Here is a 72,089-nt window from a genome sequence, read left to right on the forward strand (position 1 = left end):
TATGCAATACAAGAGGACGAATGTGAATGTTTCACAAGTAACAGTGTTTAGATATGCGCACTCAGTGAAAGCCTAGAACGTTGAATCACTTTCGAAGAAGCGAAGTGTGCCTAGTAAATTATCAAGGCTACCAGTTCTGATTTCCGGTTTTGCTTTTCCCTGTAGTACGTCGTACATCAGCCATATGCCATTCCCTTTTTCTTGCTTAGGCTTTTCCCTTGTCAGCATTTCGGCGAGTATAAAGATCTTTCATTTTCACGGTAACTGAATATTTATTAGTTTTTTCTGTTTCTTATTTTTTAAATTTTTCTGCGGCAGTTTTTCTGCCCGAGTGCAGGATAGCCTCCATGCCATTTCCTGTAAACCTTTTTTTTTCTTCTCTCACGCGTAAGACTGACCGTACCTTTTCGATACGTCAAGAAATAGGACATTCGCAATCTTTCGCGTTGGTAATAACTCACCATAGCAACGTTAAACTGAACCCAACCTTGTCAAAGTCACAAAAATAACATCAAAAGGAAGTCGGGACGCCTCTGAACTAACGTGCACACCCTGGATCGATGCATCGAGGTATTCATAGAAGCAGCTCAGGGGCTGAAAATCCCATCTGCTCTTTCTTTCCCCCAGCTTCTCGCGTACGAAGTTTGCAGCCCGAAGGCCTCAATTAGTTGGGAACTGTGGGAACATCGAAGGCGTTCTTTTCTTTATGCCCTGCTTAGGGCGCAGCTCTCTCATTGTGTGGCACGGGACGAAGCATGGGACAAGGCGTGCGTCTGCAGCGTTGAGCACCGCGTAACGCGATTATTGAAATGGGACCCCATGCCAGCGATGGTGAGTGCGAATGCGCCCACCCAGAACAGGAGCAGCCCCGAGCTAGACGTCTCGGCCTGTAGGTCTCTTCCCGGGACTTTTATATATACGAGAGTGTGTGTAAGGAAAGCCTCATTCCGTGACAGTTAAACAAAGACTCTCTGTATTCAATAATTGAAGCACTGTTGATCGTCTTATTGCATGTATGAGCGTACGCAGACCTTCTCAGTTGTTTTTTGTGTCGTGGATGGACCAACGTCACCGCTTATTTGAGCGTGATCCCTCTGCAAACATGGCCCTCTTTCTTGTGCCTATTATGAAAGTGCGAGTGATTAGTCCTTTGTTCTTTTTCTTAATTTAAGTTCTAGTGTTATGCATGCATGCCTTATACTAGTGCTTTGACATGACCAGGACCTGGGGACATTTGCACGTAGTAGCCATCTCCCGTCAGTACCAGCTGTGGCCAGCCGTAACTGAATGGAAGTCGGGAGAAAGAAAAATCATATTCGCCTAAAAAAGCTATTTATCAAAAGCGACTCAAGGTTATACACAACAGATACTTAATTATACAATCAGCTAAAATTACAGTCTCGCAATAAAAATGGCATGGCTTCCCTTCAGAGTGCCTAATTTTGTACAATGGGGCCCCATATATTTCTAAAGGACGCGTTCAAGTGTATTCGGAAGCGACGCGCTCTCTGTAATGCGATACTGAAAGTTTCCCAAATTGTTCCCGTAGGTTCCTGCTGTATATATCTCAAAGCCGTTTTAATAGTTATAGCTTATTTCAAAAGATATGATTTTTTTTCGCTTATTTCCTATTCAGTTATGGCAAGACGCCATTGCTGTCGCCGAGATATGGCGCCATGTAAAGATGTCCTCAAATCCTGGGAATGAGCTATCTTTTTTTTTTAATAAATGTATGTAAAGAAGAGGTTGGTGCCAATGCGTGGCGCCGGCTACTCCTCTTCTCTTGCACAGAAGTCAACATCGCACATTTTGTAGCAAACACAAGGCTATACGTATGTACATAGCACAACACTTACACAATGAGTTCACGTTTTTCAACACTGAGTGTCCACATCACACAGAAATGTGTCCATACTTAATGACCTATCTTCATGCGACAATACCGTTCTAACAGAACCCGCTACACGGAGAAATTCTGTGGTGCATATAGGAATGGGCAGATATTCAAGGGTAGAGTTATGAAAGCAATTTTACTTTTATTAATTTTTATTACCAGGCATGCACTAGAATGCGGCAAAACTTCGCTAACACCATTTATGTTTCCTTCTTTCTGACTAAGTGCGAAATATACATATAATTGAAGGAAATTATGTTTTTATATTTTCGTAGAGCAGGGCGTAAAAACGTTTAATGCAGTCGAACTTGCTTCGAACTTGCTTGGGGAAGACGAAGAAGTGTGTTTTGAATAGGAGCTACTTCTGCTAACTCTGGCGTATTTCAGTTGTAATTTAAGTCTGTTGATCAGTTTTCGCTGCTCCCTTGGAGGGGATAGATGTAGACCACCCCGGGCGCCTGCCGGCACCAGCGGCGTCAGTGGCGGCCACCTCCAGGAAGCGGATGGGACAAGCGAGTGACAGCGACAGTGAAGATACTCATGCTTACTATCTGAGCAGTGAGGACTTTTCAGATGACGGTTTCCAATCTGTAATGAGCCGCAAAGCGAAGAGTAGGAACATGAGGGCATCCTCACCCTCAACTATTCAAACTGTAAGTGAAGCGCCAAAATCGAACACTTATACCATCCTGTTTCAGGCTGCACTTCCTACCGTCAGCATGAAACGCCTGAACAGACAGTCTGTGTCGAGGTCTCTGGAAACGCTCGTGCCAAATGAAATCACGGACATAAGAGTGAACGCCAGAAAGAATATACTGGCTGTGGACGTTTTGCACGCAAGTGCGTTGGGCGTTCTGCGCAGTGTAACTGACTTGGACGGCAACCAGGTGCGCTCTCATGTTCCCTTGGGATGTGATGTAGTACATAGATGTGGCCGGCGGGATCTACGACATAGATGTGGCTATTTTCAATAATGACTTACAATTTCTTGTCAAGTCAACAACTGATACTCCAATTGTTAATGTCACCCGGCTAGGCAAGTCTCGCTGTGTGAAGATTGCGTTTAAGAGCACATCACTCCCTTCTCATGTGAAGGTGGGGTACTTCAGACATGCTGTGAGGCCTTTCATTCCAAAGCCTCTCCAATGCCGTAAATGCATGAAACTTGGACATGTGAGCAGCGTCTGCGAGAATTCGGTGGTATGCCACCGCTGCGCCGAACCCCATGAAGCGGATAAGTGTGTCGCAACTGTCAAGAAATGCTCTAATTGCAATGGATCCCATGAAGCCACATCGAAGGACTGCCCGCGGATTCAGAAGGAAATTGCCATCTTGAAGGAGATGGTACGCCATCACTCATCTCATCGAGAAGCCGCAGCTAAAGTCAGAAGGCGTCGTTCACGTCGACGTCGGTCTTCAAGGACGCCCGCTACCTCCTCGACACGTTTGCCAGATCCCTCATCAGTACCACCTCATTTGCCTCCCAGACCACATGCCGTGGGAAAGGCTGTAAAGGACAAAGCCAGGGAGCATACCCTAACTGCGACAGAGTGGCCTGCACTTCAAAGGGAAGCAGCATCAAGCAAACCGAAGGAGTCTCATGACGGCCAGTCCGCGATCCCGGTTCGAGATCTTTCCAACCAAGACAGGCAAGTGACTGCAATCGTGCAATCATTAATTGCCACGATTCGCACGCTACTGAGCAGCATACAATCTCCGTCTGCTAAGAGTGCACTGCAAATACTGTATGCACTGAATCCAGTTCTTGCTAACGTCGTATAAGCACAATGGCTCAACAAAGTCTCATCTTCTGCACTGAAGTTAAAAGTGCGTCGATTTTTCAGTGGAATGCCAGAAGCATGAAGTCCCGTATCTTGGACTTTCGCCAATTTGTTCGGGCCAATCAATTCCCTATACTTGTAATATGTGAACCAAACGTATCAACGCCTTATAGATTGTCCGGTTATGAAGCTTTTTGTTCAGCCGCTTGCGAAAAACGAAACAAAGTAAATGTTTACATTCGTACAGACTTGACTCATCTTTCACACCAAATAAGTTCAAATGACGACAATCAGTACGTGTGTCTTCGTGTAAAGAAGAATGCAGTTTCGTTCACGCTTATTAGTGGATATATATCTCCGTCATCGCGATTTGACTGCGACAGAATAAAAGACATCCTAATGAGGACCGATGGGCCTTAGATCATCATCGGTGACTTCAACGCCCATCACATGCTTTGGGGGAGCACTAGGATGAATGCCAGGGGCCGGAACATTGTTACATTCGCTTCCGATTGCGACCTTTCCATCATGAACGATGGTACCCCCACATATCTGCGGGGTCTCACGTATGGCAGTTGCCTAGACCTGACATTGGTGTCACGGTGCTTCTCTCACAAAGTTAAATGGTTTTGCGATATTGAGACTCATGGGAGCGATCACATACCCACCTACGTGACGATGATGGTATCATAAAAAATTTCTCTTCCGGTGTTGTAATTGGCACTGACTGGTCGATGTTTACATCGCGTGTTGAGGACGCTTGCCAAGAAGGCCTCGCCTGCAGCCTGGAAAATACCATAGCGGAAGCTATGCAAGCGTCCAAATGTAAAGTACCATTTTTGTCTAAAATAACACAGTTTGACATCGAACTGTAAAGATTACGAGCTATACGAAGGCGTGCTGAACGACGATACAGACACACAAGATCAATTTACGATCTGAGGGAAGCAAGGCGGCTCCAGAAAAAGATTCAACGACGCATTTACAAGCTGGAGAGCGCACATCGGAAACCATTCTGCGAATCTATAGACCCTCATAAACCGCTGTCATATATCTAAAGAACAGTTCGTGGTCTTCGCTCCTCTCCGCAACAACGGCACCCTTTTAAAGCTTTGGCACTCCATCATGGAAAAACAGAACTCGAGGTGGCGGAAGAATTTTGCACGAGAGTTGCCGGGAATATTATGAACGAGAGCATCGACGCCGTGGTCGTTCCTGAGACGCGATTACCAGAAATGGACATTACATTCACCATGGAAGAACTGGAAGGTGCGGTAGTCGCTTCTAAGCGCATGTCATCGCCAGGTCCTGATGGTATTACTTATAGTGCGTTGGGACACCTTGGACAAAAAGCCAGAAAAGAACTTTTAACATACTTCAACAACTCCTGGCTCAGCGGCAGTGTTCCCCGAGAATAGAAAATAAGTCGAATAATACCCCTTTTGAAATCGGGAGAATCACCATTGGACTTGACAGCGTATCGCCCTATTGCCCTCGCAAGCTGCCTCGGAAAAGTGATGGAAAGAATGGTTCTATTTCGTCTCGAGTGGTACTTGGAACGATACACCAAATACCCTTCTTGCATGGCAGGCTTTCGTCGGGGCCGCTCCTCCATCGACTGTGTCCTTGACTTATCGACATTTGTTCAACAAGAAAAAAGTCGCAAGCGCATATCAGTGGCACTCTTTCTTGACGTGAAGGGTGCATATGATAATGTAGCTCACGATGCCATCCTCACTTCTCTCGCAGCAATGGGCATTGGTGGACGAATGTTTCAATGGATAAAAGATTATATAACTGGCAGGGGTTTCTTTGTGCAAACATATGAGAGTACAAATGCTGAACATTACACCAACTGCGGAGTACCTCAGGGAGGTGTTCTAAGCCCCACATTGTTCAATGTTGCCCTCATTGGTCTGGTGAAGGTTCTGCCAAAGTCGGTGAGCCCATACATATACGCTGATGATATTGACCTCTGGAGTGCTGCAGTTACTCGCCCTCAGGTGCGTGCACGAATACAGCGGGCAGCAACCCTCACAACAGCCTACCTTCAGAAATAAGGCCTAACTATATCAACTGTGAAGTGCGCGTTGATGGCGTTTACACGCAAACCAATGACGCCATACCCTGTGTACATCAATGGGCAGAGTGTCAAATATGCACGGACGGATCGTTTCCTGGGCATAATAATCGACAGAAGTCTTTCGTGGAGCCCACATTGTGCGTACTTGAAGAAGAGACTGCTATCTATTGTGCATACAATGAAATTCATGTGCGGGAAAGCATGGGAAACTTCTGTGGCCTCCATGCTACAGCTGTACAGGGCCCTGTTTCTGGGTCTATTGTGCTACAGCTTGCCGGTACTGACTAACATTTGCAAATTCAATACTCATTCATTGGAGAGTTTGCAGGGTCAGGCACTGCGTATCTGCCTTGGACTGCCCCGATGCGCTTCTACTTATGCCACAAGCACGCTTGCCAAAGATTATCCGGTCAGAACATATAGGGTTGTGGATTGCCTTAGAGCGCACACTCGACATGCTAGCCGTGTCCCCGACCACCACTTGGCCCTCCTACCTTCCGGAAGGCCACGTGCTACGTTTTCAGACGTCATGCACGTGCTACGTTTTCAGACGTTTTCATGCAGCCCGCTCAGCCCATGAAGGAACCCGTGTAGTTCCGATTCCTATATCAAGGAATAATGCAGCAAGACAACTTTACCTGCTGGCTCGAGATCTCACACGCACGTTCTAGTCGTCTACCAGCTTCCAAAGGTGTCAATTTTATGAACTGGATCCTTCGCTCAAGCTAAAGCTACCATCACAACGTTCCCGCTCCGATGCGACACTGTTATGCCGCCTTTGGTTGGGTGTTGCATTTACAAAGGTGTACTCCTTTCGCATTGGTATGGCAAACACTCCTACATGCGACTACTGCGGAGCTGAAGAGACCATCGAACACGTCCTGTGCAGCTGCGCTTGCTACGACACACAGCGATGCCATCTCCGGATGGTTTGGATCAACTTGACTCCGGACCATTTTGCGTGCAGAAGATACTAGGACCTTGGGCATCTGCCTCAGTTGCGCAGAAAGCAACTAAAGCACTGCTACTTTACCTAAAGTCAACAAACCTGAGCGACCACCTGAAGACTGTGTGCTCCCCGAGTGTAATCGTGATTGTGTGTACCTTCTCATCTCTCTGCAACCTCCTTTCTCCCCTTTATCCCTTCCCCAGTGCAGGGTAGCAAACCAGATGTGCGTCTGGTTAACCTCCCTGCCTTTCCTTGCATCTTTATCTCTCTCTCTCTCTCTCTCTCTCGAACTTGCTTACTTAATTTCATATTTGAGCTGTGTCTTAAAGCTCAAATAGGATATAATTTTAAGGAAATAAGTAAATCAATAAGTCAATCGACCAATGATTAGATCAATCAATAAGTCAATCTATCCTCTCTCACCACCGCGTCACTTCAACATCAGTGATAACCCTTCGTTTACAAACATTACTTAAACGATCTTATAAATAGTAAACTACGGCCATAATTGAACTTTTCAAGAAGTGACCAGGTACTTGTTGTTAAACGCTTACCACTCTTAGTCTTCATTTCCCTAAAACTACCTAGACGTCACATTAGAAATGCCGTACAAAAAGAAAAAAAATTATTTTGTGCCTATATTGGCAGCGTCGGTGCAGACGACAGTGATTAGAAATAGCTTCAACGAGGTAGTTGCGTAGTTGAGAGCTGAGTAGATCATTAATGTAATCTCCATTGAGTTCGTCATTAGGTAGGGCACTCAAAGTCGTTCGGAAACGGCTTTTATAGGACGGAAAGTTTAGCAAGCGACCTACAATTTTTCTTATTAATTTTGTTCCTCACAAATGCACGGTGGCGTTCAAAGCTTATGCATGCCTATAGCCCGCGCTGGTCGTATAAGCGAGCCGTCACCCCACTTGCTAATTGCGAGTGGAACCCGGTAACATAGGCTCCTGCTTAGATTCTGAGAAACGCGAGCTGGTAATTGCTACCAGAACTTACGTGAAACTCGGGTCATAGGAAACCGTGGCAGAGGCGCCGTGACGCACCGTCTCTGCAGTGTATACGGCTAATCTTCTAGGCCAACTCATTTCACGCTCTACGCATGCTCTACCGAACTCCCGTGCAGCCTTGCCAACCTACGGTGCGCGTTGCTTGCCTAGCAAAGGTCCTACGAAACGCTTTCGGTTCACAGCACTGAGCGAATGAACTCATGCGCGAACGAAAGGAAGCCGCATTAACTGTATCTGAGTCACTGCCCGTTGCTTGCTCGGTTGCTAAAGCAGAGAGTCCGCTTTCGTGAGACCACGTATGTCGCCACGTCCGTTTCAACAACACCGAACGGCTGCGTAGTTAGCGTTAAATACTCCGCCAAACTTGTTACGTAATATTACCTTCGAGGAAGTGCGTCTAGTTATTTTCACCATTCGAATCTTGACTTCCTACCAAAAGCGCTTTTCTGTGAACCATCCAACAGCCGGTATCCTCTATCATTACATTGGGGAATCTTTCAACGCAAGAAAGTGTTCAATATGTCATGAATTGAATTCAATGGAGCAATTTAGACAGCACTGGAAAGGCAGATTTTCATTGTGTGCTTGATACACGCCCTAATACAGCCGTACTGTTAACATTAACTCGATAAAAACAGCCTTGCTGTATTGCTGTTGCAAAAATACACTCATTAATGCATTTATATAAAGGGTGTACCCATTTAAACGTCTTTGCATGTTATTGTTCATCCGTGAATTTACACAGCTTGCATGCAATGGCATTAATTACACGCGTCCTTTTGCTACCTCTACTCATTCCATTCTCTTCCGTCCTCATAAGCATTAGACACACGAACACAATTCCGAACCATGTTTCTTGCTTATGAGACCCTACTTTTTCGCGTAGAAATTCTGCTGATTCCGTAAATTATAGGATTGAATCCCAACCATGGCGGTCACACTTCGATGGAAGGGACTTGCTAGATTTACGATTAGATTTAGGTGCACAATACATAACCCCAGTTGTCTAAAGTTCGGGAGCTCTCCATTACGGCGTCTTTCATGATCGTATTGTGTTTCTAGTACCTGAAACCCTAGTATACTGTTAATATAAGAATTGTGCATATTGTTTGCTTATTGTGGTGTTGCGTTTTGCTAGTGTGTTCTGGTTTGTTTTCATTAGGATTATTTTTAGTTTAACTTAGGTTCGCGTAATACTTTAGTAGTTTAATAAACTAGATTTTTACAGCTTGTATGTAACCTAGTTCGCTCAATGTCCGCTGTTACACCAGTAAAGCTGAATACTATGAATAGGGGGCTAACGTAGTAGTGATTAGGTTATAAGAATTAGCGTCTCATCTTTTTTCTTTTCCTTTTTAAGCTTGCGTAACGTTTTTCAAGTAGGTTATAATGTTTATCAAAATAACAAATGAACAGTGAAAGAAAAACAAACTAATGTGTCGGTTCTGTCTGACAGCTTCAAATAACAGCTAATAAAGGGTGTCTGCGTCTCGGTGAGCACCATGGCTTTTCCAGGTGCTGGCGGGGCATCTGGAAGTTCTCAGTGCAAGCGGATGATCGAGGGAGATGAAAAACAGGTCTTCATAAGAGGCGATAGCGATATGATCCTTACCAGAGCCCGCCACCAACAGGAGATATCTACCTTACGCAGCTTGCCCAACGCTAACGCAGTTCGAACAAAGAACAATGTAGGAAGAAAAGACATGGTTCTTCCGAAACTTGATCTACATCACCGTCATGAACACTGCCGGTGCTCACAAGGATGACGGTCGTAAGCACAAAACGTTCGTTTCAATCGTGCTAACGCCGCTACGCACATCAGCGACTGAGAGCCAGCTATTTCACGGTTTCGTGTTGTCGATAGGAAAGTCAGTACGTTCAATGTATACAAAACCTGGTACACATTCTATTTCAAAGTTATGTTCTGATTTACGCGTTAATAGATCTTCATGTTTGTCAGTTCATGACAATGAGGAGAGCTTTGAAGGGACACCAAATAAGCCGACGTTGATTGTTGAATTAGCTGTCAGGAAACCTCGTAGTGTAACGTTTGTGCCAAAAAAAAAAGTGCCTATTTTGAAATAAAATAACGATGTTGTGTATCGGCATGGGGTTAGCGCACTTTAAATTACCCGCCCCAAGAAGCGGACCAACCGGACCGATTTACGTCACTGTTACTGCGCACAACGTTGACCAGCTTTACTGCGCTAGTAGCAGCAGACTGAAAGCAGCGGAAGTCCCAGCAGCAACAACGGACACTGATCGATTTCCCGCCATTGACCTCGATATTGCAAACGCTTTTTTTTGTTTCAGCTGTGCCCCGCTAGATGGCACCACCTGTTTCGTGTAACCATGCAAGAATTGAATTTTTGTATCTTTCGTGCCATTCCCCATGATAACGGCCAGCGGTTCTTTTTTCTAAGAATCAAACAGAAATAGACAAGGTGCTTTTTGTTGCGTCTGTTGACACACAGAACTAGCTTTATTTAGTGCAGTTAGATCGATTACTAGTGAATAATTGAAGGCAGTTCGTCTGATGTCATCGGGATCACTTTGAAAATATCTTACTGCGGCGCTTGTGTTCTTGTGCATTTACCTTAATTTCTCAATAAGTAGGGCACTGTTGTTGATAATATTGCCGTTTCAGACGTTGTCATACATTGAGCTTTTGATTTGATATGTGGGGCTTAACGTCCCAAAACGACCATATGATTACGAGAGACGCCGTAGTGGAAGGCTCCGGAAATTTCGACCACCTGAGGTTCTTTAACGTGCACACAAATCTGAGCCCACGGGCCTACAACATTTCCGCCTCCATCGTAAATGCAGCCGCCGCAGCCGGGATTTCATCTCGTGACCTGCGGATCAGTAGCCGAGTATACCTAAGCCACCGCGGTGGGGCTACATTCAGCTTTTACTCTGACGTAAATTCTTATTTGACTTTAGTCTCCCTTCAACTAGACCCGTTCAGTCGTTATCTCCAACAGCGGAAAGTAGTCGCCAGTACATTGGCTTAATCGTGAACCTGTAACCCGTTCACGAAAGCCCCGCTAAATATTTTATCACCTATCCATATATTATGGTGCAGGATCATATATGTTCTTCGCTATTTACTTTTTTTCCTGCTTCCCTTCTTCTAACGCTCTTCTCAGTCTGTTCCCTTTTCTTAAAGAGCGCATGGAAATCGTCCCCTATGCACACGCCGGCAACACAAGTAAGTTTTGGAATGGGGTCCGAAGCGTAGCACTCGTTGGGCACGAAAAAACTTTTTTATTTGTAACTTAGCGAGGGCACCCAGGAGGATAATGAATGATACATGCGCAATAGTAACAAACGTTAACGCAAACTTGGCGTACCCTGTTATACAACTGCCTATACCTTAATTCAAAAGACGGAAATCCTCTGTTACGGTTCTCCAAACTCCTTTTCCTCACATAGTTCAAGATTTTCTGGCAACACAATCATTGTTTAGATTAGAAGATAGCCGTAAAAATAAAAATAACAAACTCCAGCTATACATAGATTTCATCCTTCAATGAAACTTCAACTACCATCGTGAGTTTACCGTTCCAATACGATGCTGTCATGCTGCTTTTTCTTGGATGTTGCATTCACAAAGGCATACTCGATTTGCATCAGTTGGCTGGATGCCATATATAGTTATTGACTTGTTGCATCCCGTCTGTAGTTAAGGCAAGGGCAACGGAGGCTCCAAGGTACACCAAACGACAGCAACTTTTTTAGAACTACAATTCATACGGCAGCGTCTTTCCAGGGATGCCGGGTAGTTAGGTGGCGACAACGTTCTCGCTCAGCACTACTCGACCAGCGCGGGTGGCAGAATCTGTACTCGGCGGACAAGGCACCTAGGTAGCTTGTGTGCGTGGTTCCCGTAACCTTTGTATGAGACTACTGCGGAACCGAAGAGACGACTCATACGTCATGTGCAGCTGCGCTCGCTACACTGCAGAGAAGCCCGCTCAGGATGCTTTTGGACCAACTCACCCAGAGGCCATTTTCGAGATGTACACAACATTAAAGGACATTGGCATTGAACAAGGCAACAACAACAATAAAAAACGCTACTGAAATACACAAAATCAACAAATCTATGCGATAGCCTGTAGACTTGATGTGCCTTATCAAGCGTGCCTTGAAAAAGAAGGGGAATTCCGTTTCTTACTGTAATTAACAGTGAGGGTATCATTCCGGCGTACTTTATGCCTTGCTCAGTTGCCATCTCGTAAATATGTCACGCGTCGCATGACGGATGTAGACAAAAAAAAAGCTGTAATGCCCGCCGTCGCACGTGTACGAGTGCTACTGACTGACATCCATGCAGGTTTAAATGCACTTATGTGCTGAACAAAAACGACGGGAGGGCGACCACGGCCATAGCTCAGTTGGTAATACGAGATTCAAATATTTCAGGCGCGATACGAGCTTCAATTTCTTCGCGTTTCGCATTAAATTTAAGTTAATTTCATCACGTTCATTCCGCAATCACTTCAACTAACGTCCCTTATATCTTCCTTGGGTTCACTGGCTGTTGGTTGTCTGCCCGAGCGGCCTTGCAATTCTGTCTTTGTTTCTCCTTTCTTCTCTGTCTCTTCTTGACCGTTTACCGCTTTTCGCAGTGTAGGGTAACAAACCGGGCTTGCGTGAGGTTCTGTCTCTCTCTTTTTAAGCACTTCTCCCGTTCACTGTTACTGGCCTCCCCTAAGTTATTATTCTTCTCACGCGCCAGCAACCGCTGCCATGTGCCAGCAATCATACGCCACCACCCGCCAAAAAATATCCAGGCACATGCTGTCGGTACGGTGAACTCTGCTCACGAAGCCAGTGCTGCGATGCCGTGGACCTCCTGAACGTTTCTGGCTTACTGTGTATCGATTGACTTCTGAGGCGGCGGTCGGAGGCGTAGAGGGAAATGGGGGGTGATGGCGGGGTGCAGTGTTCAGTGCGATGGTGGACTATACGCCTTCTCAGCGATTCCTTAATGGTGTTGAGGGCGGCCGCCAATGTGCTGACGCCACGAACACGTGTCAGCGTCGTGTATTGACAGATTTCTAACAGAACGACCCGTGAAGGCAACAAATTGGATCACTTGGAATTGGGCAAACCATGCTTTCTCTCTCGCGTACGGTTGCGGTATAAAAGGAGGTTTCGTGGTTTCTAAAAGTAAAGAACGTGCGTCGACAGAAAACCTGTGTGTACACCCCCAACCCCCCTTTTTTTAGAGAAGTTCAGTAAATGGTTCCTTTTCAGACCCCGGTGTTTGCATTCGTTTTTGAGGCGAACGAAAATCCCTGCAATCTTCTTTTTACAAAGTTCATTGTCCAACTGCTCGGTGAGCGTCGCCGCATCGTGACTGGCTGAAATATTATCTTCGGGCAATCTGTAATGCGAAACGTTTTTGTTAACACCACAGGCCCTTGTACACTTGTAATTGGGCGTGGATTTTCATGACTTGAGTAAGTCAAACTTATTCCAACACAGGCCGCAATGGTGTCTCTGTTTGACAAATAACTGTTTCAGTAATTAAAATTGGTTAAATGAACAAAAAAATATTCTTAACAGCATCGAATAGGCAATGTGCAAGCGCTTTAAGGTATACCTGCTTTCTCACATTACGACTTATTTTAATTTCCCAATTAGCCTGAACCTCATACGAAATTCAGCTAGGTGGCTTTACACGTTATGCTCTTTTTGAGCAAAGAGATACTTTTGTCATGCTTTAAATTCGGTAAAACAAACGACTGAAGCAAGATCGCACACAGTAAAGCAGAGGATGAGAGAAACATTACGAGGATTATATATATATATATATATATATATATATATATATATATATATATATATATATATATATATATATATATATATATATATATATATTATCAAGACGATGACCGGCCTCACTTACACTTAGGACAGACTGAAAAACGTAGCCCGCCTAGCTGCTGCCCTCGATAAACCTGTCGCTTTTTTACTCTATTGTCTTAAGCTAAAAAACAAATTGAGCCCCGGGTTACCGTAAAAGCTAATTAAAGAGCCCATTTAAGTAAAGCTTACCATTTTTCTAAATATTCGAACCACCTTAAAGTCCCTCGCTCAGTGGGCTGTCTCTGATTGCACACTTATATATCTCGAGCTCTCCGTGAAAAAAAAAAAAAAACTCTAAGGAAGTAGGGCCACTCAACTAAGAAAAATAACTAAACTGAGACGATTTCTCTTAGCTTTCTTTTATTCATTTACTTGATCGTTTGTTTATTTATTCATTTATTATTTTATGGAATTGCGAAATGTGTTCATGCATGCTTATGACGAAACAGCAAGATGATGCATGAATACGTTTTAAGTATTTTTTTATGTTTTGTTTGAGTACGCTTGCCGTATTTTATGCAGACACGAGTTATAAGTGTATAAAAGCTACGTTCTCAGATGCACTGGGCGGGTTAAAAAGTCCTAATACATTCTAGCTTCGCATCGTACAATCAACGACGTGGTGTTTTAAAGTATTCTGAAGCTAAGTTTATGCTTCATGAACACGTTGTAATCTTAGTCCTAGCAGTACGAGAATATCACGGCACACACATAAAAAAGTATGCGGAATCTCATCCTCCTTCTTTATTATTAGGGTAGTAATTAACTTTTTCTATTTTTATTTTTCAAAACTGCTCATATATGTGTGTGAAGCAACCAAACCGGAACCTCAACTTAACTGGTCTAAAGTTTCTAATACAGAGGTGATAGTGTGAACTAATCGCGCATAATTTCAGCAGAGGGTGCAGACAGTGTTGTTGTCATTCCGTAGTGGCGCTGCACCACTTCTCTCACCCGGTGGCACTTAGGTCGCGTGCATGCCGCCGGAGCGCCACTGAATATACCTCTCTCCACGTGTCTGCACTGCATAAAATTAGGCGGCAGATCCGATTCCTGCTAAGGCAGAGTGAAGCATTCACTATACTGTGCATTGTATGTGCGTTAAAAACGTCGTGGCTACGAAAATTCCTCATAAGTCATCACCTTACACTACGGCGTCTTTCATATTGAGTTTAGGATTATGGCGCGTAAATTACCGGGATCTTATTTTCAAATTGACGTCACATATCGGGCTACGCGCTTCAAGCAGTAGGAAAACGCCTCAGCTGTTGTAAGTTTTTATGTGCAATGAGCGCGCAACCGCCGCCATCGTATCTTAACAGCGCTGGCGAAAAGCGTCAGTGCGGAACACAATGAGAAAAAATACTGCCATGTAAATTCTGCCGTCGCGACGCCCCGACTCTCAAGCGAAAAATAAACAAGAAAACGGGCATGTTCTTCGAGGCTTTCAGGATTGGGTTGGAAATGAAATGGCCCGGTTGTCAGGAATGCGAAACTTTGCGCGGAACATTGCAGACTCATATCTCGTGCTTCGCCATTCATGATTATTTTTTTCATTCTGTTGTCGACGTACTTTTCTTACACGCTTGGCTCGAAAAACAAAACACACAAAAAGACAAAGCAAGTGATTCTTGGTCTGTCTCGCGTCTCTGAAGAAGTGTCGCGCATCTTCCACCGCTTTTTCCCATTTCTTTCGCATAGCGTTGGACAGAAGTTTAATCGAACCATGCGTGAATCATGCAAAGCGGCTAGAATAGCTCGCTGGCACTTTTGCTTTACTTCTGCGACGCGAGAAACGCCTGACAGCCGTTGTCCAGTCGGTGCACGGGGAAGGGAATTGCTTCCCAAACGCGAAAATTTAAATTCAGAAACGAATGGGTTTCGTAGCGTACGAAAAAAGAAAACTGAAAATGATAGAGCCCGCTCGGCGGTTCAGCGTTTCATATAGCTTTACGATTCGGAGTACGAGAGGCGGAGACAAAGCGAAATTTATTGCAGATACAGCAGAAGCCGCGCAACGAAAGAGATCACATGAAAAGCGCAGTAAAGCTTTGTTCGAAACCTAAAATTCCGTTAGCTAAAAAGTTTGCTTAATGTATTATAGTCTATAAATAAAATACAAAATGTATAAAGGCTTTCACTATCATAACAGAAGTGAGAACATCGCTGTGCAAGCAGCTCTACCTATGGCATTATATTATTATTATTATTATTATTATTATTATTATTATTATTATTATTATTATTATTATTATTATTATTATTATTATTATTATTATTATTATTATTATTATTATTATTATTATTATTATTATTATTATTATAGGACCTCTGTCAGTCAAATGTTCAACCCATAGAAGTTTCACACTCCGCCAATTCTCTTGTTCATCCTGACCAATTACACTCATCACCTAATGTAAAATTATCTGTATGTGCTAAAATTATACGAGCTACAGCAGTCATTTTCACCAATCTTCAAGATTAGCTTTCAAGAGAGGGGACAACGCGGGCTTTCATAATTACTTGTCAGCCGTTGATCGGACCCAGGTTACCGACAAACCAAACGTTGATGACCTCACTTAGCAGTTTACAGAGCTTGTATTAAGCAGCGTGCTTAAGTTTATACCGCAATGTGACCTAGATAAACATCGTAAATATCCCCAGTGCCTTTCCCCTGAACCATAGGTGCACTGGAGCATAAACATCGCGCACACAAGAATGCTAAATGTTCTCCGTTTAACAAGCAGAAGAAAGAGTTCAGCTTTTTCGAGCTGTCTCTAAACGCCTATATAAGCGGAACCAGAGTTCATAAATTGCATTATTAGAAAGAAAAAACTTTCCTGACAGGCCAGCTGAGTTTTGGTAGTATGTACAGAAACAGTCAAGCAAAAGTGGGTAGTCCTTCAGGTTACTGGACTCGGACGACGTAGAAGTGCGTGACGTCGCTAATTGTTTTTCCGCGCATCTTTTATCCGTTTATAAGTCCTCAGACTCTAGTACTCAGATAAATTTGAGTTGGGCTGTTGTATACAACAGCCAAAGGCAGTTAGCACATCCAGTGGTGTCTCGATGGATGAAAAGCTCATCTGATCATGCATTAAGCGCAACAAATTGTCCTTATCACGTGCCCAAGATTGCATCCGTTCCGCCATACTAAAGGTTTATGGTATTATATTTGCCCCAGTATTTATTGCAGTATTTTACAACTGTCTGAAAGCTTCCACATTTCCCAGCAAGTGGGAAGCTGCACGTGTTTTTCCAGTATTCAACTCGGGCTGCAAACATCCGCTTACCACTAAAACGACACGGGTTCGATCCCCGCTCGGACCCAAACACCGCACTGTGACCAGAATTTTTTGTTTTTGTTTCTCTTGCATCATTCTCAATTTTTCGGTTATGCACAAGATGATTTTTCACTCACAACCACAGATCGACGCCAGCGCCAGTATTCCCTCAAAACGAGCTCCGTAGCGCTATCACGTATTTCTTTCTTCTATCCTCGTTTGAAATATTCGTGGCTTCATACATGCCCTGGAATGCAATATTCCATCTTCTTTATTATTATTTTCTTCATTGTAATGCGCTGCATCTGAGGTAATGCGCATTTCACGCTCCACAACAAAGCGAAAGACAGATACTATAACTGAAAGGATACCACCAACACCGAATGATGTGCCCTTTAAATTGAGGAAGCAGAAAGCGCGCAAAATGACTTGAGCTCTAACGCTTCCTACGTGGCTGTGAGTAAGCACCGTGTTGTAATGGATAACGCTCCAGTTGGCGTCAAAAACTCTTAAACAATGCCTCTGCGGAATGGAGACGTGCTTGGAATTGATGTTGCGCTTGCCGCCATTCCGAGTGGATGGCTACTTACACGAAGAAATATAGTCGAGACCGGTATGTCACGCCGTTAACATTTTGTGCGTCTGAGAAATTGTTCGTGTTGGACAACAGCAATAGCAGGCAGCGGCCCGCTGTCGCGTATCACTAGGGTGCACGTATTTTGCGCGGGAGAATGGAAAGAACAGTGTCAAGATCAGACGCAACAAAGCGCTTTCATTTCTGGTCTTGAACTGTTCTCGGAATGACCCCATTTACAGGCCACCACATCATGCGAAAGTAGCGGTTACAAATCAAGTGCATATCGCCGGAGAATAAAAAAATACAAAAAACATCCAGGTCAAAGAATGCTATTAGATGCGTTTATTTCCGAGTACGTATTTCGCCCGCTCTACTGCAGGCATTTACATTTGCGTAATTTTTAGGCTTCTGCGAATATTCGCTGGCCTCAAATTTCACACCATTGAATTTGCTTCCATTTGAAGTGAAATTACAGAAAATTGCGAAGTATACGAAATGAAAGATTACGTATACAAGGTCCAGTAAAATCACACGTTAAGGGGGTTTTGCTGCAGTAAGGATATGCTAAACCGTGAACACGCCTATACAAATGTAGATTACAAATTTGTAGTTTTTGAAAGGTGGTTCTACCGTTGTAGAGAAACGCTAGGCCATGAAAATATTTTTTAGAAATTATTCCGCACTGCTGGTCACTACAATGAGGGTTGAAATGGGTTCAAATGTGGCATTGCTGGTGATCCACGTGTAAAACCCTGATGCAGTGCGAAACGAAGCTCGTACTCGAAGAGGCGCATGAACACACAGCACAGTGCCACTCGCAACAGTGTGTTTATTACCATATCAAAGCGCTAATACACCGCATTCGCCGGGCAGGCAGATGAACAGCCCAAATGCACGAAGAAAATCCTCTCTACTCAGGCAAATAATGGCAAAAATAACAATTCTGTAAGCAGCTGCTTGCAATGTAAGACATCACTTTGGTTTATTTTTGACGTAGCGCCAACCCTCAGTTCAACTGTCATCATCTACATGAAGGTAAATTCTAGCATTGCCGGCTAATTAAGTTGTGGTGTAATTATGGCGGTAGCCCCATAGGTGTGTGCAGGTTTGCCCATCAGGGGGGGGGGGGGGTAAAGGTTCGTCGCAGCTCACCATCCCCAATACTAAGTCAAAGTATGGGACAGACTGCACCATACACACATCTTAGGGGACTCGGTGGGCGACGAAGCTTCTCCCCGCGCGCGCCCACCTAGGGTATTAGCAATGGCTCCACCACCATTACAATCAGTACGCAGGTGAATATATAAAGATGGGGAAAAAATAATGACAGTAAACACAGACAAAAGTAGGCGGCCCTGCAGAAAGAAAGTAAAAAAAAAACACGTGACGAAGCGCTAGTTGCAAAGTGGTGCATAGAGGCAAAAGGAGTAAAATATTTTTACATATATTTTCTTCTGCTTTGTACGTCATAGATGCCACCACATAGTCGTAAACGTTCGCACTTTCAACCAAACCAACGAAATTATTTATTTGGTCGTCAAACAAAAAAGGACCGCCTTGATAGCCTATGACTTCTTAATAAACCGATTTACGTACGACTACATAATATCATTATTTCGGCACCCTGGACAGAAAGATGCGACAGAAGTTGAAATAAATTGAGCAAAGTAAACAAGACAATGCTGTAGACGTCCCGACTATTCCAATGAAGGCTACGCATAGTGGTCACAGATTGGGAGAGGGGGGGAAGGTATCTGTCGCTTTGTGTCTTCGCGACGACCGGTACAGCACTCGAACAGGGGCACGAAAAACAACATACAACCCCCCGCTGGTGTGCATTTGATCCAATTACGTTGGTTTGAGATAACAGTGTTAGATTTAGGGGTCGTAAACATTGGACACTCGGGAATAGCGAAGCGTATTGACGGACGTTTTCCTCAATACACCACCAGAATAATATTGAAGGACACTTAGTAAATTCCAAAGCGTGCTCAGCGAAAGGCTGAGGCCATTCTAATGAATATACCATGTTTTTTTACACTCACTCAGCAATCATGCGATTTGTGAGATAGTGTTAAACGGGAACGGCCACAGCTGTGGCAGTGAAACTGTTGCTATGCGCAACTGTTCCATCACGTCAGTGCTGAGAGAGTGTGAGGGGGAAAGGCGACGGCTGGCACCCTTCCAGAGCATGGACAGCCGGGCAGTCATCGCGAGTATGAGACATTAAAGGCTGCCGTCATAATAATTTTAGGCTGCTTGTGTAATACAGCTGTAAGAAAGTAGAGCCACAGAGCACAAACTGAATATCTTCGGCCCTGCACATCGCCGATTTCACGGTGCAGAAAGCTTATAGTAAATACCGAGGTTTTCGCGCCAGTGAATGCATGTGTTTTAAATAATACTGAGTGAGGGGTGACAAAATTACGTAGAGTTCATTAAAGTATTAAGGCTTAAAAAGATACAAATATAGTTAAAAGCTATCATGCTGATGTGATCATCTGTGACGGCGCTCTCAATCGACTTAAACACTGCTTATTACTCTTCCAACTTTACCGGCAGGCATTCATGTTTGCGCTTTGCTGCTCCCTTTTGTTCCTTCTTCTTTTGTCTTTGTCTGCTTCTGTACTTCCAGGCTATATTGCAACTTTCAAGTTGGATGAGTTGGAGGACGTTTGTTTAAAAGAAGAGAAAATAAACCGCACAACAAAATACTGTAATCAGAATATGAAGGACTGAATAAAAAAAAATCAGTTACACTTTTTTTTTGTCAAATGTTCGTTCAGTAGTTCAATCTGTTGCGAAATCTTTCATTTACGGTCCGGACAAAAGCACCGTTTTGGTGTTTTAAAATTGGTGAAACAAACAAACCGATCGATTGATTGATTGTCCCATCAATCAATGACTGGAGAAGGGCAGCGCGAGAGCTTTTCAGCGATTGTGTAGGAGCGCCATTGTAGAGGCCAGGCTTTGAAACTTTAAAACGCCAACAAAACTTCGCGCTTCTTTCAATACCGTCGTTGGTGATGCCCGACGCGTGAGGTACTTTCAGACCACCTCCAGATAACGCAAATTTGCCCGAATAGTTTTAACATTAATACAATAACGCTAAAGAAACGGAAAGAAAAATATTAAAGAAAATGACCGCGTGGGATGTCTCGGGAACGTCATTAGTGCCTGACTGTGGCAGGCGCCGCAACAAAGTAGCCACGGACGCTGGCCAGCGCTTTCCTGTAAATAGCAACTAAACAACGTAGTGCGAACGAGAAGTAACGAAACATGGATCCCATATCCCTCACACACTTCTTTACTCATAGCTTACGCCCCTTGCGGCAACAGACCTTTGCTTCACATGCAGGGGACCATAATAAAGCGAAGCGCGACATAATGCCTAGCAACGGCTTTCCCGGTTTCTCCGAGAAGAACTGCGCGAACATCTTCCGTGTTTTGCTCTTCCGGAAGCAACGGGGCTTCTTTTTACAAAACACCTGGCTCCGACTCAAAACGTAGCTGTCGTTTTGATGCCGGCCACGCCGGAATGCAAATGAGGAAGTTTGGAAAGGGGTGATTACCTCGACGCCTTCTTTATATTTCACTTCGTATTTCTTTCTTCCTTTCGCACTCTGACGACGGTGCCCCGAATGTCAGTGCTACCTGGCACTGAGAGGTCGGAAACGCTGTATGTGCGAAACGCCAGTCACATCCTTTATGAGCGTGTAGTTAAGAGTTCCAGCCTGGGTGGGACGAGGTTGCGAGTCGAAGTGAATGCGGTCGCGTGAGAAAACACGCTCGTTAGGAAAGTGTACGTCTTCGGATGCCATTTTCTCTTCTTGGAATGCTGAGATGCAGATGAGTCATGTAAACGCGCGGACATATTTACGTTGTACTTGACGAGGCACCTCTGCATAGGATGTCATTTATGCTTTAGATATAAACCATAAATTAGCTTGTTAAAACTGGTTAGTTAAAGCAACTTTGAAGCACAAAACGATATGGTTCCGGCGTGTTGCTGTAGTCACCTAAGTGAAAAGGTTACTAAAATGAAAGCCTCGTATTCAACGATACAAACTACAGGGGGATGTCACTCAGGAGCATGTCGTTTGAAATTGCTCCATGTGTTTCTAACCTCATCTAATGATATATGAAAAAAATAACCAAAAAATAATTCTGCTCGTACAAGTTCAACAGGATGTACTATCGTGGCATGTTTGCTCGGTCTTTCCAAGTGCTCAAAATCGTGCTCTTGCCGATGTCATAAAAGTAGTTGGCTCTTGATAGCGATTGATGGTATGAAACAAATGCGGATTTACTTAAATATACTTTACGAACGTTCGAAACAACGTCTGCTAGGCGGCCAGATAGCTTCCCTATTCAAGAGAAGCAAAAAGTAGCGCTTAGGCGTTTTAATTAAACAAGACGGGTCCGGTACAGAGTCCGAACTAAACATATGGTACGTCTCGTTTGTATACGACGTAGGGTTCATCCCTCCGGGGCAGCAGCTGTGCCCGAAGTAACAGAAACAAAACCCATGGAAAGGTCACGCACTGCACCAAGCCGCAACTCACCGCAGCCTTAATTAAACGCTGTCTTGCAGCGTTCACACGCGCGTCCCTAGCGGTGCTCGTCAACGCAAACGCCCGAACAGCGCCCTCCCATCCGCTTCCCGGAAAAGCCATACACAGCTCGACGTGACCTGGCGTGCGATTTCAGGATGTGCGCTGTGCCGCTGGCCAAATGGGCAAGCAAAGAGGGAACGCGTCGCATGCATTTGTCAAGCCTGGATTGCGCCCAGGGCACCCTTCGCGACCGCACGTTTGCGCTTCAGCCTTCGATCGAACTAGAGCTGTTGTTCATGTGGTACACTGTTAGGAGGTTTACCATTGTGTTTAGAAGAAAATAGTTAACGATTTAGAGTACTTGGTACCATACTGTGAGAGAGAATATGGCCGTCCGATGGGCCGGTGTGTTAAGAAGTATTTAACGATTTAGAGTACTTGGTACTCTAAACTATGGGAGCGCGCAGAGAGCCGTTGATTAATCAATATGTGGGGCTTAACGTCCCAAAACCACCATATGATTATGAGAGACGCCGTAGTGGAAGGCTCCGTAAGTTTCGACCACCAGGGGCTCTTCAACGTGCACCCATATCTGAGTACACGGACCTACAACATTTCTGCCTACATAGAAAATGCAGCCGGGATTCGATCCCGCGACCTGCGTGTCAGCAGCCGCGTACCTCAGCCAGTAAACCACCGTGGCGGGGCGAGCTATGCGGTGGGCCGTCCCTAGGCTACGTGTGGGGAGGAAAGAGCATCTATAGACCTTTTAAATGGGAAGCATTTCATAGCGAATTTCGGCGACTTCGCGCATATCTATCTATCTATCTATCTATCTATCTATCTATCTATCTATCTATCTATCTATCTAGCCGCATACGACCTTTAGCTCTCCTGGCTGTTTCGATAATGATATCGATACCAAACTTGGTATGGCATAACATGGCTGTATGAAGGACATATTTGACTAGTCATAACATGAAAATCATGACATGTATGTCATGTTTTACATTTAATGGTCCTGCAGCTGTTGCGGTCGTTTCGTTCACATAGCATGTTGCAAAACTGATATGGTATGACATACTTTTATGACAAACACAAGCGACAGACCCTAACGTGAAAATCATGATATGTGTGTCATGTAACAACATGACTATATGCCATGCTCATGATGCCCTCGCGGCCGTTGCGCTATCGTCACAAATACCTAACTTTGTATTGCGGGACGTTAACGGATGACGAAGGTATGTGACTTGCGTAAACATGATAATCATGAGATGCGTGTTATGTAACAACATGACTACATGCTACGTTCATGATGTGCTCGTAGCCGTTTCGCTAGTTTCACAAGTACCAAACTCGGTATTACGCGACGCGAACGGACGACACAGGTAAATGACACATTCAAACTGTATAATCACGAAATGCGTGTCATGTAACAACTTGACTACACGCCACACTGATAATGCGCTCGCGGCCGCTTCGCTAGCTTCACGTTTGCCAAATGTGGTACTACGTGACGCCAATGGATGACGAGGGTATGTGACCGGTGCAAACATGATAATCATGAGATGCATGGCATGGGAGACGATGACTACAAGGCACAGTCAAGGCGCCAAAACTTTTCGACGTGACGCGGTGCGCGTGCTTGGCGGCGTTCATTTCGTCGCGTCACACAGGCGTGGCCATGCCAGGTTGTTTGACGCATGCGCGTTTGACGCATGCGCGTTTCATATTAGTTCTTTTGACGCATGCGCGTTTCAGCGCGTCTGGCGTCTTTACGTCACAAAAAGAGAGAGACGCAGCGTTGTCTGGGTAACGCATTGGCGCGAAATGCAGCATGTCGCATTTCACGCCCGTTGCCGTCCGGCCGCGCCGACGGACGCTGGTCGCGCCTGCCATGGCGTCACACTATGGAGTGCTTGCGTTTTGCTAACGTAGCGTCGCTGTGCCCAGCGTGCGCGCGCGTCAACGCTATATCGAGTATGTTGTGTCCTTCATGATGCGCTCGCGGCCGTTTTGCTAGCTCCACATATACCTAATTTGGTGTTACGTGACGTCAATGGATGACGAAAGTATATGACTGGTGCAAACTTCATAACCCTCACACGCGTGTCATGTAAGAACATGACAGCATACCACGCTCATAGCGTGCTCATGGTCCGTTCGCTAGCTCAACATATACTAGATTTAGTATCACGAGACGTGAATAGATGACGAAGGTAAACAACACATACAGACACGAAGCTTATGACATGGAAGTCATGTACGGCATCATTTACCCTACCTCGTAACGTTGTGCCGACTTAGTTACATATCAACCTTTCTCATTCGTGCTTCGCATATCATTGATTCCCACAGTACGTGGGATATGCCGATTTTCATTGTTTACAAACACAGGCCCTTGATGACATCTGGTTTTGTCTACCGCTGTGCCCCATTAGCATCAGTGGACAAAAAAAAAAATTGGCAGATACCACGTACAGTGGGAATCGATGATAGGCGAAACACGAATGAGAAATGTTGATATGTCATTTTAAAATCAGCGCAACGTTAGGAGGTGTGGAGGTAAATGATGCCGTACATGACTTCTTTGTGATCACTAACATGTTTGGACGTGTCATTTACCTTCGTCATCTATTCACGTCCCGTGATACCAAATCTAGCATATGTGGCGCTAGTGAAATGGCCACGAGCACGCCATGAGCGTGGTATTTTGTCATGTTCTTACATGAAACGCGTGTCAAGATTATCATGTTCGCACCAGTCCTATATTTCCTCCTCCATTGACGTCACGTAACACCAAATTTGGTATATGTGGAGCTTGCAAAACGGCTACGAGCGCATCATGAAGGGCCCAATATACTCCGATGTAGCGTTGACGCACGCGCACGCTGGGCACAGCGACGCTACGTTAGCGAAACGCGAGCACTCTACAGTCTGACGCCAGGCGCGACCAGCGTCCGTCAGCGCGGCCCGACGGCAACCGGCGCAAAATGCGATATGCTGCATTTCGCGCCGATGCCATAGAGCAACATTACTCTATGCTGATGCGTTATCCCGACAACACTGCGTCTCCCTCTTTTCATGACGGAGGGACGCCGGGCGCGCTGACACGCGCATGCGTCAAAGCAGCGCTGCGTGGCACGCGCCTATAGTAGATAGATAGATAGATAGATAGATAGATAGATAGATAGATAGATAGATAGATAGATAGATAGATAGATAGATAGATAGATAGATAGATAGATAGATAGATAGATAGATAGATAGATAGATAGATAGATAGATAGATAGATAGATAGATAGATAGATAGATACGCTCAAAGCCGCCGAAGTTCGCTAAGAAATGCTTCGCATTTAAAAAGACCGTTAGAAAAAAAACCGCTTCTATTATACACTTTCGTTCCCTTATTAGGCCAAATATATTAAAACAAATGTTCCTTCGAGCTGCATAAAAACTGTTGGAGATTGCCTTGAACATTACGCATGGTCTTTATATATCTGAAAAACTAATGAGAGATTTTACTTGCCCTTGAAACAACGTGAAAACTTCCCTTCAGTTTTTATGTTACGAGCTCGTAATGGAGTTTGATGACCAGAAGTTTTTGGGGGCACAACGCTTGCAAATTTTGAAGCGGCCTATGGTATTGCGTGTGCAGAAAAATTTGTTAAGGATTTAGATTACGACGTCTACTCCGCTATGGGGAGCAGAAAGCCGTGCCATGTTGTGTAGTAGACAGTACGCGTTATTTAGTGTATAAATACAGGGGGGAAGGGTAGAAAAAGAGGCGATTTAAAGCACAGGGTAATCTACTATGGGAGAGCTTAAAGCCGTCCCGTGAGCATGTTCAAAACACAGATATAAATGGTACGTTGCCATACGGCGTGCACCGAGAAACCTGGAATTTTTCACGGTACAAATACAGGGGGGGGGGGGGGGGGAAGGTTGAAAGAGATGGTAACGATTTAGAGTACAAGGTACTCTACTATCGGAGAGCGTAAATCCGTCCCGAGACCTTGTCCAAAACCCAGAATATAGGGTTACGTTGCTATATAGCGCGCACCGAGAAACCAGGAATTTTTCTTGGTATAGCAGTTCGGCCTTTATTATAGCGCGGGTTTTCTACGTACTTAGCGCGCTGTTGTCAAATGCGGAATGTTCATTGAAACGAGGGATTGTCAGGAATCAACTGTCTTTGATACTGCACTCTTGTCTTTTATCGTGGTTGTCTAGTTTAAATGGTATTTATCGTCACTGTGTTTCATTCTAACTTGCAACTTCTATATCGCGCATGCATTGCCATCGTTTTCCTGTAGCAATAAATTGTTGCTCTGAGAGGCACATGGATGATGTTGCCGGGATGGTGGATGAGGACTGTTAGAAGGGAACACTGGTGCAACGCAGAGAAAGAAAGAGAGAAAGAAAGAAAGAGAGAAAGAAAGAGAGAAGGAAAGAAGTAAATAGAGGAAGAAAGAATGAAAGTAAAGTGAAAATAAAATTATGAAATTGTTTTCGCTGCTCACGACTTTAGTTTGCCCTGTGTCTACAGGTTGTCTTAACAAAAAAAAAATTGGCAGATACCACGTACAGTGGGAATCGATGATATGCGAAACACGAATGGGAAATGTTGATATGTCACTTTAAAATCAGCGCAACGTTAGGAGGTGTGGAGGTAAATGATGCCGTACATGACTTCTTTGTGATCACTAACATGTTTGGACGTGTCATTTACCTTCGTGATCTATTCACGTCACGTGATACCAAATCTAGCATATGTGGCGCTAGTGAAACGGCCACGAGCACGCCATGAGCGTGGTATTTTGTCATGTTCTTACATGAAACGCGTGTCAAGATTATCATGTTCGCACCAGTCCTATATTTCCTCCTCCATTGACGTCACGTAACACCAAATTTGGTATATGTGGAGCTTGCAAAACGGCTACGAGCGCATCATGAAGGGCCCAATATACTCCGATGTAGCGTTGACGCACGCGCACGCTGGGCACAGCGACGCTACGTTAGCGAAACGCGAGCACTCTACAGTCTGACGCCAGGCGCGACCAGCGTCTGTCAGCGCGGCCCGACGGCAACCGGCGCAAAATGAGATATGCTGCATTTCGCGCCGATGCCATAGAGCAACATTACTCTATGCTGATGCGTTATCCCGACAACACTGCGCCTCCCTCTTTTCATGACGGAGGGACGCTGGGTGCGCTGACACGCGCATGCGTCAAAGCAACGCTGCTTGGCGCGCGCCTAGGATAGATAGATAGATAGATAGATAGATAGATAGATAGATAGATAGATAGATAGATAGATAGATAGATAGATAGATAGATAGATAGATAGATAGATAGATAGATAGATAGATAGATAGATAGATAGATAGATAGATAGATAGATAGATAGATAGATAGATAGATACGCTCAAAGCCACCGAAGTTCACTAAGAAATGCTTCGCATTTAACAAGACCGTTAGAAAAAAATTCGCCTATATTATACACTTTCGTTCCCTTATTAGGCCAAGTATATTAAAATAAACGTTCCTTCGAGCTGCATAAAAACTTGTTGAGATTGCGTTGAACATTACGCATGGTCTTTAAATATCTGAAAAACTATTAAGAGACTTTCCTTGCCCTTGAAACAACGTGAAATGATTATTCAGTTTCTATATTATGAGCTCGTAATAGAGTTAGTTGACCGGAAGTTTTTGGGGCACAACGCTTGCAAATTTTGAAACGGTCGATGGCATTGCGTGTGTAGCAAAAAATGTTAACGATTTAGAGTACGACGTCTACTCTACTATGGGAGAGCAGAAAGCCGTCCCATGTTGTGCATGAGGCAATACGTGTTATTAAGTGCATATATATGGGAGGAGGGTACAAAAAGAGGGTAACGATTTAGAGTACAGGGTACTCTACTATAGGAGAGCTTAATGCCGTCCCGTGAGCATGTTCACACATTAATAGTACGTTGCTATACGAAGTGCAACGAAGAACGGGCATTTTTTCAGCGTACATCAGTTTGGCCTTTAAAACTGCGCGGGTTCTCTGCGTAATTATCGCGCAGTTGTCAAATGTAGAATGCTTTTTCAAACGTGTGATTGTCAGAGATCAACTGTGTTTGATATTGCACTCTTGTGTTTTATCCTGTATGTCAAATTTAGGTGTTATTTCACGTCACTGTGTTTCATTCTAACATGTATATCGGCGCACGCATTACCATCGTTTTGCTGTAGCAATAAATTGTTGCTCTGCAAGGCACATGGATGATGTTGCCGGGATGGTGGATGAGGACTGTTAGAAGGGAACACTGGTGCAACGCGAAGAAAGAAAAAAAAAGAGAGAGAGTGATAAAGCAAGAAAGAAAGAAAGAAAGAGAGTAAGAAAGAAAGGAAGAAGGAAAGGCAGGAAAGAAAGGAAAAAAAGAAGGAAAGAAGTAAAGAGAGAAAGAATGAAAGAGAGAAAGATTGAAATAGAGAAGGAATGAAAGAAAGAACGAAAAAAGAAGGAAAGAAAGGTGAAGGTGAAATTACGAAATTGTTTCCGCTGCTCACGAATTTAGTTTGCCCTTTGCCTACAGGTTGTCTTAACAAAAAAAAAAATGGCAGATCCCACGTACAGGGGGAATCGATGATATGCGAAGCACGAATGAGAAATGTTGATGTGTCACTTTGAAATCAGCACAACGTTAGGAGTTGGGGAGCTAAATGATGCCGTACCTGACTTCTGTGTCATGACTAACATGTTTGAACGTGTCATTTACCGTTGTAATCTATTCACGTCACGTGATACCAAATTTAGTATTTGTGCAGCTACTTCGTCGTCCATTGACGTAACGTAACACAAACTTGGTGTATGTGGAGCTAGCGAAATGGCCGCGAGCGCATCATAAAGCACCCAGTATGCTACAACGTAACGTTGACACGCGCGAACGCTGGGCACAGCGATGCTACTACGTTAGCAAAACACGAGCACCCTTTTCTGACGCCAGGCGCGCCATGCTGCACGATGACTGGTAATGCTACGCATGTGTAGGGTGGCTAGAATGGGGAGGTGTGATGAGCGCGGCGCTTTTTGCTTGCCGGAGAAGGCCCTTCGGCGCGCCGATGCCGCTAGGGGCGCTGATGGCAGCGGTGCGGGTTGTGAGCGGCGCACTTCGCAGAGTTTACCTCGGGTGCGCTGCTTTTTTTTTTTTTTTTTCAGAGGTCGTAGCTGGTTTACAAGTACTTCGTCAATCGGTGATTGCGATGGGTTACTCTGAAATGTCTGAATGCGTCAACGACAAAAAAAAGTAGATCCAGCGTCTCTGCATTACCCTCGTTCGCAAAACTTAGTGCTTCAGTTCAGCCTCTTGAAGAGTCCCAAGGGTGGCAACATGAATCACTTAGTGAACGAGTCGCTTTGTCTGTAGAAAAAGTGCTGCATGAGATGGAATGAAATGAGGAAGACTATGAAAGACTTCCATCTGATGCACTAGCAGTGTCTGTCACTCATGAATCATGCACCGCTGACCGGTGGATGGTCACCCTGTATATTATGTGGCAGGCTACGATGTGAGAAATCTGGTACTTCGTAATAATCGTGATGAGTGCAAAAACGCCCGCCCTAATTGTTTCACAGTGTTGGTGGTTACGCGTTGTAAGTAACACCGTTGCTGGTGAAGCACGTTACTTCGGCAAGTAGTATTTGACGCACTCGTTATACATGTGGAAATGGAGCTGCTGCTTAAATTGTGCGAGTTGTAGTTGTCAGCAAGCCGTTCCTGCAACATGGTAGCGCTATTTATCAGTTGTTTCCAAAATAAAATTTGCTTCTGTTGATAGTACAGGTCGCGGAGCACTAAGCTTTCAGTACCTAAAAAAGCAAGGATCACGATTCCATAAACAGTTGCAATTCGAGTGGGCCCTGTGTAGGTTAAAGGGGCAAAAATAATGTACACTGCAAATATTTTACACTGGAAATACCTGCGATTATGGTCGGCTAGCAGATGCAAGCTGCCAGAAATACTGTAATTTTTTTAGGTCAGTGATCATATATTTGCGGAGAGGGTTGACGGTGAAATTATAATCCGGCTTTCTGTAAGAATGAGAAATGAATTTAACTGCGCCACGTTGTTATTAGCCATCACATGTAACTATCCTGTGCACATTAGGCCACTGTGTTCTACGTCCGCAAGCTTGTGCAAAATTTACTAGTTTAATTCACCTAAATTAGCTATAGTTGTTTTGGTCAGAGACATCACTTCTTTTCTTCCAATAGGTCGAGGAGCACGGGACTAAAAGCTCGAGGGGTGGACAAAGAACCGACCCAGTCACAAGTTGGCAAAGCAGCTACACACGACTGAGATTCATACATGTACAATAGAAAATAAACTTTACAAGTATAAAATGGCACCAAGTACGTGTACAAAAGTTATGAAACGAAGCTCCACAAATAGAGAGTGAGAGAATACATATGTATCATAACTTGGCATGAACATTAAAAGCAAAAATCAATAAGTGGAGTGATTGAAATTCCGGGAGATCTACTACTATTCGGGAAAGTGAATTAGATGGGCAAAGCACCTAATGTGACGATTTTGATTATTTAAAATTACATATACCTACAGCGCAATAGTTGGGAATTATACGTAAGAAGTAATTACACATAATATTATAATGATGCGTCAGAAATCATCAGGATCAAAACTTTACACTAATACTCAGAGACATTACTATAAATGATAAAATACAGTAATAAGAATTATTTAAAAAATGCGCAAGACAGCCAATTGTAGCGACATTTCTTGCAATATTTAAATAGATTCATAAGAAGTTCTCAATGGCAGAAGAAAGGACAAAGTGTCAATGTCTTCCTGGTTTAAGGTGGTTAATAGGTAAGGTAGCCTGTAGGACAATGTTCATCCTAAACGCTTCTAGGAATAGGTAAAATCCACTTTAATTCTTCGTGCCTAGTGAGACAAACTCTAGGGTTTACGTTTATCTTAGCAAGATAAATAATGGTACTACAACCATTTTTAACGAATGCTTCATGACATGTCAATTATAAATACGAGGCGCGGGCACATTGATTCAAACTTCTGATCTCTGAGTATAATCGATAAAGAACTGCAGGTGGTCAAAAGTTTCGGAGCCCTCCACTACGTTGTCTCGCATAATCATATGGTGGTCTTGGCACGTTAAACTTAACATATCAAGGCCTTTTCAAGAACGGTTTTCAGAGATGAGACTTTTAAAGAGCTTAGGTGCCGTGTACTTCCCTACACTTGCTCGATCAAAATGATTTTACCGAAAACGGGTCACCACCACACAGCATGGGAGCAATTTTTGCGAAGAGCGGCGCGTACTGTCTCGTTTGTCTCCTCCGCAATGTTACCGGCGCCGGTGCATGCAGCGCCCCAAGCGGCATCGGTGCGCTTTGGGAACCGGTTTCGGCAGCCGCTTTTCACACCTCCCCATTCTAGCCACCCTAGCACGGGATCATATCTTACCTACTGTATTTAGAGGCAGCAGTATTCTATCGAGGATGATTGCTTTACGAATTTCATAGAAAATAATCACTGGCTCATTGATTATATAACCGCAGGTAAACATAGCTCATTTCGCCATCTTCATTGCTTGTGTAATTTTCTTTTTCTACCGCCTGATGGCCCTCAGAAAGCCGTCAAACTGTCAGAATTGGGTAATAAAGGAGTACTGGCTTGATTTTGAGGCATTCCGAACGAGACATTATTTTTTGTTTTCATTTTATTCACTACAATCGCTCTGCACACACCAGAGTTAGACCAAAAGTATAATATATTTTACTTGAATTTCCATGCTTTCATCGCCGGAATCTGCAAACCAGCCCGCCTCAATGGTCATTTTCACGCGAAGTCCACAGAGATCACTCGGTTCGCGGAGTCTTGTGTCCTGAATGCAGCATAAATGGCAGAAATTGCCGTCGAAGTCGATGTACGACAATTCGCAAATCATTGTGGAGACGTGAACGATGCGCTGCGGACAGCAAATGACATGGTTTGTTCTGGTAGTTCACTAGTTGCATTCTTCCCATGACGTCAGACTTGTGTTTACATGAAACTGAGAAGCCGCACCCTCGATACCGAAACTATAAAAATGCTCTTTAAAAGCATTGGTAATAAAAGTAAATTTAAAGCATTCCATAAGGCAAGACATTGAATATATCTTTATTGATTTTGCCCTGTGATTTTTAGGGTTCTCTACACACGTGTTTTAGGCCTATAGCTTAGCGCAACGCGTCTATATTAATTGAATGCCGTGTCAGTACTCGTTTAATGTGGCGCCAGTGGTGTAACGACTGCTACAGGAGATGCGGCAGTACCTTAGAAATATGTCTGAATATGCCATCAAACGATGAGCATGACGCATGTCGCCTCAGGGAGCTAAGGTTAGTGGCATGCATTTTGAATTTCGTTAGTTTTATTGCGATTGCAATTATATGGGTAGTCTCGAAGGGTTTCTGCCGTCGCGGTTATGTTTCGTATATAGTTGCAATAAATGAGATCCCCCAGCGCACTACCCGTGAGTAAAAGCGCACGAGCGGGGGCGATCAACGCGGCTGAAGCAGAGACCAAACGAGAGAGAGAAAATAAACATCTTTACTTAACTATTTTCTCTAAGTGACGTCTTCGGGGTGGTCTCTTCCGTCCAGAAGACCAAACTAACCGGCCCATCTCCGCCGTTGCAAGGGTGCATGCAATAATATTCCTCCCCGCCTGCTAGACCGGCTGTCGGATGTTCAAGCAGAAAGGAAACGTCTTGCCCGACTTCAGGAAGCATGGGGGAGGGGACGCTCGAGCAGCTAAAGTGAACTTCGTTTTTACGTGAGCGAGTGCCCTTACTGGCGCGCATGCTATCTCGCGGTCTCGGCAATCATCCGCGGACGGCTTGTATACCCTTCAACGGGCTGCGCTCTCGACCCGAAAAGTGTCTCTGAAGCGGGTGTATCTTCTTACACGAGTGTCTGTTAAATTTGCGTGAGATCGGATTTGAAAAAGTTAGCTGTCAGCCTCCTTTCGTACAACCTTGCAATTTGTTGCTATCGCATTCATTGCTTCACCCTCGGCGCGAAACTGTCACTTTTTTGTGCTAACAAAATGAAGCGCTGTTTTGGAAGGTGGTCTAGCGGAAAGAGATGACGCTGGGCACTCGTACCTCTGTGATGGCACGACGCGCATTTGCACCTTTGTACCACCACAGATATGTGTGTTACCCTACTTCGTTTTATCCTGTTTTGTCTTCTGAGTTTTCCAGCCTAAATATGGCTTATTTACACGCCATCTAATGTTTTATCTGTGATTTGCAGTCAAGCGAGGCACCTATGAACAGTGCGAGGCCTCGAAAAAGGAAGGCGTCGAGTCAAGTTATCTGGCTGAAAACCTCAACCCTCGAAAATGAGAAACGACAGTTGGATGGCAGCCTTATGCCATGTTGAACATTTGACCCCTGAATAACATAAAGTTCATTCAGCTGGCGCACTTATTAGGACGTGACATTTGTATGTACAAAATATCCATGAAACGTTGATGTCGCGAGTATGAAGCCGCGTGTTATACTTCGTCAGAAGACAGTGATTGCGTGCGTCATTGACGAATTCTTTCAGTTGTTTGTCTGGTCCTCTTGGTATTAATGATTATTTCCGGAATGTTTGCTACTTTAATATGACCGGGCACATTTATTGGGGACGCTGTACCTGCTACATTCTCTGAAGTGTCCTAAGCCCACTATGAGTAAAAAAAATAAACAGCCCATAATTACGCTGTTTCAGAAGCATCATAGTATTTTAAAACATGTCCTATAACAAAAGTATTCCAAGTAAGTGATGAACATCCATTCCCCCTCCCCACGGCTAGATGTCTACAAATGAAACAACCACTGCCACATAAGCAGTCGATATGGTGATAAATATTTCAAGTAACTTTGCTATTTTCTTTGAAACGCATTGTCACTTATGATGCCCACTTGAGGACCGTCTTCCCAGTAGAGCTAGTTTAAAGAGGCTGAATGGTTACCTTCCATTTTATTACGTCCTTAGAGCAAGCAGTTCTGCCTCCAAACACAACACGTGTTGTTGTGAGGATGTTTTGAGTCTACGTTTATCGCGGCAACATATAGTAAAAAAAAAAAGAAAATCCGTCAGCGCCGCTTCGCGGACACTGAAGAAACAGCCATGCAGGTGGTTTCCAAAGTAGCCTTCACCAATAATTTTTGCTGGTTTATTGAAGTGGTAATTAAGTGGACGACTGGAGTGAGTGGAGTGGTGGGAGCAGTAGTGGGCGTATAGTGGTAAGCTGTGGAAGCGGTGAGTAGAGGGAGTGGAGGAGGGAGTGGCACATATCGCCGACTCTTTGTGGCACGTCCCCATTTATGATTTATGATGGCCACCGTACATAGAAGCCTTCATTAAGAACAACTTCTTTGTTTAAAAATAAACAAACAAAAATAACCACATCTCGGCAAATGACTTTTGCGAAGTTTCAACAGCCACAGTGTAAGCGGATGAGATGAATGCTGTACCCTTGTTAAAAATATTCCCTCATAATATAATAAGGTGAGACGATTATGATGTTCAGAGCACGCCTCCTCTGGTCTTACGCGATGTCACGGCTCTCGGTGGTTCGTTTTAGATGCGGAGCATCTAATACTCAAGGCTTGTAGTGCGGCGCCATCCGCAAGCTTCCTCCTCCTTCTTCCGCCATCTGTGCATCCCTTCCTCCTCTACACACCGCGCGCGCTTCACTCCTCCACCATCTGTGCACCCTTCCTCCTCTACACACCACGTGCGCTTCTCCTCTTCACGAACATTCGCTAGCTGTATAATGTAGCGCGCATGCGCCGTCACGCTTCGAGAACATCGGCAGCTGACGCGCGCGCATGCGCCGTCGCGCTTCGAGAACATCGGCAGCTGACGCGCGCGCATGTGCCGTTGCGCTTCTCCCCCTTCTCGAACATTCGACAGCTGACAGTGCATGCGCCGTCGCGCTGTATATATACTCAAGGTTGGCGCTCGCTCGCTCAGTTGCCGCTCGTCGGTTGGTTTGTACGGCGCGTCGACGTCCAAGGTCGCGGTGAAATGAATTCCAACGAATCCACAAACACAATGATCGACGTCCCTTCGACCAGCGCCGCCCTTTCGCATACGTGTGTACGTGTTCACTCATTTAACACCCCCTCCTACAACCACGTTAACCAATTTAGCCATCGACCCAAGTAAGTCGCAATTTAACACCCCATTTCACAACCACGTTAACCAATTTAGCCATCGACCCAAGTAAGTCGCACTTGAACACCCCGTTAACCAATTATATGCTCCGCATCCTCCTCAGTGTTCCCCCGAGGGAAGCTGTGGGCAATTGTTTCCTCGGAGGCAACGAGTGGTGGACGAAAACAGTCACAGAATTTCGAAGCCATTTCACGAGAAGGCACTTCAAGGCCACGTTTAATAGCCACCTCCTAGACATTGGTTTATTAATAGGGCGTCGGTCTAGTTAAAATTTCGAGGTATTCGACAGCTGAGAAACAATCTATTTTGGTTAGGCCTGGATTGAGATTTATGTCGCCATCAAATGGTGTAGTAATAAAATATATGGTGTTTTGTGGGCCGAAACCACGCGCTTAATATGAGACACGCCGTATTGGAGGGATACAGAAATTTCGGCCATCTGGTGCTTTTTAACGGATTGATATGGAACTGTACATGGGCCTCTGAAATTTTGCCTTCATCAAAATATGACAGGCGTGGTTGAAATCGAATCAATGACTTTTGGATCAACAGCCGAGCACCGTAACGATTGTGTCACGTGTCTGAAAGACAAAGGTGTCTCTTCACCGCTCTCCACCCCGCGAAGTTCTGCAGTGACTCCTCAAGATTACTCTGTAGAGGGGCAAAAGGCAATGCACCTTTGCTGAACTAGGCGACAGGCTTGAACAGCAGGGCTTGCGGGGTGTTTGGTAATGTGGAGTCAATGTTTTTGAGCACCGAGAAGTAAGATTTAACTAATGACTTTGTAAGGCAGGATCGAAGTTCACCTGCACTCAAAGCGTGTAGGAAAGAGGGAAATTTAGGGGTGGAGGTAAGGAAAATGAAGTGGTTATTTGGACGGTTAACATGTCCAGTTGGCAACCCTACGCTGAGTCGAATTAGTGAGAAAGCGGAATGCAAAAAGCACAGTTGGCGTGACCTTCAAAACGCACGGCAAGTGTGCAAGCTGTCACGGAGACATATCTAAATTTTAAATACTATTTAGCAGCAGTTTCTTTGCTCTTTATATCATATCTTTTCAATTGAAGCTTTCTTCTTTGAAATTTTTACAAATACGCACTCAAAGTGTGTTATGAAATCCACTGTTGGGCTAGTTCACGCTCATTTGTGCAGGCTGTAACCACTTTCCACACTGAGGAAACACTGTAACTCAAACAGCAATGATTTGGTGAAATTCGAGTGGCCAGTTCGCTGGTTATATAAGTTGTTGGCGAGGACATTCCCGCTTTGTAAACGACAGCGGACATATGGGAAGACCAGATGGATTTAGTATGACTGCTTTCGACCCTTGCTGTCTCCACGCTTGTTAATCACAAGTGACAATGTGCGTCCTGATTGTGATATATATTCCGCGAATTAGCGAGTACGTTGTCACGCCATCCAGACGCTTGCCCCTTTACGTTAACGCACTTAGGAAAGCGGGTCGTTCTCAGTGTCCATTCACATTACACGCGAGGTGTGCGAGATAGTTACAAGTTGCTAATGAAAGAGGAGGGCCGATTCGTCACTCTCAAAATGTGTTTGGCGTCTCCCAAGCCTTTGCATTAGAGACATGAGTACAGTGTCATGCATGGTGATGGTGGAAGTACTGTGGCGCATATCCAAAGCGAAGTATTGGCTAAGCAAAGTGGTATATACACTTTGAAGTTATGACAGATATGTAAAAAGCCAGCCACACTGTTGCAAATTAAAGACAAGGAGGAACTGGTAAGTAATGCATAATAGTACAGGAGGTGAGGTCGATGAGGTGAAGAAAAAGCAAAAAAAATGAGCTTGATCAATCTGTGTAAGCCAATCTTTTATAAAGAACAAGATTATCTATTTTTGACTGTTACACCAATTTGCACGGGTCACAAATCGCTCATTAGAAATTGCCAGCAGACAATCAGTAACAACTTTTTCTACACACACATATATTATCATGTACATTGTCCATATTGTGATTAGTGTATATATGTAGTGTTTGTAGTTATTAGTACCATAGGCTATGGACTCCTACGGACTTGGACACTTTTGTTTAAATGTCTAATGTATGTTGTGCTTTGTCGTTTGTTTGTTATTGTGCCAGTTGTACAGACGCTCGTTCCTTAGGTTTGTTGCGTCTCATGATGGGATAAACTTTTTCTAAACACACAATCATATTTAGCGACACATACCCGCTCACGGAACGGCTTTATGCTCTCTCGTAGTACAGTACCAAGCACTCTAAATCGTTAAATACTTTTTCTGATCACACATATCTGTTCATGTAGCCCAGGGCCGAGCCTTCAATTAAAATAATAAGTGGCGAGGCCGGAAGAGCAAGTTGACAAAATGGAGCACCGAGCTTTCTGTTTTTTTTTTTGTCGTCACAACATGTAACCCGTTATCAGTATGGGGTCATCTTCGTCGTCGTCTTCGCGCTCAGGCAGAGTGCCACAAAAAATCTAGCAAATCCTAGCCTAAGCAAAGTGAATTTTCAAAGCAATCATGGCCGGTATAAAGGCTACCATATTTAAAAGAATGAATATTCTACCATTTTGTGTTGGTTGAATGAAAGAACTCAAAAAGTGGAATACATTACTTCAAGCACCACCGAAGGCACGAGCTCCGTAAAGGAAGGCAAAAGAAGAAGGCTCATTCCACCTTCCAAAGTGGTTCGCCGTGGCATTCCGGGCAGCGCTGTAACAAAGTTCGATCCGCAAGCCGTTGCTTCTCGAACACCGCAATGTCTGCAGAGCAACAGACGGACACGCACGAAGACATGGCAAAGCGGGAGCCCACCAGCATGAGAGAATTCGTGTGCACCGTGGCGGGAGCCATCGTCTTCACGGTGGCCATCATCATCCTCCTCTCCTTGTACGAGAGTCCTCCCGTGAGTCACGGCAGGAGCACTCCGTTCTGCTGTCCCGACGTGCTGCAGCAGCTGTTACGCGGCGCCAACTTGTCACTCGACCCGTGCCAGAGCATTTTCGGCTACACCTGCTACGCCTACGTGACGATAAGGAGCGACCGACCCCAACCCGTTCGTCTCAACACGGACCCTCTGAAAGGCTTCCCGAAAACCGAGGCAGGTAGGGCCATAGCCGCGTACTACCGAGCCTGTATCTTGTCGCCCGGCAACTTGTCCGTTGCCAGGGAGTCGGCAAGCGCCCTCGTTTCCGTCTCTAATCCTCCAAGGACTCGGTCGGTGTTGCCACTGGGTGTGCTCGAGCTCATCATGGATCTGTCACTAAAGTACGGACTGCCCTCTGTGATCGAGTTCAGCGTTGGCGCCGGACCAGACCTGACGAGATTCCTGACCATCTTGGCGTCGTCACTGACTGACTTGAGGAAAAATTATTCGCAAGTTCTTTTGAAGACCATGAAGACCGATGCTCTAGAGACAGTGAACGGTGCCTTATCTTCGGCGCAAACGATTGGTGACGTCGATGCGTTCTTGAATGATTTGGAGAAGTTCAAGGAGAAGACGACTCAGAATTATACGCTTCATTCGTTGAGTGACATAAGCTCAGAAATTTCTATAGCGCATTGGAAAGATGCGATGAGCAGCGTTGGCCTTTCCGAGAACGTGAGCATCTTCAGTATCCCCAAAGAGGAACTGAAAGGAATGTTCGCACTCGTTCTAAATTCTGAAAGGAGAGTGACCGCTCTCATCTCGGCACTTGTGGTGGCGTCTGTAAAGCTTGCTTTGACTGTGATGATCAACGCCAGCAGCACGAATGGAAAGGCCGAGATTTGCCGCAGTCGTGCCAAAGACCTATTGTCTCTGTGGGTTCTGGATGGGATCCAGTTGTCACAGTCACCAGCTCAAGATGCCGCGATCAGAGAAGCGTACGCAATTGTCGCTAACGCTGTGACAAGAAAGGTAAAGAGCGGCATGACGGGTGAAGACTTCTATAAGCTCGAGGAGACTCTTAAGGACGTGCGAGTCATACTACCGTCCGAGGTGGTGCCTGCCGACTTGACCATCCCCCTTATGACGTCACGGTACGCGATCGCGGAGCTGCTGACTCGGGCCTACTTGCTACAAGCTCGGCGATACCAGACATACACCTTGGCACTCCCGGAAGGTATTCTTCGAGACTTTCTAAAGAACCACGCTACCCTCTATGACAACGTGATTGTAGTGCCCACTGTTATGTACAGTCTAATGCCTCTGTCAGGTGTGACTGATACACTGTTGCTCGCATCTACAGTTGGTGTCTACTTGGCGGATTCTCTGTGGCGGTTCGTATTTTCCAGCAACTGGAGCCACGTGAGCAGCGAGGCTTTGAACGACTATCGGAGTTGCATAGAAAACAGCAGCCTGTCTCTAATAGAGTGGCCATCTAAGCTACTTTGGTTGAGCTTCCAAACTGCTATTGATATCGGCAAGGACGCTGACTGGGATGTCGAGGTTGACACCGGTGGTCGCTGGCACCTGACCCGTGGTCGACTCTTCTACATGTCTTTCGTACATTACCTGATGTGCCGGGGTCCCAACAGCGTGTACCCTACTTTCGGGGAGGACGTGGACGTGTTCATGTCAGCCTTCGAAGATTTCTACCGTTCCTTTAGCTGTAATATGGCGGCGTCTAAGATAAACGGAGCCTCGTGCTCGCTCGAGCTGTGAGAGGTGCACGATACGCATGTGTCTGCTCTACTTTGCAAAGCGTTACGTAGGATGAATGAAAATTGAAGTATTCGGGAATTTTTTTCAGCAACATGGTGTTTAAATTTTCTTTTACGAAGCCGTATTTTAATATTGATAAATTGAAATATTGTAATACCAAAGGGTGCGACGAGGTACCATTCGGTGCGTTAAAATATCTCGAGCCCTCCCCGACTGCGTAATCACATTCATGTTTTGGCGCGTGCAACACAAGAAATCGCATTAACATTCATATAATGTAAAACTCTTTGTGCATATTTTTTTCATTCATGTAGGTTACGTTGTATTACTTGCACACTATTTATGATGTAAGACGTCATATATATTTTTTTGTTCATGTACGTTCCGGCATCCTATTGACGTTCTATCTATACTTGGTGCTAATGGAGTATTTAGACATCCTTTCTTTCTGTATGGCCTTACGGGGCTGGTAAAATAAGGCCCAACGTGCTGTAAGAGGAAGGCGACTGATAACCTTTGTACTTAGTGATGAGTGCTTGATCCTTTTTTAAATTTGTCTTTACTTTTTTTACTTCTTTTTCTTACTCCAGTATGTGCTTCTCGTAGACCTATCGTCAGAGGCCACACCCTATGGGACGTTCGTCTAAGCACAAAGTAGTTGACAGCTGAATGTAATTGCTTTCAAAATTTAGTAGCCCAATAAATATATCACAGCATAGAGGTCTATAAACATACAGAGCACCGAAGCCTGCCTCCTTATTCGCATCCAGCGTCGTGGACGCGAAAGAGACTGATCACTTGTGCTGTGCCCGACGCAGCTGCTTCTCGAAAACAAACAAAAATCCACGTTGTTCTCACAAAAGCGCAACACGCGATGAACGGGACCGGTTATAAAAGTGGTCATTACTGCGCGGGCTGTTTAGGCACTTTGTTACTCGTGCTCGAAAGGGCAGAGCTTTTGGCTGTGTAGATTGTTTCCAAGCATAGCCACAGAAAAGGGGGGCAGGGCTTTGGAAGCTGGAAAGGCGGTTTACTTTGGCCGCACGGGTTCCAACGTTAGGGAGGCGTACATGCTGTGGCAATAGAGGACTCCCTGAGCACCTCTAGGCTACGCACTGCCGCGACGCCTGCCCCTGGCATAAACTAATGACACGCCCGAGGCGTCGGGCCATGCATCTCGATGCCTTTTCGAGAATCTCTCTCGGGATGCTGTTCACGCTATTATGGCTTATTGAGAGGAAGCGTCAAACACAGCTCATTCAACTGCGGCATGGATGGGCGTGAGCTAGTTAATTTTGCGAAGTTTATAAAGGGATGATGGATCATTTTTTCTTTGTTTATTGAGCGTGGTGAGCCGTACCTATAGTTCGCTGCCCGGTCAAGTGAAGTCGCTTCATTGAGACCTGTATTCTTCTGAAGGACGCTCTTTAAAGGATATTTGGCGGGAACGGCCTTGGTTTTTTGGCTGGTTACATCACCCAGTTTTTGAGTTAAACTAAAATAATACTTACATTATAATTCATTAGGGCGAAATGCTTACATGCGTCATCGAAGGCGAAAATTCGCCGGATTCCCGCGTCAGCTCCGACACGAGGGAGGAAGACAAGTTTTCACGTGACGACGTCACTGCATGACGTTGTGACGAAAACCATTCGTGTTTCTTCGTTTTTATGATGCAATGGCTGAGAGCATGGACGTTCCCAACAACAGACGGGGCTGTTTGCAGGTTCAGAACACTTTATCAACACAAGAAACACAGGCTCACAATAAAGTAAACTTTATGAACAAAGAGAAACCAAGAACCGTACCTAATGAGCGTCTCTCATAAAACAGTAAGAAACTCGGGGCTGACGCAGGCTCATCAACTTGACCATCCATTGGGTCAAGCGAGGCATGCTGAGGAGGCAAGATGCTGTGGCGAGGATTTGAGCGATGAGAGGGCAGCTTCACGGAAATTGGCACAGGTTTCTGGGAACTGGCGATGGTACTTTATTGATGCTTGAGGTTGCCAAGCGTTCGCAGATGGAGGTAGCCGGCGGGCATGTGACGACCGTAGTCTAAACTATAGATGACCACGCAACGCTGAGGTAGGACAATCGGGTCCGGCCACGTCCCACTGCATCGAAGGACTCCCATCATCTGCCCCCTCCATTGCTTCTTCCCCACGCTACTCCTCGCGTTCATGCCTCTTTACCGTGGGCCTCAGTGTCCTCGTCCTCATCTTTCACCGCCGCACACATAGGCTCCCTCACACCTGTCCTGTGATGTAACCTGATTGAGCCATAACGTGACATCGTCGCTTGGTGGGCCGATATTGGAGGCAGTGCAAAAACATGACAGGGGCAACACCGTGCAATACCTCTCATTCTGGAGTCAGTGCGAAATCACGTAAATAGCAGAATGCTTTCGGAGAGTGGCGGGAGAGTATCATGATTCCTCACTCTCATGATTCCAAGACAAGCATATGTGCAGTAACTCTAAGACGTGCTATACAACGTAAACGGCTGCTAGGTGACACCAATTTAAAACTTGGCAATGTGTCTACATAGCTGCTGCGCCATGCATGCGTCGCTCAGCTGTCAAGGTAGTCAAACGTGGCGGCTCCTTCATCGGCTTGGCGATGGCGCAGCTTCGGGGCCTGCGCTGCTTGGCTTGCCGTCACAGTAGCGAGACAGGGCGAGGCCAGGTGGTGCATAGCTGTAGTGGCTGTTATGGCAACAGCGTGGTGAGGTTTTCTCTGGACGACAGCTATTTTTAAGATTGAACTATCTTCCCTGTTAATAGCAGGAGTGATGTTGGACAGCAAGAACAGCAATAATCATGCCCCAGTAATAATCACGCCAAAATCATGCAATGATTGAACGGGAGTAAACGGAACATCTATATAGAAGACAAAAGGAGAGCAAGTCGCATGAATAAATTCAGAGTCTAAAAAACACAAGCGAAGGAGGTTGTGCATATTATGCACTTCAAGACCATAAATAAAATAATGAACAAAGTAACATAACAACTAAATGCGCCTATATGCGGACGATTGCGTTCTTTACCACACTATTATCTCCACTGAAGACCACACAGTTCTTACTGACTGTCACACCTGTCCCGTTTATTAGGGAGGCGATCGCCGGGCTAATTCCAAGAGCCGAAGTATCGGCCCCCCGAACCGCACCACGAAAGCGTGGACAATTTAGAAGTGGTCCTTATTGGTGCGCCAGCGGACGCCGGCTGTGGCCCAAAGAACAAGACAGATCCGAGAGTTGATAAACAAACAAAATTATATTCTCATTAACGGCGGATCAAAAACAATACACACGTATGCACACTCCACAATAGTTACATACAATACGTCACCAAACAGACAATGTACTACACAGTACAATCAACCACACTTGAAACAACGGACACAGACAACAATACGCACTACAATGCAGTCACATGCACTGAACAACCAAGACACTTAAGGACTAAAGAGATAGAAAACCTATTCAGTCCAAAGTCCTTGGAACAAAAGTCTGAATGATACTCTTCCGAGAATCACTCACTCAAAGTCCAGCGTTGTTGTCGTTCCGCAGCTCTCGAAGTTTCTCTTCCAGGAAACCTCGCCGGAGTTTCTCTTCCAGGAAAACTCCCGTCTTCAATAGGCCACTCTTCAAACTTCAACTTCTTCGCCGGAACCACGTCGGCTTCACACACGCAGCTGTTGCCCGCGTCTTCGCTCGATAGCGGTAAACCCACGCTCTTGCCTGTAGCTCGAGCCGTCCCTACGGACCAAAAACTTCGCCGACTACACGGCGGACTCTCTACGCACTCTGGCGCTCACTTCCGTCTCCTCCTGTTCTGTCACTACGGGCAGAACCTTCGCCGACTACACGGCGGAATTCCTACGCGCTCTGGCGTTAACTTCCGTCACCTCCTGTCCTGTCGTCTCGGCCGCTCGATTAAATACCTTCCGTGCCACCTTCCAGAAATTTCTGGTCATTTCGTCGGCGCGATACGCGGCGAAAGCTGGGAAGAGGGCGAGACAGTTGGAATGCCCTCTCCGGCCGGTGAGTCAACTCGGTATGGCCCCGCCCCCTTCGTTCTGGAAAAATCGCGGGCTTGCTGGGCCGCCGATGTGGGGTGAGGAGGTTCGTCTGCGAAGCCGTGCTTCTGCGGGGAGAGCGCGCGCCCGGGGGCCCTGGATGTTTGCTTTCTTTTTTTTTTCTTTTTACCTCGCGGCGTTTCTGCCGCCCGTTGTCGCAAGGATTTGGCGGCGCGCTCTTGTTTAGCGCTCGTTCTGTGACACTGCCCCCCACTTTAAGAATATTATCTCATAATATTCAAAACCACACAAACGAGCGCGAACAGTCACCACACCTTCTCACAGACTGTAACACCATCAGTCGCTCATAACACTTCACATTCACAATAGATCACTCAATACAATCGTACATTGTAGTTCAATTCCACAACACATGAAATATAGCCACAGGTATATGCCCACAACACTTCATCACACATTCTAAACAATACAAACGTACAAAGTTCTCTCATTACAACAATTATACAACACTATACATCACATCACGGCACAACACTTCGACACTTGTGACACAGGATAACAAGAACATTAACACAACATATGTCACTCAGCTCTGCCAAACACATTCTGATTCCACCTCAGCACTTATCCTGAATACTTCGAACAGCGCTTGCGCCCCTTTTTGCGGTGCTCGCTCGATCTCTCCTTGTGTTTCCACGTTCCTTTTCGGCGAGCCCTTTCCAACGACGATATCTGAGGCGTCGTCTCAGCCGTTAACGCGTCATTACATCCGACGGGTCCTGTCTGTTTATTTACCCGTTTGATCATGCCTCTACATTTTGCCCGGCTGGCCAACACCGTCTCCTTTACACTGTCTGTCGGTTGAGGTCGCGCCGACGTAGGTCCGGTTGCTCGGCCCGTGAACTTATTCGACACGATCGTCTTCTCCTTCGCTGTCTCTTGCGCCGCAGCTTCACCTTGGGCTCTAGTGAGACCCGTCACGGGATGCTCCTCCATTGTATCTCGCGGCCGCTGTGTTGGCGAGGGCTCTATCTTCGGGTCTTCTCCCAAACATTCTGGATCACTTGGCCCTCGCGCCCCGTCGATGTTTCCGATGACAAGGTCATACAGGGGGGTCGTCATGCATAAAGCAGTAACCTTCCCGCTGAAGTACGGGGTTTCAACCTCAATTTCTGCTTCGGGAAGCATCCGGACCGTACGGTCAATTAGGCAAACCGGTTTCGTTCTGCCTGTCAACTCTCTTTCCCGTACCAAATTTCTCCTCACGATAACCGTGGAGCTACCGGTGTCTCTTAACACCGTAACTTTTTTGCCCGCAACTTTTCCAGGCCGCGCTGGCATTCCTTTCGTAACACCGGTTGGCTGTTTTGACATTACCGCACCCACAATAGGAATTTTCTCCCCATTTTTCAATTCTACGAATCCGTCGGTGACGGCATTATTATCGGATTTCGGTGCCACTTGCACACAGGATACCTGGTGAGTTTGACTCGCTCCGTTTCGACATGCATCTGCTTTGTGCCCAGTCTGACCACACTTAAAACATTTCACTACCGTAGAGCTCGTAAAGATCGTTCGACAGTTTTTCGCGCGATGACCCACTCGGTTGCACAGAAAACATCGTGGAATGCTCTCTGGTGCACGCTTCTTTTCTTCGGGAGCCAATTTCTTCGAATCATCGGGACAATCCTTCTTGACCTTGGCCAAATTAGTTCCTCCTTGCGCTTCTAAGAATTGATCAGCCAATTCAAGCATTCCTTCAAATGACTCCGCCTTCCTCTCTTTCAAATACAGCGACAGGCTTGGGTGGCAACTAGTAAGAAATTGTTCTTTAATTAGCAGCTCTCTAAGTTCATCGTACTCCTGTGCTGTCCCTGAAAGTTCAATCCATCTGTCGAAATAATGGCAAAGTCGGGCGGCATACTGCGTAGCCGTCTCACCATCAGCTGGCTTTCCTGTCCGAAATCTGTCCCGGAATCCTTCCACGGTAAATCTAAATCGCTTCAACAAAGCCGCTTTCACCTTTGCGTAGTTGGCTGCATCGGTCGGCGTCAGCCTACCGTACACACTGAGCGCTTCACCACTCAAGCAAGTACTCAAAGCAGTTGCCCATTGATGTTCCGGCCAATTCTGGCTCTTCGCAATCGTCTCGAATCTGTGGAGGTACGCGTCTAGGTCGTCCTTCCTTTCATCAAACGCTACGAGCAACTTGCTTGGGTTCAAGCGGAAGCCGTGATCTTCCCGTTCGCTGCTTTCAACTCTAGCTTGGACGGGAGCTTCGCTTCGCTGTTGCAAACGGAGCCGCTCGAGTTCCATCTCGTGCTGCCGCTGCCGTTCCCTTTCAGCCATCTCCGCTTCTCTTTCTTCTCTCGCCCTTTCGGCTGCCAGTCTTTCTTTCTCCAGCTCCAACTTCAATTGCAGCTCTCTTTCTTCTTTCAGCTGTCGCTCTTTTGCCTCTCTTTCTTCTTTCAGCTGTCGCTCCTTTGCTTCTCTTTCTTCTCTCGCCCTTTCAGCGGCCAGCCTTTCTCTCTCCAACTCAGCTGCCTTTTCTTCCTTGGCCCTCTCTGCCGCCAACCTCTCTCTCTCCACCTCAGCTTCTTTTTCCGCTTTGGCTCTTTCGACCGCCAACCTCTCTTTTTCCAGCTCGGCTGCTTTTTCTTCTTTGGCTTTCTCTTTTTCTTCTTTTTCCTTCTGGGTGACCCACTTCCGTAGTTCGGCGCCAGAAAGACCCATCTTTTCACCAAGAGCAACTAACTTTTCGAGATCCATTGTGTCTCGCAACTCGCAACTAAAACCTTGCCGCGTGCAAAAAGTATCTGCCTAAATCAGTCTATCGGAACACTCCCCTGCACTCGTTAACGAGAACACTGAACAACACACAAAATCGTTCCGATAGCACTATCAACAACTCGAGGCTCTTTCCCACTACTTTGGACACACTGTGCACCAAAAGGTCCTATGTCGCGGACGCCAGATTAATTGTCACACCTGTCCCGTTTATTAAGGAGGCGATCGCCGGGCTAATTCCAAGAGCCGAAGTATCGGCCCCCCGAACCGCACCACGAAAGCGTGGACAATTTAGAAGTGGTCCTTATTGGTGCGCCAGCGGACGCCGGCTGTGGCCCAAAGAACAAGACAGATCCGAGAGTTGATAAACAAACAAAATTATATTCTCATTAACGGCGGATCAAAAACAATACACACGTATGCACACTCCACAATAGTTACATACAATACGTCACCAAACAGACAATGTACTACACAGTACAATCAACCACACTTGAAACAACGGACACACACAACAATACGCACTACAATGCAGTCACATGCATTGAACAACCAAGACACTTAAGGACTAAAGAGATAGAAAACCTATTCAGTCCAAAGTCCTTGGAACAAAAGTCTGAATGATACTCTTCCGAGAATCACTCACTCAAAGTCCAGCGTTGTTGTCGTTCCGCAGCTCTCGAAGTTTCTCTTCCAGGAAACCTCGCCGGAGTTTCTCTTCCAGGAAAACTCCCGTCTTCAATAGGCCACTCTTCAAACTTCAACTTCTTCGCCGGAACCACGTCGGCTTCACACACGCAGCTGTTGCCCGCGTCTTCGCTCGATAGCGGTAAACCCACGCTCTTGCCTGTAGCTCGAGCCGTCCCTACGGACCAAAAACTTCGCCGACTACACGGCAGACTCTCTACGCACTCTGGCGCTCACTTCCGTCTCCTCCTGTTCTGTCACTACGGGCAGAACCTTCGCCGACTACACGGCGGAATTCCTACGCGCTCTGGCGTTAACTTCCGTCACCTCCTGTCCTGTCGTCTCGGCCGCTCGATTAAATACCTTCCGTGCCACCTTCCAGAAATTTCTGGTCATTTCGTCGGCGCGATACGCGGCGAAAGCTGGGAAGAGGGCGAGACAGTTGGAATGCCCTCTCCGGCCGGTGAGTCAACTCGGTATGGCCCCGCCCCCTTCGTTCTGGAAAAATCGCGGGCTTGCTGGGCCGCCGATGTGGGGTGAGGAGGTTCGTCTGCGAAGCCGTGCTTCTGCGGGGAGAGCGCGCGCCCGGGGGCCCTGGATGTTTGCTTTCTTTTTTTTTTCTTTTTACCTCGCGGCGTTTCTGCCGCCCGTTGTCGCAAGGATTTGGCGGCGCGCTCTTGTTTAGCGCTCGTTCTGTGACACTGACGCATTCTCCCACTTTTGGTCATGGTGCAATGGCTGGAAAATGAACAAAAATTTCACCAGGGCTGTTTCAATGACTTTCGCTAGGCGTTAAGCTCCTTCAGTTTTATTGTGCTCCGTCAATATTTCTTCACTCAAAGACCTAAGTACAAATACCTAGAGTTCTATTTACTGACAACCTATCCTGGAGCAAACGTACTCCCATATTATGTTATAAATCATCAATAAAACTGAATTATCTCCAGCGCACCTTCGAGTAGCTCCTCATGAAACCAAACTGCTTGCGTGCATAATACCAATTCGTCCACTCCTATAATATGCATGTATTATTTCGAATTCATTTCATAACAACGACATCAACAGGATTGAGTCCATTAAAAAACTATCCGTTTTATCTACAGTCGCTACAATAGGCACTTTTCACACTCTTCCAAACTCTCTAAGCTCAGTCTAACCACTGTCATATAGCGTCACTACAATGAAAGCCTAATGTTTATGCATGCCATGATTGAGTCGCGACGCTGTGTATACTTTCAGTTTGCTCAACCTTCCTGCATTCATAGCTCGCATAATCTTAATCCTTTGCCTCTTAAATCTAGAGCCGATTTGTACAAATATAGCTACTCTCCTGCAACAGTAGAACCTTGCAATGCTTTGCCTTGGTTTGTACGCGTTTTGCCAATCACCGATTTTTCGTTGTCTTCGCTTAACACGGAATGTCATCGCCAGTACCGCCATAGCCCATGATGGGCTGCAAGTACTTATAAACAAAAATAAAATATGAATGTTACGTGTAGTGACAGACACGATCCAGCATTTAAATATATATATATATATATATATATATATATATATATATATATATATATATATATATATATATATATATATATGCTGTACTTTCTGTTATAACCCACTTTCCAGAAAACAAAACACGAGGAAGATTACAATCTGTCGTTGATCTCCCGAATACCGAATATTGAAACCCGTGGTCGTCCTGCCATGGTGTATTGTAACTACGCTTCCTTGGAAAAAGCGCGGGAACACGTGAAACATTTGTTTACGGAAGAGAACGACAGGACTCGCATTGTCTTCCAGACAAGCTACAATGGAAGGAGTCCTTTAAAGTATAAGCAACGCAGTCCGATGAAAGCGGGTACGATGTTGGGCTAGCCCAAGACAAGATCCGCGAAAGTGAAACTGGCCTGCGATTGGTAAAAGAGTAGGCGGAAGAGGCCCAGCGTCTGCATGCGAAATAAAGAATTGGGAAGAGTGCAAACATTGAACCACCGGATTCCCGCCGCCAGCATTCGTTTTTCTCTCTCTTTTTCGTAGGTACGCGGATGCGTCTTTTCCCATTTTGTTTCCGCGTACTGTTTGCGCACAATTCTGTGCAGTGCGGCATAAGTTGCGATAGGTCGTGGTTACAGAATCGCAACGCGAGGCACGCCATAGCTGACTTGAGAGTGCTCTTGTATGGATCCCACGCAGGTCACGTTTGTTATTTTACTGGTGGATGAGTACAGAATCGCCTCTCTTTGATTTCATGCTGCCTCTAATTCACGCCTGTATTGTAAGCTCGAACTGTTGCGTCGAAAGTGCTTAGCTGGTTACTTGTAATGAAATTCAGCTATAAGACAACATTCTTTTAACACAGTTCTTTAAAATATCTTGGCCGACAGTGTCTTTTAATGGCTTCTCGACGTTGTATATTATCATAAAAATTGTGAAAGAATGTTCAGCAGAAGAGCTCTTAAACCAATGTCTTTTGCATCATCGAGATGTAATTTCTGCGAAACCATAAATACTCTATGGCAATAATAATGTAGACTTTTGTGTATGCCATTACAATACTAGGATAACCTTCGATCTTCTTCACGAAACACCGGTTTGAATAGATCTTTGTGTTTGGCAATCCTTGAACACTTTCATACTGGTGCAAAGTTGCAAAGCAATATTGACACGATCCCGCACGACATCCGAGCCCTCTTACTGCGAACAACAAAGGGTAGAGCTTTCCTCACACGTGTTTCAAAGGCTCCTCTGCCCGCTGCACGAAATTATTTAAGGTAGGAAAGAACGTACACGCCGTTTCTGTGGTTTCTCCTTTCTTCCCCGCCGTAGTGCAAGAGCGCAATCATCTTCGGCATTCTGGGTGCGCCGGGGATGCAGGAATGTTTCGGGAACGTTGCAGGTGGCCTCTGCAGAAAACGCAGGACATCGTCTGGCAGCCTGGCATTCTTTAGCAAGCACAATGAGAAGAGCCAGCCCACCTTTACCCCCCCTCTCCGAATCCGCGTCCTCCGTTATTGTTGTTTCTTGTCCTGACGTTGTCTGCCCATGCGCATTCACAAGGTCTCTAGACGTCGCTGCCGACGCATTCTATGGTCTCCGACGAGATTGCATGCACTGATGGCACCGGATGCGACGGTGTATCGTCTATACTTTTTCATTTCGTTTCTTTTTTTCCCTTGTGTACCCACTGGCCGCGTGGCCTGGTTTTAATTTTGCATGTTTTCGGAAAGAGGAAAGCAAATCGTAGTTGGTGAGTGACGCACCAAGAAAGTCAAGATTTACAGCAGAGATGTTATGGTCGAGGTTTGTGGCGTAGTATCGTCCCGAACCAGCACGTACTCAGTCACCACTGAAGCACGGTCCGCCAAGGTGGAGCAGTGGTCATGGTGCATGGCTGCTGACCCGAAGGTCGCAGGTTCGACCCCAGCCGCGGCGGTCACATTTCGGTGGAGAAGAAACGGTAGAGGCCTGTGTACTGTGCAAGGTCAGTGCACGCTAAGAAGACCCTGCAACACGTTTCCGAATAGCCATGAAGTGACTTCAATAAAAAAAAAGCTTGTTTTCTCACTAACTGGCCTTAACAGAAACTTTCAGAATCCGTCCAGTGTGAGCAAAGATTTGTCGCACGCTGAAATTGCTTTCTCTCGTTTCTCGTCCCGATGAAAGCGCTGGAAGGTAAGCATAGAGGGATGGAATTGGGGATCAAGGTATATCACGCGCGCCTGTTGTAGAACATTTGTATCTCTAGCTCTCTATCTTGCTTCGAACACGCGTCTCTTTAGTGTCATATAGCGCACAAGCGCAGGTCACGGTCTTTCGCGGCGGCCCCAGTAACTCCCGAGCGCACCATGCTCAAGTCAGCCAATGGCGGGATACGGGGGTTCTGGCGCACCGATTTTTTGAGTATGTAGCGTCATTTGTGGAGATAAGAAGAAGTAACTTTTAGCTGACTTTGAGAAATTATTCAAAATTTCTGGCCACGAGCTGCGCTGTACTATTTGGCTCGCACGTTATCGGATGCCTCGGCTACCGATCGGTCTAGTTTTCTGACTATGCTCGAAAATTGTTGCACGGCTCCTTTAGGCAGCACCTGATGGTTCAAACTTGCGGTTCCTTCCACTATGGCTTCTCTCATAATCATATCGTGGTTTTCGGACGTAAAGCCCCAGATATTGTTATCACCACTCGAGCACCTGGTATACAGTTGGTTAACGAGAGAGGCTGGAACGTGCCGCACCTTTCATCGGAAAAATATTTTACTTTATAATTAGCGTAATATATACACAAGTTGATAATAATAATAATTGTTTGGGTTTAACGTCCCAAAATCAGCACATGATTATAAGAGACGCCGTAGTGGAGGGCTCCGGAATTCGACCACTTGGGGGTTCATAAAGGTGAACCTAAATCTAAGCACACGGTGCAACGCATAACCAAATTCGATTTGTCAATAATATAACTGTCGGGGTTCCACTTCCCGAAATCTCGATATGAGTGAGAGACGTCAGAATAAATGGCTTTAAATTCTGGACCAGCTGGACTTTTTAAAGCGCGCCTAAAATCTAAGCACGTGGGCCTCTGTACGTCTCCGCTGATGTAGGGCTAGGATTTGATCACGTGATCTTCGGGTCAGCAGTCGAACACCATAAACATTAGTCCACGTGGCGGGTTTTGTGAGCTGTCAGTTGCACCTTGCAACAAATAACTGCTCAGTCTTAATTTACATTGCTTCATTTCACGCGTACCGTACACAAAGAAGAAGCAGGGGTTGTCTGGGACATATCTCCTGGCGCCGACAAGAGCTCTCGCAAGTGGGGCCCCTTTCTCGGATGCCTGTGACCGTGTTTCCATCTTTCCTATCTCTCCTCTCCCCTCGATATATCCTCGCTGGCTGGCTTAGCGCATCTCTCTTCCTCTCTCTCTCTACACTTTTATTCCTATCCTTTTAATCCCTCCTCACCCCCATCACCTGTGAGCTACTGTTGAGGTGTCGCACCCTGATGCAGACAGTTATGGGGCTCACTTTTCTCTCACTTTCCCTTTTATAGCCACATCTCTGTCTGTGGCATATTCTTACGTTCTTACCGTTATGTGTACAAACATAGAGAAAAAATATTAAATCGTAAAGTAGGCACACAGGTGGTGTTTTGCATGTCCTAAAGATTCCGCGCCTCCGGCATTCGCCGTTCTACGCGGTAAACACATCCTCTCGAGATAAACAAAAAAGATCAGCGTACAGACACCTTTTTCATGCTCCCCAGCAGCATCCGTGTCTTCACGTGTGCCGAAATCTCGGATGAGGCTCGTCTTCCGCTACGCCGGTTGCTCCCCACGTGGCCCCTGCAGCCCGAACTGGCATCGACCTTTTCCCACTCTTCTTCCTGCTACCATAATGCGCGGGCTCGTTGCCCGACGCGTCGCGTCTCCCTTTACCGTTGTTTTCGCCGCGGGCCTAGGAAAAGGCGGCGCCCATTTTCCTCGATAAGAGGCGTCGGGTTCCTTCTCGTCGCTTCGCCTCGCCGCTTCCAGCTCATTTCCGCCTAACGTCACTTTCCCTCTTTTCCCCACTTCCCCGGCCTAATCGTGCTCTTCCTTTGATTCTTCACTGTATTCACCTTAGCGTACATCCCTTCAAGTTTCCTTCCCGGAATGTTCGCCGTTGGAGCGTGTTTACCCGCCCACCTAAATCCCGGCTCGTGCGAGTGGTGGCGGCTTCGGTTTGGCTTGGCTGCACGCGCAGTCCCTGCAAGTGGTGGAAGATCAATGCTGCGGTCTTGAGCGCGTACAACGAGGGGAGCGAATGAGCTCACGCTTCCTCTCCGACCTCTTGAGTACGTCGTACGTTGCTGCATCAACTGCGGCACGTCACGAAGCGTGGAAACAGAGGGGGAGCCATTGCGAAGCTTTGGTGTGATCTCGACGAGCATTTGGCTGGTGTGAACCTGTTTTCTCACAATTTTCGTCTATATCAATGTGCATTTTTATGTGCATATCAAATAATATTAGTAGTGATTTGTGACCAACGTATGTGGGAATGAACTATAATAGCGTTTTGTGTCAGGTTGAGTATATGTTAACACGAACGCGGCCTCTGCCATCATGCACCTGTGGTTTTCTCACGGGCTAATTTTACTCGGGCAAGTATAACCGAGACATTAGATGCATCAATACTAGGTAATATGTCAGAAAAATTAGAGCATCTCCCGGTAAAGGGAACCATGTCTAGATGCGAAGCAGTGGGGAGCTGGTGAATGGTACCCACAGAAACTAGTCTGCGTTACGTTAAAGCAGGTGCACAACCACTCAGAACCACTAGCTGACTAGCGCTGCCGGTGACCATCGCTTGGTTCCGATGACCACTGCCGTGAACGCTGCCGGAGAGCAGCGCTGCTGGTGACTCACCAGCAGCGCTGCATTACAGAGTGGTGACCATGACCGTAGCACTGCTAAACAGCCGGTCCCCCAACGCACACGCCAGAGACATTGAACGTAATCCCATGCTAACAAAAGCAGACTTACTCCGTGCCACGGAAAAGTGGAACATCGCAAGACCGACGATCAACGGCTACGAACAAAGCAGACGCGCTGTGTCTTACGGAAACGTGGAACGTATTTCCATGGGGAGCGTAAGAGGGTAGCATCTAGGAGAGGAAAAGGGATGAGCATGCACAGTGGAGCTGTGAACGCCGCACTGCTGAGGAGGCGTTCGTTGCCTTCGCCGGCGACTCGGGCGAGAGGGGGGAGCGAAGGAGAGAGAAGAGAAGGGGAGAGGATGCGCATGCGGAATAAGAGTGGTCACGCCACACACACCCTTGAGCTCCGCCATAAGCTGCTTCGCATCTAAAAAGAAGAAACATTTATTGGCACTGAAGTCCACTATGACGGTATCGCCTGCCAGATCGCGCCTGTGAGCCACTTCCCTGGCTCTTCATGGCCTGAAGAGAGACCCCCGGGCTGCTGAGGACGAAAGCCTTTGTTTCCAAGCAACAGGTGAAGAAGTGACCAAGAAATTGGTTGGGGAAATTTTCTCGCAGCAGTTTCACAAAATTTGGAGAGGGCGGCTATATCCCTGCACAATCAGCACTTGGGGAACAATAAAATCACTTTATATATAAGAAAACTGACGGGCAGGCACTGCCGCATGGTTAGATTGGGAAGAGATTGTGGTCTAATTTTTTTCTGGATTGAATAGTCGATTAATTGGAACGTCTGGGCACCACGTCAGTGGTTTAAAGCCTAACGCGGACAACATGAAAGCGTCCATTTGCATTTCGACGAAACACGTTGTTTATTTATTTTGTTTTGTGGTGCTCCTACTAACCGTTAGTCTTACTCGATTTTTGTTGCGTGACTGAGACAACCACCGGTATTAGTATTTACCACAAAGAGAAAATATCGTCACAGGGTCGTGATGTTTACGAAGGCACCATACTGTATGTGTCCATGATGAAGCTTTGTATTTGGACAAACTTGTGGCCGCTAAACGAAAAGTCAGATTACAGAGAAACACACTGGCACTTATGGCGGCGAACTCAGCGTCGGTCCTCGATCGACTGATCATCGTTGGGCCACACCGTTTGTCATACATCATGCGTCGAACTTTCCAGTCTCATTACTCGCGATCACGCAGGCTCCGCAATGAGCTTGAGTGTTCACGTCCATAGGGTGCTCTTTCAACAAAATAATCAATTACAATCTTGTACAGTCTTCTCGAGAACTTGAAAACTGAGGCGTGGTCTGCGCTGAATATTACTGACAGTCTTTGTGAGCGTAAACCAAACACAGCAACATTTAAACAGCTACGGTCCATTGCAATATTTATTTTTGCAGCACTTCATGGAAGACGGTGAGACTCTCCATCAAGTGACTTATTTGGTTTAAATGACGTCATCTACCTTGATGGTCGATGTACAAGGTTATTGATTCGGCAAACGCGAAAGACGCGCCAGATTTATTCACCGCTATCGATAATCCATGGAAGCTTGGAGACGCCCAACGAAAGAGAAAACTAACCGATTACTGCGCAGCATCATGTCCTTTTCGGTTCTTCCCTGTGGTGGTGCCTGTGTTGTCAGTTTTTTTTCACGTAGCATGGCACAGAATAAAAATAAGGCAGAAGATGGAGGGCCTGCTTCACGTCCATGCATCTATCCTTGAGGCGATGTGGGTTGCTCGGCGTTATCACTATGTGCGTCTAGCCAAAGTCGATAAATCAATGAAGAATGACTGCTTTCGACGACTGTAGCCTGCTGCATATCTGAATTGTTGCAGGGTATATCGATAGATGGAGAGGCATAGGTCTCGCTAAAGAAAACTGAAGAGAAGTGTTGTACCTGTTGACGTTTCTTTTGTCCTCCATTTATTCATCGTAAGTTGTTCTGTGTTCAAAGGCTGTGCTTCAGCTCTTTACGCCTTCGTTATAGAAAGCCCATATATGTTTCCTGGCGCGTGTCTACCAAGGGTACGCTGTTAGTGTGTGTTAGAGAGAAAAAAGTTAACTAGGAGGTATTTCAATAGAGAGTTTTAGTACTGCGTACGCTGCGTACGTGGCGGCGTTGCGTACGTAAGGACGCCACGTTCTGCGTACTGCGCATGCGCAGACCGTAACGCGCACGTATCGCGTTACGTACGCAGCCGCTACGTACGCACGCATCAGATGCGTGCGTGCGTACATATGAGGTGATCGCGCCGCTCTCGAACAAGTTCGCGACAGCGCGAGACTTCGTTTTGCAAAATGGTGGCATCGAAGGCAAGCACCGACCGGCTCTGTGGCTTAAAATATGGCCATAATCTGGCTATAGCACTTGCATTGGCTCACATTGGCTGTAAACAACGCGTGCTTCTATTTTGATCTACCAGATGGCGCAACCCGCTTCACGCTCGTTACATACGCGGGTACTACGGCGTACTAAAAGCCGATTAGTGGCAAACGACGCCACGTAACGCAAGCCGCTTGCGTGATGCGTACGTAGCACCATTCCGCAGTACTAAAACTCTCTATTGATTACTGTTCTGCGAGTCACTTTAAATACGCTGGTTAAGTTCCTAAAACTTTTAGTGTCATGCTTGTAGCGTGACTGCATAAATGAAGATAGCATGTCATGGCGAAGTGGCTCTGGTTACTCGGGCAGCTAGTACAAAGGAAAACCATTATTATTCTTGCAAGCTCACTGAACGAGCCCTTATCATTTCTCAGACACTCTGAGAGCGCTATAGGCTTGCGACGTTGAGTTACCTACAACTGTACACTATCATTCAGGTTATTAAACCCGTGTGCTCAGATTTGGGGGCACGTTAAAAAACACCAGGTGGTCGAAATTTCCGGAGCCCTCCTCTACGGCGTTTCTCATGATCATATGGTAGATTTGGGATGTTAAACCTCACATATCACTCAAATGAATCAGATTATTGAAAAAGGAACTGCTTAACACATGCTGTGTAAAACATTTTCCATGCACAAATAAAATAACGCATTGTAAAATGAGGTGTCATGCGGCTGAGACGTTGGTCAATGCATGGTTATTTTTTACGTGATCAAGAATGCGTCGATTCGTGCTCCGCGCTAGTGTTTCCTCTAAAAAAAAAAATGTCTTGAACATGTTCTCGATGTTTTTTTTTTTTTGCTTCACTGCTGTGTACTTACAAAACAAAGATATGCGAATGAACATTCGCCAATCATTTGGAATTCGTTTTGTAGTGGCGTCCTTGCTGAATTCATGCATGAAGCAGACGTGCTGACAAAGGCCCCGCGGGCACAAAACGCATTCGCGTCCCATCCAACCATCAGGCGTCCTCTAACGCCACGGTACTAGCGGTTCCCTCTCACAAATCAAATTCGTCTTTCTGCTCGTGTTCTCTTTTTGTTTCTTGCGTCCTTACGGGATATAGGGAAGAACACAGCACACGTCGCATCCATATAGCTTAGTGCGGCGGCTGTTGCCACTGCAAATGGCATTGGGGTGCGACATTTTTTAACTCCGTTTCTCTCGTGGGCCAGCCTTGGCGATGAAAACAAGCATAATCTTATGGCTTGCCTCTGCTTCGGGGGGCCACGTGGATTGACGCTGTGAAAAAAGGGCAAGAGCAAGTTGCCTGCAGGGTTTCTGTTCGGAGGGCGAAAATCGTTGCTTGTATATGCAGGTTTTCGTTAGATGACTGTTCACTTCTTCTGCCTGTCTACTTATTCTTGTATGATTTATTTAGTGCACGGTTACATTAGCAGTAGACGTCTTCGTTTTTTTTTTTTTACGCTCAACTGTTTCCGATGTTCCTTTTTCTTCCAGTCGCCATTTCTTCTTCTTGTGGCAAGAGCTAATAACGTACGCTGAATGCAACTTCTTTTATGGTCCTTCGTGCATTATCTATAAAAACGCACAAAAATTACACCCTACGCGATACAGAAGAGCCCGTTTGAACTCGAATATCTCTTCTAGTACTTGCTGGACCTCAAAATATCGTTCCAATTTTGTTTTCGCAGGAACGCGATGTTTTAATTCACTTTTAAGCCTCCGCTTTTAATTAACTTGAATTTGCTTTCATTAGGGCGAATCGGCTATGTACTTCATACTGCGCTCTTTGCTAACAAAAGCTCGAGTTCACATCACCTTGCGCTATTATTGTACTTGATGCATTTTCAGCTAATACTGCTGGTGAGCATATTATTAGCGAAGCAGCCGCGGCAGAGACTATTTGCAAACGACGAGCTTTGTGAACTGTTATATTGTCCACGCCTGAAATCAACTCAAGTTAACATCGTAGTGGAGGGGTTGAAACAATTTTCACCGCTTGGGTGCTCTTTACCAGGCGCCGTAACGGCACAGTGCGCGGCCACATCTCGCTTCCATCGAAATGTGACTAACGCAGCCGAAATAAAACCCGCGCCTTCCGGCCCAGCAGCCGAGCACTTTGACTACTCGGCGACCTGCATTGTGAATACGGCCGCGTATGTTAACGAGAAGGTACGCTATGTTACGCTACTGTGTACTGCTTTTTGAGATAGCTGGGGAATGACGCTAGCCGTCACGTCACTCAGATAATGGTATTTGATGTGTATCAAAACATTGCTCCAATATTGCTTGTTTATTACCAGCGACATTTTCTTTTCGTTAAACACACTAGGCATTACGTATTCCCGTTACATACATGATCATAATCACCCAAAACGTTTTCGAAAGCGTTAGTAAGAAGTTGATAACTGCAAGCAAGTTGTTAGTGACTGCAGCAATTACTAAATTTCTAGGATCGGTACCGTGTTTTAGCTGCCTGTGTTCTGCCTAAATTAAGACAGATTAGGTGCGAGCAAAGGGGTTGTAACCACACCACTTACTCTATGTAAAACTACAGGCATCTTTCCTTACAGTAATGTACGTTTACTTCTTACACTCGTTCCTCAATTACTCTTATCATTGCTACGTTCCTCGTCCTTTTGACAACATTCCAGGCCTATCTCCATCTTTTTCTTTTCTTAATCGCTTCCTTCCTGTCCTTTCCATTGCGTACGTCCCCGCGTTCCCGTTTCCCTTATCGCCAGTCCCCAACCCCACTGTTCTCCGTTACCCCATAAGTACAAACGATCCCCACCAAGTTCCCCTTCTCTGTGTTTGTTATCGCCATCCTTTTGTTCTCTCTGCATTTTTACTCAGCCCATTCGCTCATCTTTCAGCTCTCTTCTTGGTCCTCGCCCACCAGGCGTTTTGAACAAACAACTACCCCACACAATTTCCGCACCGTTCGTGCTTCGCCCTATCACCCCAGGCAGAGATGCCAATGTCTCCTACGGGGAACGCTCTAGAGAGCTGGATCGTGTAGGCGGTAGGGCTCTGTACCAATATCGATGACTCGTTCGCGAGCGCCACTCCTATACTCGCTCGTACCCCCGCAGTATGGGTAGTTTGACCGATAAAAGAACGCACAAAGTTAGTGCAAAATAAGGGGAGGAGGTCGAAGCAGTGCTCTTTGCGCTTGTGGATATCAATAGTACAAGATTTCTCTTTGGGTTCTTTCGCCGCGGCGAAGTCTGCTCCAGCGGCGGCTTTGTTTTTTTGCTTTTTTGAAAGTTAGTTTGTATATAGAGTTCTAGACCGAAGTTTTATATATTTTAACGGTCTTTGGCCCTGAATTACTATCAAGAAGGAAAAAAAAAGAGACCCTTCTATTTGACTCAAGATATCCCCGACAATGTGTTCCTTGGATTACCCCTAAAAAAATTTGCTGGCCATATCACTCGAAACCCGAATGTGGTTCCGGTGAAATGGTGTAGTTTCTTCACATGTAACGTTTGTTTCTCGCACAGGGCTTGCACTGGGCTCGCACTCTCCTTATGTTCCTTGACTTAACTTATACTTCCAATAGTATATTTTACCACCGGTACAATAAGGTTTGGAACTATACCTTTTCTGTATCTTGTAAGCCATTTTGCCGCTTAGTCGGCGCTTTTTTTTTTTGTGCCCAGAGTAACAAGATAGTGGATGATATGAAAACATAGCAAAAAAAACCTGCATTTAAAATATTTGTTGATATATTTCTATACCACTTGTTGGTATCAAAGGCGATGGCGTCTGATAAATGTCATGCTAACATTTTGTGATGGCAAATGAGCTTTCTAATTAGGTTAATGGCGATGTTACTTCACCAGCAGTTAGCCGTGAAAAAAATCAGTCACACCCATGTGCAGGTCTTCGTAGCCAGAAAGTCTCTAAAATGATGTTCACATTGTTAACGCGTCTTATGCACCCCATGATTTGTAATTAGGACAATAATCGTCAATACAGCTTCACTAATTGAGGCAGAGCAGAGAAGTTCAAATGTTTCAGTAAATATGTAATAACAGCTACACCGAATAGTAACTCTGAGGGGATGGTGACGAGCTCTCCGTTAACTGAAAATGCAGTGATTGTGGTTCTTGCTGCAATAATATCAGAAAAAGTAAGAACTGTTTCTTTGGGATAAGCCTCTTGGCTTTGTTGGGGCATATTGTCAGCGTTCGGCCACAGCTGCACCTGCGGCTCGCAAAAGATCCCGAATCGTCTGTGATCGCTGCACTATAGTGACTTATTGCCCCAATACTTTTACGTCTACAACCTAAGAACAGAGAATCAAGCCGGATTGTTCGAATGGTGTTTCGTAATTGAGGCAAGCAGCAATGGCACGATCAACAGTAAAAGAAATAAAAAAAATCTAAAAACTGTAGCAGTAATTGAACGACAAGCACAGCGCAATTCTCCGACTTCTCGGACACTTCTTGCGACACATGTCCCAAAAAGTGATGAAGAGGCGGGTTACGGTTGTTTCTCTTTGAGATAAAGTGAACGAATCTAAGTACGCTTTTTTTTTTTCACGGTGGGAAAACGACATAGGCTGCAGGTGCACTTTCGGTAAATCTACACTTTGAAGCACATGATATGGCACTCCACAATGTTCGTGCGAGTTTTTGATCTATCTTTGTATCTCGCTTTTTTTTTCCTCGTTTTGGCGTTGTGTATCATGGGTCTTATAGAAAGTACGAGTTGTTCCGAAACAAACTTAATCCACAACAAAATACGCGCCTCCAGGAGCCTTCAACCCATATCCCACCAGCATCCGGCTTTCTGTATATTTATTCTTTCTTTTCCCACAAAGTGAAAGCTACGCTGTATATATCCAGTAACTTTTTATTTGGCTTCAAATTCCACAGACGCCTTTCCTGCCACTGATAGAGTACCACTTATTTATGGTTCGTAATTACTTTCTATAAGTTCGGCCAATATCTTACTACACGACATTCAGAGGTTTTTCGAGAGCCGTCCTCCGTATATATCTTTCTAAGATGTCTCCATCAAAGTATATTGCCCGGCTAGTCACGTAAAACGCTTGATTCGCAATACCACCACTATGGCAGCCACCGAAATGACGGTCGTTTCGAATCTGGAAGTGGTAAGTATACCCAGCGGAGCGGTGGTCGTAACATAAACCAAAATCCAGTTTCGCTCATCCAAGCTCTTACGTGTTCACTTCTCCGACGTAATAATGATCGAGTGGCTTGCAATGTATCGTCATTTTGTTGCTTTGAGAAGGAAATCTCTGCTCTCGTATTGATTGTCTTGTAACTGCGTAGGTGTATTGTAGTGCCCTTAGCCCTACATGCAATGTCTTCTTTTCTTACAAACAGCTTATTTGTTCACACGCATTTCATGACGGTGGCTTGCAGCTTTTATTGATCGTAGATATTTTCATGTTGTAAATTATACCCCCTATATATTCTGAAGTGTTGATCAGTTTGGGTGTCAAGAACTATTTAGTATTTGTTTCCCTCTCCTTGTCACTCGAAGGCTTCTTTTCATGTTGTGCAAAAAGCAGTTGCATTCATAAGCTGTGAGGGTCTTTTTCGTCTTTTTTTTTTACTACAGAATTTGCGCAATGTATGGCGTAGTTCCCTCCGTCTCTTCGTTGTGTGTGTGTTTTTTTTTCTTCTTTCAACAAATTGGGCACACCTGACAGAGGCTGAAATGCTTCTAAGAGCCCTAGGTTAACATCTGCCGCTTTGTTGGGGACTCCCTACTTTAGTAACACAACGCCTGCGCACTGCGATAGGGACGTCAGTCACGCAACCATCATCTTTCGAGAGGGTCTCTGCTGCTTGCCGCATAATGCGACTGCGACTCCTGCACGCGATGCTTTGAACTGCCTAGGGAGGGAAAACTCCTCGAAAGGGTAATGAAAGAACTCTCGCACCCAGGATGACCCTGAGTCACGGTCCGAAAGCTTAATAGCTCCCTTTATTCGGGATATCACTTAGTGCTAGTGGTGTTGAAAGCGATGCAGCCCGGCTCGGTCTTGCAATCTGAACAACCTTCACGGCTTCACGGCTGTTTCATGGCTTCAGTGGGGAGTGGTAAACCTATATATATATATATATATATATATATATATATATATATATATATATATATATATATATATATATATATATATATATATATATACATATATATATATACATATATAGAGAGAGAGAGAGATAGTGGGAGTAATAATTCAATGGGCCAGTTAGTCTTCGTGAACGTATGGGATATGGCACAACGGGAGCGTTGTCAACAAGGATAAATATATTTAGCTCCCAACAGTTTCGGGAGGGGTCCTCCCTTCATCAGGGGATCAGTTTTACTAACATGAACTTCCAAACTTCGTTGCTGCCGCGTCCCTCTCGCCTAGAAAGATGTTTGCGAGAGTGAAAGTACACACACACACACATATATATATATATATATATATATATATTGAAGCTTTCAAATAGCACTGGTAAAAATTTTCAAAGATTACAAAAGAAAAACAACAATTCGCATAAAAGAAGTCGAGTATGAAATTCATTTGTTCTTGTTTCCATCATTGTATGGATCCCCCGAGACCCCTTTTGAAAGCTGCACCTATCGTGCTATTGCACTGCCTCCAAGATTGGAGGCATTGCAAGCTTTCTGCACTAAATCTGATCTTGCATGTTCTCCGTGACTGGCCCCACATTTGACCAAACGACGATGTCATGGGATGACGTCATAAATTATGTTCATTTGTGACGTCATTGTTGAGTTTCTCGCTTCACTCACGTGGACGGCGCCTACGCGGGACGTCAACGTCACTTTTTGAGTTTGACGAGACATCTATGTCTTTCAGTGTAATAACACGGTTATAGCATATGTCGTAGATGATGTGGGGGGCTGAAGCGTTATTTTCTTAGCAAGAATAGAAATAACAAAACTACGCCAAAGTGATTTGCAATGGGAACTCGAGCGCGAGGCACGCGCCCACTGAGTTTTGTTTTTGTTTTCTTTGCGCGACGCTGTGCCTCCAGATGGCGCCTATGGCTAGCGTCCACTGTTGTTCATTCTCGCTCCTCCGGTACGCTAGGCGCTGTCGACCATCAACGATGAATGTCACGTACAGTATAAGCAATGATCGGTTGGGGCTGCTATCCTAGTCCCTGCCATCTATTAGGGAGTCAGAGGGGTAGGCTCTTGGGTTATGCTGCGCAGGCTAACATGCCGTCTGGAATTCGCTGACTTTGCACCAGACTGCAGTTTACCGAACTGCGTAAAGAAGACGAGAAGAATCGTGCCTTTTTTTTCTATTCTCATTCTTGTCGAGACAGGACCGCGACAACTGTAACATAATGAAGAATCGACAAATAGTAATTTTGATGCTGCTGTTGCTGACTAATCGAAACTTTTTTTCCAAAACGAAAGCTTTAGAAGCCTTAAAAAACAGGAAAATTGATCATCGGTGATCATCGGTGATATGAACACGTGTTCCGCAAAAAAAAAAAAGCCAACACTTGATGACCTACCATACGACGTCGCCATGATGCCACATAACGCGACGTCACGTGATGAATCATCACATGCCATCTTCGCTTTATAAAAGCTGGGCCAATCACGAAGGCAAAGCAAGACAAGGTGACGTGTAGAGTTTGAAATGCCTCCGGTCCTGCAGGCAGTGCAAAACTGTCTTAGGTGCAGAAAGATTTCTGTTGTGTGGAGGAGGGGGGGGGGGGGGGTTCAATAGATCGTCTGAGAAGAAAAAATTACATCTCCCAATAAAAGCAACCATGTCGGGATAGATGCAGCGCTGGCGTTCACTCCTGTTTCCATTTGTTGTTTCCACGTGTGGGTTTCCGTGTATGATTCATTTGTCTGTGGAGTTGTGTATATGTTGTGTACCGCTTGTGGTACCTTCCCTCCCATTTCTGTCTATTAGCATGTGTACGCCGCAAAGTGAACACTCAGAGCTGCTGGGGTGAGTGAAACGGAGAGAGCGTGTGCAGCATTATATGCGAGCGTGCAGCTGTGGTGGAGCGATAAATGGAAGAGCAAAAACGAGGAGTAGGCAGCGCTCTGCAACCATCTCCTCGCGCTCACGGAAGGAGAGGGCCCTCGTCGACCATCCGCTCTTCCACTGCACATGTGCCATCTCTACCAATCTCCTCGCACTCCCGCGAGGAGTGGGGAAGAGTTGGTGTTTGCGCAGTGTGGGAGCGGATGGTTGCCCAGGGATGGACAGAGCCCCCGAGCAAAAGCTGCCTCGCATCTAAAAAAGCGGGCTATTGCCTTCGAATCGTATTTAGCGAATGCATAATAAAAGACCCTGTGAGGTATAGTACGCGTTTATCTGCGATGTAGGTGTTAGTAGTTAATGCCACCTGCTCTTAGTTTCTCAATTGAATTGTAGGTAGCATTTGCTGCTTCGCCTTGCATCTTATTACTGGGCTGAATGGGCCCGACCTTGGTTTGACTTTATTGAACAAAGAAAAAAAAAAGACCAAATATATGCAGTGCCTTTCAAGTTGACCTCCTTGTCAACCGTAAACCAAACCATTGCGTTTGAGCAGGATATTCAGTTTTTGGTACTCGGTCCATCGTTGTACACGTTGCCACAAAAAGTAACTAAATACGTTACCCGTTACTCAAAAAAAGGAACGCATTACCGCCCTACATTATCTCCAAAAAAGAAGAAGATAAGGTGTTACCGTTACTGTTACGGAAAAAAGTTACGAAAGTTACCTTTGCCGTTACTCCGCGATGTCAAGCTTCAATCGATGTGTTTTCGTTGTAGTAACCGACAGTGAGATTTTTTTTAAATCTTAAAAAATCTCAAACTTGTGCTTCAAATACAACGCGTAACCCAAACAATGATTATGCAAAAATTGTTCAGTCGACTTAATTATTCATGCAAATTTCATTGTGTTGGACCTTATCAATATTATAGAAGGATGTCTGTAGAGTTACAAGCGATGGGTTTGACTCTGTACATGGTGAAGCTATTTTACAGCGAAAGCTGTTATGAGATCAGAACACGGGTCAAGCTTGGCTTCGTAGTGGTCCGCCACCACCGCCAGTGTCCGTACCACTATCGAAATAGAAAAAAATCAGTAAATAAAAAAACGCCTATGACACAACGGTGTTTGAACCCGGGCCCGCTGTGTGTCAGCCCAGTATTCTACCACTTAAGGAGACTGCCTATACCAGCAGTAGACAGTCCTTTTAACGATTCAGAACATTTGGTACTCTTCTGTGGGAGAGCATAAAGCCGCTACAGGGAAGATAATGGGCACTGCGTGCTTAGAAAAAGTGTTTAACGATTTAGAACACTAGGTACTCTACTATGAGTGAGCATAAAGACGTCCCGTCGGCCTCACCCTTGATGAGGTCCTGTTGACAAAAATTACGCCGTGAACGTGACGCGAAAGTGAAGTTAGATCTCTGCCATCTAACTACAAGGTGTGTTTAGAAAAAAAAATTGTTAACAATTTAGTGTACTGGTAGTCTTCTATGGGAGAGCAAGCAAGCTGTCCAATGGGCCTTACGACGTGCTGTGTGTGCTCAGAACAAATGTTGCCCGATTTAAAGTATGTCGTCCTGTGTTTTCATAAAAAAAAAACGGGTTAACGATTTATAGTACTAGGTTCTCCCCTATGAAACACATAGCGGAAAATAGACATTGTCACTGATTGTAGGTTTGGAAAAAGTTGTTAACGAGTTAGAGTATCTGGTACTCTACTATGGGAGAGCAAAAAACCGTCCATTGAGCCCCACCCACAACGGCTTGTAACGCCGGCGAATTGTCGATGGCGCCCTTGATGACTTCCGGTTTCGTCCCCCAATGTTCGTTTAGAAAAAGTGGGTAACAATTTAGAGTACTAGTTACTTTACTATGGGAAAGCTTATAGCCGTCCCGTATTGGATAGTTAGAAAAAGTGGTTAACAATTAAAAGTACTTGGTACTCTACTATGGGAGAGCATAACGCCGTCCCGACCAGGGAGATGAATTTTAGTGCCCGAAAACCAAACATAGACAGGAAGCCGTCCCGTATTGGTAAATAAGAAAGAGATGACTTAATGATGAATCACTGCTTATGAACTCCGCACAGATGGTTAAGCAGCAAAGCTGACACGCGTGGCTCCGGTATTTACCGCTACGTTAATCAGGATGGTTCACGAATATGTTGCCAATTTTTTGGCTCAGCCGACCCGAAAATCTTAACTTGTGTTTGCCTTCTTCATTTTTAGTGGGCGAGGTGTAAATACTAGCCCAGTTTTTGTCGTACGAACACGCTGGGAGTTTTCTTTTTCGGTTAAAGAATGGTCCAATTTTGGATTCGCCTAGGTATTCACCTTCGTTGTAAAAGAAACAAAAGAGATATGGGTGAGGATCAGAACAATCCAATTTAGGTTACCTTGAAATAGTCAAATGTTTGTTGACAAAGAGACACTTTAAGTACGTTAGCTCAGGATACTTAATATATTTTGAACACGTAGCAACATACAATGCTTCACAAGCAATTCCGAATTGTATGGCCGGAAGCTGGGAGAAAAAAATGGCAGCATATCCACGGAGTGAATGATGGATAGTGGGGCGAAGTATCCGTCCGTTCATTCGTTCTTGCTTCCGTCCATCCATGCGTGCGTCTGTGTGGCCGCCCGTGCATCCATCCGCCCGTCCCTGCGTGCGTCTGTTCGTGCGTCCGCACGTTCATCTGTGCGTCGGTCCCTGCTTTCGTGCACGCATCCGCTCCTGCGTCCGTCCATGCGTCCATCTGTCCGTGCAGCTTTCCGCGCGTCCGTCCATGCATCTGTCTGTGTGTCCATTCGTCCACCTACTCAACACTTCGAGTACCACTATCTCGCATCTTTTCATCATGTATTTCCCATATAGAAGCACCGCCATCCAGCGGACATTCCAAGGACTGAACGAGAGGAGGCACACGCACACTTTCTTACGGCTTGCGCTTCGTGTCTACTTCCCACCTTTAACCACCTCGAGTTTATGCTATATACTAGTTCACTGTACTCATGGCACTGCGGCCCAAAGCTCGCTTACCCTTTCTAAAACCTAGGAGGTTACGCCCAGCGTGTATAACGTAGCAATCCTTTCTTGTCTTCTGTGCGTTGTTTTAACAATAAAAAATTTGCAGCGTGCGCGTTAACTAAAAGCCGAATTCTCCTGTCTCTAATTCCTCCTTAGCAGTCATTGGCATGTACTTTGAGCACTATCTTTTATTGTTCAACGACGAACAGAAGAAATCTCTCACCAGCACCACCTTGGACGTCAAAATGTAATAGTTGTTACACACTACTACAACGGCTACGAGGGATGAACGGATGCTGTTATAAGGAGCTTCGCCCCTAAAACCACAGGAGTCGAATTCGAACGCCATATAATCGACACAAGGCCACAGCGCAACATGAATAAGCATGGCTTCAGCTCGTAACGCAACGTCAAGCAATATAACTTACAAGTGTGGCAGTGCGGTAGTAGTGTCTTTTTTGTCTCTTTGTCGTCGTTCTGTTCTCAAGTGATAACTATCATCATGTCAAGCGAAACGCCAGCTTGCACAAGGCACGTCATCATCGTCCTGACGGCACTCTCGGCAGGGCAAAGGCGTCTCTCATGTTTCCCCAAACAAGCCGGTCTTGCGCTTGCCGCGGCAACACTATACACTCGAAATCATTAACCTCATCTGCTCTATTTTGCTACGTGCCATCCGCATGAAAATTTTCTCTTCAATTCCACTAAGTTTTTTTTAAAATTTAGGTTAAAGCATGAACTCTCGTAATCTCGAACATGATCATGGATTCACTATGCATCCCAGAACTGAATAACGTGCTACGGCATAAGTGAAATGCCTAATACTTATCTTTCCGCGTCATCCGGAAACGGTATTTGGCATGCGTCGAAGCCACAACGGTCCCACAGTGAGGAGCTTCTGAACCACGAGGGAGGTATTTGTCAAGATCAATCAGCCATCGAGGGAGTCAGCGTAAGCGAGAAAGCAGGATCTTCAAAGCTTTCGACATCATGAATAATTCATGAAGACACGACTAAACTTGTGATGATATTTGCATTTTGCTACCTATTGTGCTCCGAGCTCAGAGGCTGATTTTGCTCCAAAAGAAATAGCAACAAGCTTGGCAGCGCTTCCCTTCCAGTGCTTGTAGAAGTTTTGAACCTATGGATGAAAATTGACTTGATTCAATAAACAAAAAGAAAAAAAAACCCTCTGTAATGCTTTCTAGTGATATGGATATCCCAGTTCCCTTTTATCAAGGGAAGGCGAGTGGGATATGGGCGGAGGAGGTGAACACAATTGAATTTGCGTTCCCTTGCCTTTCGTTCTCATGTTGTCGTATCGGCATATGGAACGTCCAACCTCTGTTTTTCCAGCTTCCTACATTCACGATGCGATTCGAGATGCATCAGTGCGCTCCTCATGGGGTTAGCTTGCGTGTAATTTGTGTTTTTTTTCTACCTCGAAAGTTGTGTTTGTCGCAAAACTTTGCTTTCTGCGAGGCGGGCTTTAACTGAATATACATCTACTGAATCAATTTGGAAGTATATTCCAGCTTTCGTGTAACGCAGTTTTGTACTCTGCTATCAAAACATGCAGGAGCATGTCGCAGCCAGACACTTGAGCAATATTTAGGTCCGGTGCTTGAAAAACAATGCAGTAATACTACCTTGGATGGCATCACACACAAATGTACTTAGTATTATTAGATTTAGAGGCGCAAACGCACAAGGACACTGACTAAGTAGTGAGGGAGCAGGCTGACAACTGTCCCCTAATATATGCTAGGTAAATTAACAGTAAATGAGAAAGAAATTTATTAACTCTTGAAATACTTGGAGTGGTGGCAAAACATGACACCTATAAAGAACATCAATAAAAATAAATTCTGCAAAACATCTTCATTTTGGCTGTTTGTGCAACTATCGGAAAAAAACTTTCGTCAGTTGAGAGCGCCAAACTGCATGAGTATTTTTCGTGAGTGGCTGTACAGGATATTTGTCAAGTGGATTTAAAGATATACGGCACTTGCAAGAACGCTGTTTATACTACAGATCTTACAAGGGAACCTCGCTAGTGGAAAACTGTGACACTTGGGTCTATTTGAACTGCTTAGACTCTTGGTTTTCCCGAAAGCTGACTCGGGATAAACACAGACGAACTTCCCTTTATTTACCAGCATCAATAAATTAGTTCACTATCTTCGATTTTCGTAGTACCGTTAGGAATAAACATAACCTCTAACAAATTAGCAGTCTAGCTCACGCAAAATTTTTAGGCGCAAGAAAGGATCATTCTAGGTTTCAAATATTCTTTGAACCAGGTAACCATTACCTGCCACCCTATGTAGAATTTCTAAGTATACCGGAACATAACACGATGAAATTACGAACGAATGGAGTTTTTTTTTTTGGCAAAACACACGCCAGTTTATATGTATTTGAATATAAACACAATCTTCGGCTGGTGGCGTCATCTATTGGCCCAGAATAAAGTTATCCGCGGTGTCCATGCACGAGACCGCAGTAAAAAGGTGGTTGTGAATTGACTTTGTATTGAGTTTAGACATAAATAATTAAAACAAATAGGACAAAGACAGTGTGAATAAAACAGAAAAAAAAAACGCGGTGCTTGGACCTGGGGGCACACGAAATACTTGAAGTGCGTGGTATAGGTGTGCAAGTGCTCTGTCCTTCGGTATCACCAGCAATGAATGTGAACACCTCGAGGGGAATCTCCGCAAGGAACTGTTCAGTTAGATATGGAATGCATAAGTTGATGAGTTGAAGGATTAGCAGTGAACACAGGGGCCATTACAAGAGGGAAAATTTCTTCCATGTTGCGCAGCTTTTTGCGCACCTTGTCAATTTTGCGTTTTCCTGCGATTCAATTTTAAGTTGATGTCTAGCGACGTGTCATGTCTATTTTTTGACCTTGTTCTTCCTTCTTTTTTACGCTAATTGGTTATGTTTGAAGTCGATTCACTCCAACTAGCCCAACTCGCATATCTAATACTGTCATGCCACATTTGTTTCGCTGCTCAAGCTAAGCTTTCAAATACTTACCTTCGGGCAAAATAAACATGCTTTCATTGCCGCCGATATTATGTTCTTGTTTTCGCTATAAAAATAATAAATGTCTCTAAAATGAAGCTTGGGTATCTAAAATGTTTATATTCTTCGCTGTAACTACTAATTCGTTCTATCATTCTTCATAATACCGAGCTATGAACCTTTAAATTAACGGACGTGGTGCTAGCAATTATACCTTCCGGAATACTTCTCAACATGGTGTGCTATGCAGCCTAATCTGTAGAATATTAAGTGTTTCAAAGCTGAATAATTACGGACGTATTTATCCCAATCAAGTGAATAACATCTGTATGGCACGCAAAAAAAGGGCTGCTGCATGGGTAGAGGACAGAAGGTTTAAACAAAGAGTTTGCTCTCCGATTTCGTGATGGACTCAAAGAAAGAGCTGAAATAGTGGAAATAGCGTACTCGATGCGGAGTCACGTGTTATTTTTATTTTTATTTTCTTTTGCTGAGGAGTCGTTATATTACACCTTCCGGTCACGTCGTAATCGCAGAAGGAACCGAAGCGAATGAGAAAAAGTGGGTCCGAGAGATAACGTGGCCCGCAAGGTACGAAGAAGCGTGCAACCGAGGGAAATGAAATCAAAGAGAAGGCTCCGAGAACATCGCCGACGTAGGTATAACAGCAAGATAAAAATAATAAATAAAACCGATCGCTTCGCTCGGAGTCAAAGAATCGTGTTACTAGGGGAAAAGCAAAACAAAAGGGAACGTGTGTTCTTCTAGTTGGTACAGTTCTCCTTTTCGAACAAGCCATCGACGTCTTCATTCCTTCATGATTCATCAGTCTATTTCTCGTACATCTTTTGTTCTCTGTATTACCCTATTTCTTTTTCTGCTCCCTGCATCACTCTTTAGCAATACCCCATTAGTCTACGTTTCTTTGTTTCCACCGTTGAGAGCATTCCATTTTCTTGCATCTCGTGGTGAAAGTTAATCGCTTGGATACCTGTGCGTTCTCTGGTTGCTGTGAAAACCTGCTGTACTTATATTTGAAGTATGTTCATGAAGCACTATGGCAAAGATTCTGCTGAAACAGATTGAGGAGGTGATACTGACGCGACTCTCTGATGACGTTAGCTAAGTTCTGTACGGAGGAAGCAAACAGAAAGGGAGAAGACAAAGAGGTTAACAAGGGAAATTTCCGGTTAGGTAGCCTACACATGGGGATTAGGGAAGGGGAATAGACAGATGAGAACCAGAGAGGAGGGAAGAGAAGGAAAATAGAAAGAGAGAGAGGCAGTAAATTTACTGCAGAGTGTAAAATTATCGCAATTCACAGGCGTTCTTTCAAAATCGTCGCAAAAAGCACAACAGGCTTTGTGGGCTGTGCAGATATGTGGACGGTGCCCCGCCGCGGTGGTCTAGTGGCTAGGGTACTCAGCTGCTGGCCCGCAGGTTGCGGGATGGGATCTCGGCTGTGGCGGCTGCATTTCCGATGGAAGCCGGAGATGTTGTAGGCCCGTATGCTCAGATTTGGGTGCACGTTAAAGAACCCCAGGTGGTCGAAATTGGTTGTCCAGAACTGGATGACGTAGTCGAGCTATCCGTGTAGATTTGCACGTGGTTACTATAGTTATGGTCCCGTAGTAATAAACTCAATTGTTTTAGGGCATGTGTCGGTAGGTCTGGTTTTATTTTCGTACACCTGGGATCGCTAGGTGAACTCGCTGCCGGCTCAAGTCCCGCAGAGGAAGCAGATACTTGTATGTAGGTGCCTACGCCGCAGTAAATGATGGGTGGTGCTTGCGGTCAGTGGCGCC

Source organism: Rhipicephalus microplus, chromosome 5, assembly GCF_043290135.1.
Source record: "Rhipicephalus microplus isolate Deutch F79 chromosome 5, USDA_Rmic, whole genome shotgun sequence".
NCBI lineage: Eukaryota > Metazoa > Arthropoda > Arachnida > Ixodida > Ixodidae > Rhipicephalus > Rhipicephalus microplus.